This window comes from Fringilla coelebs (genome assembly GCF_963513975.1).
Source record: "Fringilla coelebs genome assembly, chromosome: 1".
Classification (NCBI taxonomy): Eukaryota; Metazoa; Chordata; class Aves; order Passeriformes; family Fringillidae; genus Fringilla; species Fringilla coelebs.
Window position 1 is genome coordinate 42,681,580 of NC_140028.1, and position 72,089 is coordinate 42,753,668.

The following is a 72,089-nucleotide window of genomic DNA, read 5'->3' on the forward strand; positions in this document are numbered from 1 at the left end:
GCGTACTTCATATATTGGCAAGATGGATGGAGGCAGTGTCACTGGAGGCAATTCACACCTTTTGTCAGAGAAGGCAAAAAGAGACCATTTACATCATTTTCACAAGGATGGTTTGGAAAATGCTTTCCCATAAGCTGGAAGGGCCTTCAAAGCCTTGCTTTCAGGCACTGATGTTCCTTACTGTGAAGGATATCTCTCAATTCACTAATAGCAATATTCTTAGTTGGTCATTTCCAGATGCTTGACTGTGGTGGAATTCTCGGGGCAGATGTGCATTTGAGATTAATTTATTCCTTTTTGTTGCCTTAGAGGACACAGTGGTAACATATTACCTCACTACAATAAAATAGCAGAGATATGGGAAAGTCATCTAGTCCCTCTCGCTGACAGTGCAGGCTTGCCCTCTGCAGCGTGCTCCCTAGTGCTTTGTCTAGTCTATTTTTAAATGGCCTAAGTGATGAGAATTTCTGCAGAGGAGCGTTCACAGGCAAGCCTCTTTTCTCTAACAAAGCTTTGGATAGATAAAGAATAATGACAGTAGTTCTATTTATTAAGCTTTCCCTCTTTCACCCAGCAAAGTCCTTGGGGTGCAAAGCAGACACCTCAAAACTGTTTATTGTCCAAACCAAGTTCAGCAAAGCTTTGAAGAGATCAGTAAACAAAAAACAACACTAAAGCAAAAGAGCCCTTTCAGACATGCCACTAAAGGGATCTTATAGTAAGGATTGTTGCAGAAAACCCTCTCAGCAGAACCCCAAACTGTCCAAGCTCTATGGCCAAATTCATGGAGCTTTGTCAGTGCTTAGGAGAAGATTCAAGGTTCTTGAGGCTTCTCAGTACCTCACATATCTAGACCTGCACTAAAGGAATATTAAAAAGACCATATTTCTGAGTAAGACTGTGGAGAAAAAAGAAAAACAATAAAGACTTGTCATTTTGCTTTCCTCATTTGCATTAAATTTATAAAGTCAGTGTTACAATTTTAATTATATTGAAAATCTTCCTTTTGTATCTGCGAAATCCTGATTTACTAGTAGCTACAGTCATTTGCCTTGTAATATTAAATGTGAGGAATGGAACCAAAAGCTTCATTACCATCAAATTCAAACAAATGTCTTCAGGAAAAAGCATTAACCAAAAGCTAAGTCAAGTGCCTGTCTTTTCCATCCGTGTTTATCAATGCTAAAACCCTACTGGTTGCTACTTGCACCAGAAGACTATTGCAACTTCTGTAGGGGAAGAAAAAGGTTATATTTCTTTTTGACAGAACCATTAAGGAACTCTGTAATGTTTCAATCTGTGGTCACTGTTCTGTTTTGCTTGGCTCACTAAACCCTCAGCCTCAGCTGGCATTTCCTAAATTAACAGCACATTCACTCCCCACATTAAGACAGTCAGACGAATGGTTCAGCCTAAACTAAGCAGTTTGACACTCATGTGCTTCAGCAAAGCTGAACAGCATCTCATGACGCTTACATGATTAGATGATATCATAATCATATGATAAAAAGCCATTAGGCCAGGACCAGAATCTAAAACATAGGTCATTATGTTAGATGTAAAAAATCATACCCATTTAAGAGGGGGGGAAAAAAAAAAAGCCAACAAAAAAGAGTTCTGACACCAGGGAACATCTGGCTAATATTTACATCTCCTGTTTAATTTGGATGCTTCAGTTTAGTTTTCAAGATGGCAGTGTATAGAAACAAATTAAGCCAATCACTCTATCCGCAGTTTAGAAACCAAGATTTGTTTATAGTTTCTCATATTAATACCTCATCCACTTGGCCAAAATGCCTCGTGAAAAATATACCTCAAACACACAACTGCCCTATAGTAACAAAGACGTAATTCAGCATAATTCTTTGTTGATGGGATGAAAAAGGGAGTCATGTAAACTTGGGGTATTGAGATGAACAGATAAAGTTGAGCCATAGGAAATGAAGCAGTGCTGTAGGGTTAAACTGAAGTCCAACAAAAAAGTCAACAGAATTAGCATTTTGGGCTCCATCCTACTTTCCTTTAAATCAATGGAATTTTGTCATTGACACCATCACAGACATGTTCAGTGTTAAAAGAACATGAGCTCAATACAAGCTTGCTGCATGAGCCCTGTGCCTGGGAATCTGCAAGTTTAATTCTGTGATGAGTTTGATAAAATGATTATTTCCAAGAGCAGCTAAAAACAAGAAGCAATTTAGCAATGCATATGTAGAATTTCATAAAATATTATCTCTTAGAGGAAAACTGGCCAAGTGACAATATTCTTATGTCATAGCTAATTAGGTAAGCTTCAGAACATTCAAGTTAATAAAGGGAGATACTGATTTCAAAATACGAGAGAGAATCCAAGGCCTGAAGTCAAAACTTTTTGTTACAAACCCAGGACAGGCACAGAAATAATTTCATCAGGCTTCCCTATTTTTGGATATACAAGGAATCTACCAGCCCAAAATCTATTCAACATTATTGAATATTCTTGGAGTTTGGAGGGTATAAATAATAATGTTCGCACCGAGTGACCTACAGTATCCAAACCCCAAATCTAGATAAACAGTCCCAGTGGTTTGAGCAGTTTCTAGGCTGCTCTTTCTAGAGACAGAAGAACAGCCCAAGCGATCTTGCGGAATTTTTCTCGTCTGTTTAGACTGCCATGACAAAAACGCAACATAGACACTCAAAAATCAGTGCTAAATTATCCAGCTTTATTCTAGCAAATAACCCACCCACAACTGCAGGGAGCTCAGGGCTGGAAGCAAACCCAGCTGTTACTCAGAGTGCCAACAACATAACCCTGATGCCAGGTTTGTACTGCCCAGCTCCCCAGTGGCCCGAGCTTGCCCAACAGAGACCTGAGGGGAGCCCTGTCTGGAGTGTGTCTGTGTGTCTGTCTGCTGCTGCCTGGCTCACTGGAGGGGTGGCAGAGGCAGGGTGCGTGGGGGCAGAAACAGCATCAGAAAAAGCAACCAGAGCAGCAGACCGGCGCAGCAAAGGTGTCAGCACGTGGTAGTGAACGTGCTGGAGGAAGTAATGGGTTATTTCCCCCCAGGGACCACTTCCAAAGGGCATTCTGGTTAAAATGGTATCACATTTTTCTCCCTCCATCTTCTGCTATCCCAAAAGACATTGCTCTTCTAAGCACTTCCCATGTCCTCCTGGCACACCTCTGTGTATTCATCACACACATTCAATCTGTGCTATAAAAACACTTTTTGCAACATAGCCCTCAGCTATTTCCAATACTTTGAACTCAATAACCAAGGCTGACATGGCAATTATGTCTTGGGGTCACAGAGATACCCCACGGCCCAGAGGAAACCCAAAGTTTCTCTCTGAGTTGCAGGGGTGCAAGGTCCAGCTACTCATACTGGTAATTAAGCATGCCTGGGACTGGCCTCTGGCTCTGAGGCCAACTGGCAAGGAAGAGCGCCCCTGTCCCACTAGAAGAGGGGGACTGTGCCCAGCTGGCCAACTGGGAATGGTGTCAGGACCACGATGACCTCTGGATCATCTCTGGCAAATGTCTGACAGTTCTGGTGGGTACTGCTCAGAGGCAGGGACCAGCCTCATAATGCAGAAATGCCGCCAATCCACTATTTTTAATCCAAACATCTCATTTACTAGTAAAGCTATAGTTCACCAGACCCTCCTGCCCTGAGGACAGCTGACCCTGAGCAGGCTGGGGGCCAGAGGACAATCCATTGGCATCTTTTGTTTTTAGAGGGATAAATATAGCCACAAGGGCCATATGCTGTGTGGGTATGGGATGTGCTGCCTCAAGCCCTGCTTTTCCAAGGAGGCAGACATGTGCCTCCCAGCAGTACTCACAGGGAATCTATTTCTTCATTCATAAAAAGGGACACCTCATATTTATTTGAACAGAGGGTCACCTGTGTGTCACCTCAGCCACTTTGGTGAGCATGCACTGCATTTTGCCCTTCTAAAGGTGATGGAATGTCACAGCCAGGTGCAGCAGGAAGTGGGCATAGAAGGTGATACAGAGGGAGAACTGCTGTACCCAGATCAATGGCGATTCTCTGCAGCTCCGCAGGGGAAAAAAAATTCTCATGTAGCAGTGAGTGTGGGCACTAGAAATATTTCTTGTTCAGTGAGCCATGAGACAGAGGTACAAGAGAAGGTAAACATGCTTTCTTACACTCAGTCAGACCTGACATTTCTTATACACTGATTTATACTTTCTACAGAACGAACGCAGGAGAGCAACAGATGAAAAGAGTGTGCCAGCTTATAGATGTGAGGAACCATTCCTCCTAACCCAACCCTCAAAAGTAACCCTTTAGTGAGATAAAAAAATATCTTCCATTTCCTAGAGCAGCTGGTTTAGCAATGCTTTGCCGATTTGCTGCTTGATATTCTCCTTTGTTAAGGCATTTAACATGCCTTTGCAAATTTGAGTGGCCAAAAGTTTGCCTTCCATATAAAAATGTTTCGTTTTTTTCCTTCATTTTTTTCCTCCTCTGACTTAGTAGATAACAGAAATGGAATGACAGAAATAGGAAGTTCAGGTCTATCCCTTCCAAATTGCTCAGTCTGTGCTTCCAAAAATGCTCAGGGAAAATGAATGGGAATTTGCAGGCAGGATATAAAGCTTTCAGAGTGTTGCAGAAGCGATGCAGTCATTTAAAAGGCCAGCTTAGAAAACAGTGTGCTTCTTCCTTTGACATCCTCCCAAGAATGCCTGCATCAGCCAGCTTGCTTAAAGTGGCAAAAGTCATTACAGATAAACACAGCGGATTGTTTATTTTGGAAAGGGACTGGGGCATAACTCCTCTGAAGTAAAGCACAGGGCGGTTCTTTCTTTACCTGCTGCGGGATCCAGCAGAGAGGCAAGGTGCTGCATGCTTTGTGCTCAAATGACTAACAAGACCTTTGTCTAGGCTTGAACTCTCATAGCTGTTTTCAGTTCCTGACATACCTCGGATCCCCCCTGCCGCCCGCTGAGCCCACGTTGGTGCACTCGGATGGTGAGCCTCTGGATACAGAATGCCACTGGCATCCATGGGGAAGACAAAGCCCCTCAGAAAGGAAAGCAGCCTCGGGCCACTCTAATTACAAGTCGCTGCGCTGCTTGAAGGTACTCAGCTGACATGCCTGAACTGTGCAAAGACCTTCAAGTGAACTATTATACAAAGCTCAATGTATCACATGGTTGCGAAGCAGCTGCTAAGTCTCACTGTAAATGAGGCACAGAGATGATAAGTCACATACTCTCATATACAATGTGCTTAAGGAAACCCCCACCCTACGGATTTTACTGCCTTAGGCTAGGATGAAACTTGGGAGGTGAAGGGGAGGGAGTGGGATGTGGGAAAGAGTTTTATGTGAAGACGTCTTAGTCTACGTTAAGGATGTGTTTACTCCTAGTAGCTTTGGCAAGTTAATCATAACATGCATTTAAGTTCTTTCAATAACATCCCCCAAAGTGGATTTTTTCTAAATGTCACTTCCCTGTTTAAACCAGCATACAACTGTATATCCAGATAAATCTTCCACAGCAGACACAGAAAGCAAGAGTTGCTAACATTTGGATTCTCCTTTGCTCACTTTGCCTGGATGTGTACAAGCCTGAAATGCACGTTCTTGGTTCAGACCACAGCACTGTAAAGAACATGCATCTGATTGCCCAGATATGAAACACAGCAAGAGTGACATGATTAAGAACAAAACTCTGGCAAAACAGGGAAGGCAGATGATATAACCCACAGCAATATACATTGGCTGTGATCATCTTAAAAACTATGGAACACTGTAGTGAAGGCTAAATGGCTGCAGAGTGGTGCTTTTAACACATCCAGGAAGGGCTTTCCCATAATCCTGGGACTGGAGTCATTTCTGAAATCCCAGATCAATAGAAATGCAGGGTTGGGAGGGACCTGGGTAAACCATCCAGCTTGTTGTGCTGGGATGGGTGCTGCAGTCAGAGTCAGTGTGATGCTGAAATGAGAACTCAAATGCCTCGGAGCTACTGTTTCAGGCTCTCTACACTGTCAGTAGGTGGCTCATCTTTTCAAGATTTTCCAACCATCCATAATAAAAAGTAAATATATGGCTACCAAAGTAAAAAAAACAAACAAAAAAAAAACAACAACAACAAAAACCCACCCAAAAACATTCTGTATATCATGAAAATATTGCAAACCAGTAATGCAAAAGCAAATTTAATTCTCTTTTGAAGATGTCTGGAAAAAAAATCATGAAGCTTATCTAACTGGCATGTGTATGTTTCTGGACAAGCATACCCACATGAGCCTTCCACACGTTCTTCAACTAATCTTCAAGCAGCAGTTTTCAAGCAAAGTTTCCCCCATTTAAGAGACGAGCTCTAAAAAGTTTTTTTGCAATCTAAAAGTGATAGTGCATTACCAAATATATATGGTTCCTTAGATTGTGTTACAAAACCCTTTGAAGCAATTAAAAAAACCCCATAAAGATGATTGTATGAAAATGTAGCAAGGAGCAGGTGATCAGAGTTTACAGGAGCAGGCTACGAGAACTAGACAGCCCTAAATGTGCTTGCAAATCTCACTGCTCTCTTTGGATTTATTAGAGAAGAAAGGTCCATAAGACTAAAAGCAAATCTGGAGGCATGAGAATGACAGCAGGAGATTCACACTCTAGCCATTATGAAGGAAAAGACTTCATTATTAAAACTGAAGCCAGAGCTTTGTCTCCTTTACAGAAGGTCTCAAACCATACTTGGCTTCCTTGGAACTATCTGATTAATCAACCATTTGCTTAGGTGATTTGATCCTGCTCTCATTCAAGGCAGATGTGTCTCCCTTCAACTTCAAAGGGAGCACGATGACACCTTCATGAACTGTGTTTCAATCTGGCTAACAGAGGGTTGCACTTAAAACATTTTCTAATAGAGATACTACAGAAAGCAGAATTAGGTCCAAACTATGTTAAAAATTCACTTTCAACAAATAAAAAAAAAGGTTACAACATCCCAAAGTTGGACAAACAGGTTTAAAACTAGCACAGATGGCCCAACGTGCCTTTTATCCCTTATCACAGACATTTATATTACATGTCAAAATACTGCAGAATACAGTGATAGTCAGTGTTGGAACTCTCTGTCTGGGTCATGCAGATTCATCACCAGCTGAAACAAAGTGTATTTCCTCCTGGAGTGGGTCACTGTTCTCCTCAATCATCTCGCGCTTTTGTTGTGTTTATTTTCAGCACAGAGTTTAATCTTAAAGATGCCATTTAAAAAAGAATTTTTCCTGATACTAGCAACATATGGAAACAGCTGTTTGCTGTTCTTGTTCATAAAATGAGTTACATCTTCCTTTAAACAAGACAGCTTTTTATTTTGCTGTTAAACCTGCATTTGAATCAGAACAAAATGATAATAAACATGTCTAGAAATGTCTCCAGCTCAAAAAAAGTTACTGTCCATGAACTTTGCCACCCTTTGCTTCTTATTTCCTAGCACAGGACATTTCTCTGATTTGGAGAATAGCTATAACATGCAAAAAATGAGCTACATTTTGGCACTCATTTCTTAATTATTGCTATTATTGCCATAAAAAAATTTTGTGGTTGAAAATATCCTAAAAAACGTTAGTGGTTAGTGTCTGATATGTTACACATTGCCTTAGTACATAAGAGCAAAAATAAAACAGATAATGGTCTGTACAGCATGTTCAAAACATAGACTATAACTATATCACTAAATAAATCAAGGCCAGAGAGTGAACTTGATCACTGAGCTGCCTGTGCCAACTACCACTTTTCAGTAATAATGTCCAGACATGACTGATGGGACAGCACATATGGTAGGGAGAACTTCCCAGCAAGTAATGTGGGTGAGACTACAACAGTTTAGAGCCTGTGCTTTCCTCTGATACTACCTGCACAGGCTTTCTGCATTCAAAGATCTCTCCACAACTTTGCACCAAGGCATGCAACATAAACCCACAGTTTTCACCCTATGAAACCTTGGCTCTTACTGGTAGAAAGAGTGTCCTCACCTTACTGAGCACACCTGAAGAAAATCACTTAAAGTAACAGTTATACCTTAGATCCACCCAGAAATCATATGCTCAGAGGAGACACAGTGCCACATGCTCTGTGGCAGGGACAAGAGAACAGTCCCTGTCCATGACAGGTTTATCAGCACAAACACAGCTATAATATCTTGGATTCTTGAAGACCCTTTGGGTATGCCTACTTGGAGAGAAGGGGATTATGTCAAACAGTATGTGAAAGGAAAATGTGATGGATAACCCTGATGCCTAAACATAAATACTATGTCATTTAATGACATTTATCTGCTCTAGCAGATCATGTTGTGGGACGGTGGGATGTGGTGCTGTCTCTTTACAAAAGAAAGTAGTTTGTAGTCCATGTGGAGGGAAGGAATAGCCAGCTAAACTGGGAGTAAAGTACACTCTAGGAACATCAAAAAAACAAAAACAACAAAAAAAAATGGATAAAGACACAAAAAGAAAGGTAGCCCTAAGAGACTGGCCAAGAAAAAGGAGTTGAAATATGTGAGTCGATGAGGAGTTTCAAGCAGGGTCAAAAAGGTGAGAGCTGAAAGTCCATCTGGGCGTGGACTCCAGTGAGGTATCTTAGGGATGCTTTCAGGATCATGGTGGGTATGTGCAATGATTCAGGTATCACTGAAAAGACAAGTCTTCAGCAATACATGCTAATAAACTAGGTAGAACAGCTTTTGTGGAGCTTGTAGGTTAAAAAAGGCAAAGTTTAAGGCTGAATTGAGGATGCAATATTTTTGTGCTCCTTTGCTCTGGATAAACTGTAGCTCTGTCCAGATTGCCATTTGTAAATGGCTGATTACTCAGACAGGACAAAAGTAGACCATTAGGAGGACTTGGAAAGGAGGGAGGCCTTATGCTAGTTCAAGCTTGGAAACCCCTTTTGATTACTGACTCTTTTGTCAGTGATATGCTATATAGGGGCTATATTTCCTGGGGGTTCCAAAATGCTCAGGGGGAAAGGAAGTGGTCATACAACATTTTAAGTAGGTAAAATGTGAAAGAAGGTAAATAATTGAGGAGTCTATCCACATCAGATGAAAACTTAATACAAACATATTTGAAAAGGATTTTTAACAAAATTTTACCTGGTCTTAACTGCATTTTCATTCACAAACATGTAATTAAACATATAAATGGATTGATACCAAATGATGAAAGTAAATTCTTAGCTTTAAACAAAACTTTTCTCCTCATACCTCTTATTTGTTTTTTATTGAAATGCATTCCTAACCCCTTTAACTTGCCTCCTTCCAATAGATTAATTAGTTTAATGCAACAGCCTAGAAATGAGAAAAATTCATTTACCAATTCCTTCCCTGCTTTTGACCTGCAGTCCCAGCTGGGAAATGCTGGACATGCACTTGGCTGAGCTTCTTACTGCTGTTCATGGTTTGTTTTAGGACAGATGGACTGAAAATTTGCAGTAACGGGGCTGGGTTCTGTGACCCAGGAAGTCCCTTTGGGTTCCATTCATAGTTATTAACCTGTAAGTATCTCCTTTCCCTAACCTGTGTTGAAAATAAATCAAATAACTGCACTGGATGGCAAAAAAATAGCAACAGAAGAGAATTAGATGCCTTGTTTTTATTCCTCCTGAACACAGGGCAAGAGCTCAGCCACAGACCTTTGATACTTGGCAGATCTTCCTGTGGTGGTTTCAGATGCTGTCTTTTCTCACCTGTCTTGTTATTTCTTTGTTGGAACTTAGCACTCTCAAAGCAGATTCAGCAGAAGGGAATGTCTGCCCCTCAGTCTCTGCAATACACAGTCTAGGTTTACCTCACCTTCCCTGATATCTTCCTTGCTAATGTGCTGGGAAGGTCAGGTGGTGATAATGATGTTTTCATATTTGCAGTTCTATAGGGAAAATTCCATAGTTACAAGTATATCAGAAACACAAAAATAAGTTAATGCTGTCTGGGAAATAAATACACCCACTAGGTCACTGATGGCCTTTGTGCTGTAAGAGATAAACTTAAAACTTTAAATGCCTCATTTGCTTAGCTTTACAAAAACTTCAGATAAAAATGGCAGTAGTGGCTTGCTACACACAGGGTTGATTTTTTTTGTTGGATTTTTTTAAGTAACTAATTGAAATTCTTTTGAACAACTGTACCCCTGTTTTTCAGAAACAAAACCAGAAGACAAATTCAGACATGCAAATAAAGTAAATTACCCTAGCATGAATTAGAAAACTCATTACTTCTTGCATTACTGAAGCTTAGGTAACTTTTACAGAGCAGATTATTTTTTAGCAATCAGAGAATATGGGACACAAAAGGAACCCCAGTACTTTACCTAGTGGATCCCTGCACTGAAAATACCTGCCTTTTATCTGACCCTTACTTATTTTATTAATGAATTCATTAAAAACTCTTGAAACTTTCTTGGTACCTTGTTCAAATGATTATTTATAATCAGTATGGTAAAAGGATTTTTTTTGTGGGATTTTTCCAATATCTATCCTAAACCTCCTTCATTTCAAATTAAAGCAATCATTTTTTTCTGTCAGGGAACTTGGAGTATAATTGATCACTGTCTACTTTACAACAACCTTCTACATACTTGAAGACTGTTATCATGTCCCTCTCAGGCTCTTCTGTTGTAGACTAAACAAATCCAATTCCTTCAATCTTTCCTCACAGGTCATGTTTTCTAAGCCGCTTATCATTCCCGTTCCTCTCCCCTGGACACTCGCCAATTTGTCTGCAACTCCCTGAAAAACTGGTGTCCAAAGTTGGGTTGAGCTGCTTGCTCAGAACCCAAAGCACCAAATAGGATGGAACCCCTACCTCTGCCTGATACAGAGCTTTTCTTGTAATTCACCACAGAATGAAGTGGCTGTTCAAAAAAAAGACGTTGTGCTCTTGAGTCATCCTTGCTCTGCAGCCCATAATCATGCAGAACCCCTTCTCTGGAGCTCTGCTCTGTGTTTGTGTGTGATTATCCCTCCCTGGAAACAGTGCTTCACTGTAATATTTATTGACACTCCTCTCAGATCATTCTTCCAATTTTTCACAATAACTCAATATCTGTTATGCCTTAGAAAGCAGCACCTACAATCTCCCTCATTCTCAGAATATCGGAGATTTTGTTGGGACAGTCTGTACACTCATCCAAAACACTGACCAGAATGGATTTATCAACTACCCATTTTAATAGTAACTACTCACACCAGCTTCCAAACACTGACTTTCAGCCTCTTTGTAATACTTTCATTCAGGCCATTTTCCTTTTATTTGCTTGTCAGAAAACTGTATGAGGATGAGTCAAAATGCAGGATTAACCTATATATAGCATGTACTCCATCCCCATATTTACAAAGAGAGCTACCTTGTCAAAGAAAATAATTAGAATGCCTTGACATTCTTTTTCCTGATAAATTCTTATTGTTTTTTTCTTATCGTCCCTAAGTAATTATAAATTGACTGCTTAGTAAATTGTTTCTGTATCTTTCCCAGTATTGATATGAGGCCAGCTGGACTTAATTTTTCAAGTCTTCTTCCTCTCTCTGTTTAAAATGCAGACACTATATTTCTTTCTCCTCCGCTTCTTCAAAGCATCACTTGTTTATTAGGATCCCCAAAAGGTACTCTGTAATGTTACAGTGGCTGCTTTACTTGTTCTGTTACTCGTTCCTTCTCAGTGAGGAAAAAAGGAACAGATATTACATGAAAGTGTTTTGAATTATGCTCTCAACCAATAAAATATAGGTATTTTATCCCTTTTATGAACAACAATACCCAGTGAAACAAAGAAAAAAACGTTTCTTTAAGATATGACAACAGGTCTTTCTCAGAACACTGAATTTTATCACGTTCTCTAGACTAACAATTGGACTATGAGGTCTAAACATCTAGTCTCTAGATTTCCCTAGAAGTGGTCTGTATTAGTATTCTAGTTAATGAAGCAATACTGCTGTTTTAGTTCCTACAACAAAATTTTGTAGGGGACAAGGGGACAGTGGAAAGTTTCTGAACTCTTCAGCATCCTATAGCAAAATCTGGTTCAATTTAATCACATTTATTAATCATCACATTTATGCAATTTAATCGCATTTATTAATCTTCACAAATTGCACTCTGTAAGTACCAGAATCCTTTGTTAAGGACCTCAGGCTTATTATTTTATGTACTTGTTGAATACCTCTTTTCTTTGCCCTCGAGTATCAGTGTAGCCCCTGAGTGAACCCAGTCTTCTTTTAATTTTGCCCTTTTCTCCCCCAGTTACATTGGTAAAATGTCAAATTCTGTTTTTTCTGTCAAACACAAATGCTCTGAAAAGACAGAGAAGACAAATAATACTGCCAGTCTCTTAAACTCTGCAAAAAGATAATTGGAAGGTGAATGAGACAATGAAAGATTTTCATTCATTAATCCATTTATTCTCCACATGCACAAATTTAAATTCAACTAAACAGAGGTGCCTCAGCTCTTAGACCTGTCCCTTTGCTCTGTGAGCATGCAAAACTCTGGTCAAAGCCATTCAGTTGGAACATATGAGACCTGAGAAACATGTGTCATCATCAGTGATCCTAAATATTGCCTTTCACAGTGGTCTATTTGCTGCCAATTCTATTGGGAAGAGAGAGATCCGCAGCAGGATGCTTCCATGAAAATTATGAATATAAAGAAATGTGGACAAAATCTTACCAGCATGATCAGCTAGAGGACAAAGACCTTTTCAGTCAAAAATTACTTCTACCCACCTCTCTAAGAACCATGTTTTAAAGTTCTTCTATAACATACCTGAGAATTTATCTCCCCCACAGAAAAGCTGCATTTAAAAAGTTTCAGAGCTGTTATAGAGGAGAAAAATGTTAAGACAGCTTTATTTCACTACTGTTTCCTCATTTTTTAGCACTTAGATGATGAACACCATAAATTCTTAAATACCAGTGCTTAATTTAATGAGAAATTAGGTACCTGTTCAGAAATGAATTTCATAAACACCCTTAAGGAACTAGGCCTTTATGTCCAAACACAGATAAAATATGCCATCTAAACAGACAATATGCGCTAAGAGGCGGTTCTCTCTGTTTAGGTGGGACACTTGCAAACTTTCTCCTTTTCAGCTGAAAACATGTAGAATGACAGCATGAATCTTCTTCATCAAAGTAAACAGAAGATGTGACTATAATCATGGGCTTGGTATCACTTGGTTCTGTTTCCATTCTTAGAAGTCATAAAACTCAGGCATTAAGATGGCTTCCAAACTCTTGAGCCGAAACCCAAATGGAGCATTTAAAGATAGGCCAGATATCATAATATTTGACTAAATTTAAAAGCTTCTGAGACAGCTGCCCACTGTCAATGCTTTTACTTTACAAGTAATGCTGAAAGACTAGAGTATTTGGGTCTTAACAATGTTAAACTATTGAATATATATTCAACTTCCGAAGTTTCTGTCCTCCAGCAATGTCTACAGCCTGAGGGTTTAACCTAAACTCATCTCCTGTTAAAACATGCAAATCTAGACACAAAAAGATCACACAACAGCTTCACTGTTGGTAAAGATAGTTTGTCCTCTGTTTTTTCTGTAAATTCAAAGGGAGTAGAAACCCCAGTCTACCTTTCTGGGTTACCAACCTAATATTTTATTTGGCAATATTTAAGGCTCATTCACCTAATGATCTTACCAGTTCTGTGTCCTATAGCAGAGCATGAATTACAGAACAATAATTCACACTCAGAAAACCCACTCATCCTTGATCTTTTGGCATGGTGCCTCAAAGCTTGTTACCTTTCAAGCTACTTGCATGCTGCTGTGTCTTGCTATTTATTGTGAGTAGTTTTTGCTACAATTGGAATTGCAAGTGTTCCAAGCTAAAGAATTTCAATTACGTGAATTGGCATGTTTACTAGAATGCCCAATTCACTTAGGAAAATCCTAATTTGTATTTAATAGCTCCCTTCTTCATATATATACAGGATATGGATTCAGACTAGAATCTGGAAATAAAAACTTGTCAGTCAGTCTTTATGAGTCATAATCTAACCTCTCACATAGGCTTAAAAGTATCTGTTGCAGCTTCTGAGAGGAAAATACTGAAGGGTGAATTTTAGGAAATTTTACTGGCAGAAAACTCTAGCTAGCCTTTTACTTTTATCTAGAAAAAAAGAACATAAAATAATCATTGCATTTTAGCATAGGCAGTCTATTTCAGCGCACAGGAATAATAATTTTAAATTATTCTATCAAATCTTCCTCTTCTTTCTTTAAAAGATCAGTCATGTCAAAATACTATATGTATTGTACTATGTATGTAATAGAAAATAATATATGTATATATATTATAAGGGGGAAGGAGGATTATCATTTTAGATTCCTCTACGTATTTTAAATTTTATTTTTAAAGATTTCAAAGATTTTTCTCCTTACAAATGCATGTATAAAGAACTTATATTGAACAAAAGGTAGCCTTGAGCATAATGCTGAAGTGTACTTAAAGATAAATTTTTTATGTCAAGTACTTAAACTCAATACCTCAGCACACAATGGGCTAAGACTGAGCCCATTACAGGTTTTGTAGCAGTCAGGACCATGGAAAAAGTAGTCATCTTTTTCCAAATTCCAATGCCTAGGCATCAGATTATTAAGTGTATGTGCAACTTACATGGAGAAATTTCTAGAGAAATAATCTAGAGTTGGTTATTTTGAATTGAAATATCACATAAAAAAAAAAGGCAAAAGTTTGTTTCTATTTAAGATTTTAATATTTACCCCAATCTAACAGACTGCAGCCACATTTGATTTAACTGAAGTTTGTCCTAAGTGGAATTTTTTTTTCCAATGGTTACTACTGAGATAAGCCCTCAGAAATTATAACACCAAAAAGCATGTGATACTCGGAGGTAGCAGGTCACTATGGTTGTACAAATGATGGTTAGTAACAAGTACCAGGTGTCTGCTGAGTCTCATTCCATCCAGCTGAGCTCAGTGTGCTTTTCTTAGCAGTCTTCTGGGCCAAGTAAGAGATGTAAGTAGAAGCTGAGAGCACCTTCTCTCAAGTTAGTGATTTCCTGGTGCCATATGTCTGGGACAAAAGGCAGATTCAAATGATAATTTCTCCCTTCCAGCTCTCAAGGCAACAAGACAGCCGGGCAGTGAGTGGCTGGTGCCCACACGCTCCTTCTGCTGGCTCCTTGCCTCCTCCTCCCCCACTCAGCCCTCCAGCATCAGAGGTAAAATGTGGAAGGTTTCAGTTCTGGGGTTTTTTCAGCTCTCTCAGATCTGCAACATGAAACATCACGTCTGCCTGATGCTCATGTACTGTTCTCCATGAGACTGGGTTAGAACAAAAGTCTATTATTTCATTTTGAGACTCGTGCCTTAGATCATCAGGAGATTGTGACACGCTTCAAGGTTTGACAAAACAAAGAATCAATTTGTTAGAAAAACAGAACGGATCCCTTCAGCAGAAATCTCTCCCTTTCATTTTAACACACAGCAAATAGGCCTTCTTTCTGATAACCCTTGGCTGGCAAAGAGAATGCAAGACTCATTAGGGTCACGAGGCACGATGAATTCTGCCCTTGTAGTTTGAGGTGTTTCCTTTAGAAAGCTCCACAGAGCGTTGATCCTTCAGCCAATTCCCCTTATTCCTCAGGCCATAAAATTATTCCATTGCCCTCTAACAACTTCAAAACAGTTGTAAAGATGAAAAATAATGTTTTGTACTGCCCAGGGCCTCTTCAAAAGCAGCGAATTTGATAGAGAAAGCTCTTAGGGACTAACAGACCACACCCACAGTACTGAGGAAAGAAAACCAGGAGCTCTCACCCACAGCTTTTCCTTAGTCTGATACGTAACAATAACAAAAAGCAAAACCCTGCCTAACCTCATTTTAGCAGTCAATTTAAGTAGCCCAACAATCAGTTGCATTTCAAGGAAACTTTTAATGTTGGTTGTTTATGAGGTTTTTCCCATCTCTGTCCTCAATAGCATTCACAAAGATTTCTCTAATGTATTTATTTATTTGGTTTCTCTTTGGCCTCTTGACTGATCTGTTAATGAAGCTGCAAATGAAAACCAGACTTTAAACTGTTCAGTACCAGAATTAGAAAATTTGCCATATTTTGCTTTCTGTTGGTTTGCTGTCCATGTGATAAATTTCTTATACAAGCTAATATGAATCAATCTTTACAGAAAAAGCTCATGACCTAGTGAAGCAAATGCCTTTGCAAAAGTTCACTTGTAACTCCTAAGGTGTCTTCCTTGTTTAAGACAAACCAGTTCTGTCTTATCAAAGCTCAGAAGAAAAGTTCAGGCAACTGGTTTTTGCTGCAATTTCCTTCAGTGGAAAGTATTCACATGGTCAAGTTAGAGGTAACAGAGACCTGACCACAGGGAATTATTGAGATCCAAGGAGAAAAAAAATCTTATACTGTATAGCTTCAGAATGGGAAGGACAAGGTGAGAGAGTGACTTCTTCACAGCTGCATGTCTGTCTGAAGACTGGTTCTACCCTGCAAATCACTTAAATTGTCCTTCTGTCTCCCACAGTCCCACTGATGACAGCCAGGACTCTGGGGAAAAAGGCCTACTGCACTCACTTCTGCCGAGTACTCTTTTTTGTGCCCTCTTTAACTGTGCAAGGTGTTTGGCTCTTCCCAATTGCTGATCCAAAGATATTTTTAAGAAGCATTTCAGAAGTACAGGCTATTTCACATTTCTGCTGCTCCAGCAGCAAGAGCAATATATTCGTATACAGACATACACATATATGAATATATATATATATATGTGTGTGATGTGTGTGATGTGTGTGTGTGTACATCTATGGACATATATATCTATTAGACTTCAACACTAGGTTATCCTATTCAATAAAAAAAAGGATATCACAGAATTTTGCCGCAGTAAAAGGAATAAGATTGGAAGTTTCCTCAGGACAAGCAAGAAATAAAGTCTCTTCTTGGGGCCATTGGCAGCCCCCGGACACATCTACATTACCATCGTGTTTCTGCTGTAGTAGAGTCTGACACTGAAGATCCAATGAGAAATTGCAAGGCTGTATTCATAATATAATGTTCTATAATGTTTAAAATCGTAGAATCAATGGCTTGGGCAGAAGTCAAAGCAGAAACCAAAGATATACTTTAATTAAGCAACAACATCATTGCTTAGAGGTAGCCCTGGTAACCCTTCCATCTTTCACGAAAAAATGTCTCTGGAAAAAAAGATATTGGGGCTCTTTAATTATTTTATATGTGATTCTGGAAAGCAGTTATAATATTCAGAAACACAGTTCCCTAATCATGCATGGGTCTGTCATCCATTAATAATGTTTCCAAAACTTACCAAGCTATTATGATATAGAAACTGAAGTCATTAATTGTCTTACAAGTCACTGGTTCAGACCTGGTCTGCCTAGGATCTCATGTTTCATGGTAGCATACATGTAGAAAATCAATTTTGCACTTAGAAAATAGGGCATTCAGAAGATCATGTGATCACAAGTAGTCAAAGAACTAAAAATACTAAATGTTTATGTAGGAAAAGTCTTACATTTCAGTGAAAAAAAGAATCATAGCAGAGTCAAACTTTATCAGATATGTAGTCATTTACATTTTCAGTCATTAATTCAATTTCCTAAACAGTGGTTAGCATATACATTCAAGCTATCTAGTTTAAAATTAGAATATACAGTGCTACCAGCGAGAACTGCAAAGTAATAATCAATAAAAATGTAACAAGAAATATATCCTAATATTTTCAGCACCATATAGCTGATCATATGACCAAAATGGGATATTTTTCCTCCTCTGAAGTGTCAAGTTCAACGTACACATTTCAGGCAACACATGAAAAACACTTTTGCTAAACAATCAAGGTTTTGTGCTCTTTACTGAACTTAATAATAGCATTTCAGGTAAAAAGTTCATGTTTTACAGTGCCTGAGTGTGGTATGCAATGAGTTTCAGTGAGGAACTTTCTCTGGGTTTTTAGTTTTTCCTGAGTTTTGTTGTCCTTCCCAGTAGGAAGAGAAGTGCAGGTTGGGAGCCTGGCAGGGTTGCAGGTTTCTTTGAGAAAGGAGGAAAAGTGCTTGACATATATAACAGGGAGCGTTCCCCCAAATGTGTGATTGTGATCACAGCATTTAAACTCTTGGAAATAAGAAGACATATTCCCCCAGGCTGTGAATGAGCAGAGAGGACATACAGGCCAGTATGAAATTAAGGAGTGAGGTCTGATGCAGGCTGAGGAAGGGGCATAAACATTAGTGAAAGACCATAAGCACCAGTGAAAAAGACTGGAAGATGAAAAAAGCTACTAGAATATGTGAAGGCAGGAAGTGCAGCATTGCAAGAGTGGCATTGCCAGCAAAACCCTGCTCAGAGACAGCAAGAATACAGAAAATGCAGGAAATTCCTGGATCCACAAAGGGGCGAATTTTAATAGCAGGATAGTGGGGTAATTTGATATTTTTATACATCTACATGAGAAGAAATCTTAATATTAAAAAAAATATATCTATATGTGTACATGAAGTAGGCAGGAGAGTAGATAGAAGTAAATGTTCAAAGAGTCCACTTACCACTATAACTAGAAGTTTTTCTGGAAGGGATAGCAAAAGAAAATATGTCAGTTCTATGAATGGTTTCTGACATATTCAGCCACACCAAAGTGAACACAGACTAATACAACAAAAAAAAAAAAAAAAAAAACAAGATCAGACTGTATTATGCCCCTCTCCAAACCTCAGATGAAGATAAAAGTGCATCTTTTTTGTTTTTAAACACAGGAACAAGATGCCAGTCCTTCAGCATCAGTAATGTATTATTTACCTAAACTACAAGATTCTTGCACCTTGGTATATGCATAAAACACAGGCTTCTGTTTGTAGGTAGTCAATGAGCTAAGAAGCAGAAAATATGCATTTCTGCAGCCATTCAGCCTCACTTTTCTGAGAGGCATCTAGCCTGGACTGTAGCTGGAGGGAAGGAAGATAATACACTTCAGCTAGTTTATTGCTCTGCTCCAGGATGGCAACTCATGCAACTGCAATTCAAGCTAAGGCAGAAAAATATAAACCAAGTATCACACAAATTAATTTTTACTCTGAAAAAGGAGTGATGAAACATGGGTTTTTCATCACACTGAAAGTGAACAGGAGTTTATGCTGTAGTTACGTGCTGTATGTGATGGTAATGATCAATTTTCCTTGGTAAATGTTAAGATTTTTTTTTTATCTCTAAAAGACAAGTTTTGTCACATCAGGTTGCAATGCAGAAGAACAAATACAGAAAGAGTTAATTGGGAAGTGCCTCCTGCGCCCATAGATACTGTCTGCTCTGATAGCAAAGGCTTTGCAGTGAAAGAAGCCAGAGTAACCTACTGGAACAGGAAGAGGCTGGTAGCAATTAATGGGGAAGTTTGTTTCTGCTCTGCAGAAAGGCAATTGTCTAGTTAATCCCTTTCCTGCGGGGACTAACAATGACCTGCGCCCAACAACACTAGGCTGTTGTGTGACACTTTGCCTTCTGTGGCTTGAGAGACAGCCAAAAACCTCGCACAGCTCAGCTCACAGCCATACTATTTTAAGACTTCCTCCTCCATAGAATTCCTTTGGTCCTGCTCATTAGATGCCCACTTAAAATATATTTAGGGCAAGGGCAGTTCCATGTTTGCTACTACCTACTATGCTTTTTCTTCTGCTGCTTTTTTCCACTGCCGTGGTTCAGGGCAAGGGCTGAATTTCTAACCTGTATTAAATGAGCAGCAGGTAGTAGAGATGCTATGTTTTGTTATAGGATAATGAACACTAACTCCAAACCACAGAGAAAGCTGAAAAGTCACATCAGATTCTGTAGTTCAGCAAGCATTAGGACTTCTTTTGACAGTTTTCTGTATTTCACACTTAGTCATTCATGCCACCAAGCTTAAATTATATGAATTAAAAACTTTTTGGCAATCTTCCATTGTGTGGAACTCTGTGGCAGGGCATCGTTTAAGAAGCTTACTGTCGGACCAGTGCCATGATATGCAGACATGCCTGACAGCTGAATTCAGGCTTTTTCATGTTGTGGCTTATATTTTAATTACTTTGAAGAGTACTGTACTAAAAAGGAAATGCCAGATAGACTGTATCATGGCAGCCAGGGGAATATTGCAAAGCATCAGAACCTTCTGAGGTGAAACAACAATTAATGCGGGGAATACAGAGTGGAGGAAAGGTTCAGGGATTATAACAAATTCAGTAATAAAAAAAAAGTATAAACAGCCCCTACTGCATGATCATTGCATTAGACTATATTGTTTTACCAGAAATCCTGAGGCAAAATTTCTATCGTAATTTCCATAGCGTAAATGATTAGGCAAATTGCTAGCAATTTCTTCAAAGAACAAAACTTAAAAATTCACCATAAGAGATGAGAAACTTTATGACTCTCCTTTCTTAAATGCTAAATATTGCATTTCAAGGAAAATTGTGGAATATTTGTGGAATACACCACAACTGGTCAGTTACAAACTGACACCTTTTTCACTCAGCAAAACACTAATTTAGCATTTTTAAAACACAGTGAGGAAAATCTTGACCATCTCCATGTAGAGAGAAGCAATGAGGAAGAATGAAGAGCTGACTGAAAACATTGCACAGACAAGACAGATGATATGCACAGGAAGGTACTCTTGTTTAGAAAGGTGAATATACAGAAAACTAATTGTGATATCCTTTCCTTTCTGCTCAGCTAATACCTTGACAAACGAACCATGCTTATTTCTCCATCAGATGCTTCGCTTCGACCTGTATGAGAAGAGTACTCCATTATTTCCACCATTTGTGCCACCCAACGTGGTAAAAGATAAAATTCAGTATGATTTTCACAGGTTATAAGCCTCTCACAGGCCCTGATCTGGGTGAGGAACTCCCATGGATCTCAGGGAGAAATGCAAGAACTAGAAAGCCTTCAAAAATAAACTGCAGACCAATCCTGCAGCAGGAAATTGACTAGATCAATGAATATGTCTGTTCCATCTCTAATTTCTATGATTAAAGTATGTGATCAAAGGCAACACAAGGCTCTAAGTATTACCACATTCAAAGAAGGAACCATGTCCAAGGACTAACACATTTCAGTAAGTGAGAGGCAAATGCCTTAGAAATTCCTCCAGTCAACGTCTGCAGTTCTCTTGAATTTTGCCAGGTTATTCTTCTGTGTAGAGGAAATCAAAGCTTGTTGTATAGACCTTCTAATACTTGACAGAGACTTTATCAGGTCTCCATCCACCAATGCTATTTTTAGAAAAGGGGAATGTAATTTGTATCTCTCTGAAAAGAATTCTACTAAAGTTGAGTCCAGACAAAGGTACTTACTGTTTTAATTATCACTTGCAAAAAAATCTGATATAATGAAAGTTCAAAGTAAAATAAAGGCTCTTACGGGGCGGAAACAGATATATTATTCACGTAAGAAACACATATGATTAGATCCTGGTTGTTCAGTTAGAAATGTGTGAAGCAATGAGCTATGTGGGAACAACTGTCTACCTGCATCTTTTCCACTAACTTTTCAACAGTCCAGAGGATCAAGGCCTGGCTTGAGTTCTGAGGCAGCACCGTGACATAGTGCACCCTTCAGCAGACTCCTGAGCCTGGATGTCAGAAAGCAAAGAGTGATTCAGGACACCTATGAGGGCTTCCAGATCCTCAATCTTGCACAATCCTTGAAGTCAAGATTACATTCAGGCTATGTTGCAGAGGAGTATGATTTTATCGGTGCCTCGTTTATCCCACTTTTTTGTTGGGGGTTTTCTACAAGATTTTGAAACCAGACCTTAGAATGGACATTTAAAGCCATTTAGGCATGTTTTTGATCCAAATGAATCTTAGAGGTCTGCAGTTTTGAGTTTCTGTGGAATTTGCAGGTAGTTTGTTTTGCTGGTACTTCCTCATACTGCCACAAATTATTACTTGGAGTGTTCACAGAAAGAAAAGGATCAGAGAAAGGAAGTGTTGGTGTTGCACGGATGTTTTCCTTCTACTTTCAGATGTCACTGTGAAGTTTACCTCCATGGAAGCTCACCAAATATTTACTCTTTCTTGTCTCAAGATTCTAGAGGCCTATTTAAATCCACAGGTTTCTACCAGCACATGCAGCAATATAGAATCACTGACATGAAAATTCCATTTATGCTGAAATGAGAATAAATTCCTGGCAGGATGAGCATTTTTTCCATACCTAGAATGTCTGTCTGTGTTTCCAAGAGTGCATGTTCCCTTTTACCTTCCTAACTATTTCCCTTACACTTCGTCGCTTGCTAACACATGGCATGGTATATCCTTTTGCAAGGAAAAGGGTAACAAAAGCATATATTTATAATAATACACTTCTATTAACAAAATATTCATGTCTGCTAATGCCATAAATATGCTAGCAATTGTTGAACTGAGGCCCAGAAGAGTAAGAATATTACTATGAAATTTATGCTTTTGGGGTCATTCTGGCATGACTAGTTTATTGAGACATGCAAATGAAGGTTTCAACAAAAATTAGTGGAAGAAGGAATCTGTTCCAACAATTTACAAGAGGCAGGGTCTTTGTTGTGATCTTGATTTAGGGTCTTTTTGGCTATCCATATAGTGTCCATGTTACAGTTCATGCAAATTTTGTACAAAAATCCTTCCTCATTATAAAGCATTCAGGATGATCACTTAACCAGCTAGCATAAATTGTGCAAAAAACCACACTAAAACAGAATGAATGACAGGATAACCCTCTGTTTCATAGCGTTCCTCTTCTCATTCCTCCTCCTTCTCCTCCCCCCTTTCAATTTCCACACACTTTTCAGCAAATCACTGAATTGTCTCCACTGGCTTTCCTGCTGCCATGGTTTTATTGTGCTTACAATCATTTTGTGTTCTAGTGCTTGATTATACACAGAGACTCAGATTAAATACATTGATAGCGATCACCCTTGAAGGTATAACTAGGCACAAAGCAAATTGTTTTTTCATGCACATTTTAATAGCTGCTCCATTTTATATGGCACATTCTTGGCTCCTGAAGGCGATCAGAGAAGAGCTCTTACTCCGAGGAGGGAGAGCAACTGTAGCGTCACGCAGAACACTTCAGCGAGTGAACAAGTTCTAACAATAGCATGGCAGAGCCAGGGCTGTTAAAAACGGCTTCTAATTTTACTCAACTGGAACAATACTGTTCAGATCTTTATTTTTATCCTTCTTTACTCTGGGGACAAGGTGTGAACTCATTGGAAGGGTATGGCTCTTCAAGTTTGCACCGCAAAACAACCACAAGACAATTGCTCTTTCTGTTTGTCTCTCTTTACCATGAGTTACTCAAATATTCAATTAACTAAACAGAGAAGTGGCAATCATGTCACTGTGAGACACTGGAGACTTGCAGTCAATAATCCCCAGGAAGCAGCCAGACAACTTTGGCAACAAAGTTCTAAAACAAGATTGCATGTCATTTTCCAAACAGATATTTCAGATTCTTCAGGATGCTGTTTCTGGATATATTTTGGCTCTAACTTCACTGATTTTCAAAATCTTCACCATTTCTATAACCCAAATAAAAATATCATGCTTATTTGACATCTTTTCCTTTGAGGAGTTTAAATACAATTTCACTTTTGTTTATTCTAACAGATACTGGCCAACCCTTTTCAAATGTATTGTGCAGACTTGGCCTGACCATTTTCATTTATTTATAAAACAGAGAAAGTAATCAGAAATTCTAGAAATGTAAGAATAGACTCGGTATAAGATAGCTTACAAAACCAAGGATTTTCTTGCAAGAGAAAAATATACCACTTACCTCTACTGTCAGTTCTAGGGGACACCGGTGATAGAAAAGCATTGATGGTACAGGAAAATGTAATGGTGACTAGTAAAGTATCACTGTAGTTCAACTATGGAAAGAATTGCAACAAGGAAAATGAAAATATCTTGATAGTAAAGCTGGTTTTAGCAAAAAAATAAGGAATTTTAGGGTTTTTTAACTAAAAATTGAAAATTTAGAAATTAAAATTAATGGTTATAAGAAAATATTTTAAATATTAAAATTGAATACTTCTTTGGTGCAAACTTTTATAATTGTCAGCTGACACTTCTTAGATGTCATTTTTTTGTCCTTAGATCACATGGGGAGTACTCCCCTTTTCTTGCTGAACTTTTGTAACTGAAATAACATTCAGAAAATAAATATTACTAAACTAAATCTTATGGAATTTAAAAAAATCTATTTTGATTCTCTTTCAGCTATTTTCATATGATTATAATGATATCAATTTAGTTGTGATTTGACTCCTATTTTCTTGAGTGTCTGAGCTGTTGTCTTTGTGTGTGAACTTCTCTGTTAGCTTCCAGTTTGCCTCTACCTCTCCTTGAGTGCATGACTTGTGTGGTCTGTGTTAGCTCTAGGGTCTTCCAGGTGTTCTTTCTGATTTATCATGTTTTGCAACAACAACCTGCGTATTAGTCTCTTTCTCTTCATTGCAGAAATGATCTAATTTGGTCAATCAGTGAAAGCAGACTAGAACAGAATTTAATAGAGAAATCACACATTTTTTTTGTGTCCTTCAGGCCATGTATGTCTCGTTCTTGGTAACTGCTGCCAGTTTCCTAAAGGGAAATTAAATTCATGCAGCATGACAAAGTAGACATCCTTTTTCACAGATCTCAATCTGATACATAATAAGGATATAACTTCCTTCCATCATACAGCTTCTTATGATGATAAACCAGTTACCTTTTATTGTTTCTACAATCCTTTGTCAGCCTCTCCTGTCCTCTCTCCCTGCTGAAGCCATATGGCTGGAAGAGTATCTCTGATCAGGGAAGTGCTTCTTTCCCTTCTCTCCCTGCCTTGCCCATGCAATCCAAGGAAATTGAAATAACTTACAACACACAGCAAAACAAGTGGTCTTCTTTGCAGACCTTTATTTTTAAATATTTGTAACTCTAGTCAAATGAGAGCCATGAAAAGAAGTAGCACGTAAAAGGATTAAAGCAATTGGCAGAAGAATTTTTCAGAGGAGCTAAGAAAAAGAAGGGTCAGTGTAAATATCCAGGTTTTATAGACCTCTTCCAGCCCTGCCAAAACATCTACAAATGTCTGAACGGGCCTGGTTGAATGAATTAGTGTGCAAATAAAAAGTAATCTATTTTTTCTTATAACAAGTCTGCAGTCTCTGTTGTTCTAAATGTACAGGAGTTCTGCCCTAAGCCTTTCTGTGTCATTCGTTGTCAGGCTCATTCAATAAGCCTAAGGTCATGAGACTTCACAAATCAGGCATAAAATGAGGCTGGAAAGTCCAAAACGAGCATCCTGCTTGTCTGTTCTAACAGAGGTGGTGAAAATTAAATGGGCATGGAAACTGAATTTTCTCTCATCCCTAGAAGTTCGCTACAGGCAGGCTAGATGTAGCTCTATTGCTGCTAACCATGCCCTTTCTGCTATGTGGTTGAAGGCTTGAATAAGGTGGTCTGTCACTACAGCAGTTTTCAGAAATAGTAACCTACTTTGAGAGTAAATATATTTTTTATAAAGTTTCAGGAAAATTGGAAGGAATCTTGCACTGTGTTTTGATTTGGCACGTGACCATTACACTGTAGGGAAGCTGTAGTGGATGGACACTGAAGTCCATCTTTTGCAGACAAAAGTTACGAGACTGACCAGAAATGATTACACAGATTGGCTGAAGCTCTAATGAAGCATTTTGAAGAGGAGCCAAACAGATATGTAATATTCACTGAATGGCATCTACAGCTACTTGCAGTAATGATTTTCCAACCATAACAAGTCAAAGTTCAGAAGAGGAAAAACATTCATAACCAGCATCCAGAATAATGGAAAGTTCATACTTGTCTGTCTCCTCTTCCTGAGTCAATATCATCCCTGTACTTCTGCTTTCTCAATTAAGATGATTGCCATGAGATGGGAGCATTTCATGTATTGGTGATATAAATCAGGAGGCTGGCAATCAACAGAGGCATGTAGAGATGAAATGGTTGCTAGTTTAGAGCTAGATTTGAGATATGATTTTAATTCCTCTTACACTATCGGCACAGGGGATTATAGGTGAATGTGTGGTTTAAATCAACACAATGTGTTGGCATTTAGTTTCTAAAACTAAAAATTATGGCTCAGAGTTAATTAATAAAATCCTCAACCTATTGACTTCTGAGCTCCTCCTGAGGAGCGTTTGCCTAACAAGAATTTTTAAATGCTGTAAAATGAAAGAAGAGTCAGATGAACTCCAAAAGCCTGATTTTTTTCACTGCTGTTTTTCCACTATGGTTGTTTTTCTTAACCCAGTAATTCTAAAAGTAGGCTAAGGTTTAATCTTTATATTACAATTTGTTTATGAGAAGATGATGTCTGATTGTCATTTGAGCCACAAGAAATAACAAAATCTCATTCAATAGAACCTTGAAATGAAAAAACTCTCACATGCCCCACTACTTTTACATAACTTGATTCTCTGTAAACATCCATATTCTCTTTTTTCTCTTAGTATAATTTCTGCTTTTCCCACCCAGGCAGATTACTTTCCATAGCCCAGTATGACATTACTTGTTCCAAAAAAATGTAGGTTTGAAAAATGAGACATTGTCATTACAAATTTATCAAGAACAATGTTCCAGGGAGCATCTGCAAATTTGATGTAGGGCAGAATGGTCATTTCCTCTCATAAACATAGATGAAATGGCAATATCCTGAATCTGTTCTGTGAAAATTCACTCCTTTTCACTGATGTTTTCTAGGTAGTAAAATTAGACCTCAGTCTGCCAATGTCAGGATGTATCATTGCATCTGTCAATGGCATTAGAAGGCAATGTGAATATCCAGAACAGTCAGCAGAAAACCACGTGCAACTCGATAGCAGTGGTACGGCAGAGAACAAGGAACTGTCTATAGCCCCAAAACCACTGTTAGTGAAATCCCAGTTATTGCCTCCTGTAGTCTTGTCTTCTCTCCTCTCTGCTTTCCATGTAGCAGTTACTCCAACAAATGCAGTAAAACAATATTGGTCTCAAAATCAGTCTGAGAAGAGAATCAGACCTTAGTCTCCAAAAGTAGGTCAAGGACTCTGTTTGTCAATACAGGAAAATGTTGGAGCTGGCAGGCCATAAGCAGAGAACGGGCACAACCAGCCAGTGACACCAGCCTGTGGCACACAGCCATTCCCCAAAAGAAAGGTACTTTCAGAGTCTGGGCCCCAGAAAAGGAAATTAGCAGCCATATCTCTGGACACTCAAAATAAATCTTCTTCATTAGATTGCACTTTATATGCACTTGATTTTTCACTGGAGTTAAATTTCCATTACTTTATTTTCCTTGCAGACTGAGGAAGAAAATACAAATTGAGTATTTTGGCACTTTAAAAGAAAAAGTAGTGAATATGCTGCCTGAAGGAGCTCAGGGGGTTGATTTCTGTTCCCTCCAGCAGGTATAAGAAAAACAAAATAATGGAAGCTTGACTCAAGTAAGTGAATAAATGAATTTACAAGGGATAAGCTAATTTCTGTCTTGAACTGCCCGCAATTATGAATGTTTATTAACTAGTCTGTCTGGCTTTTGGAGGGGAAGAGTGCAGGAATCCCTGGAGCAATGCAGCTCAAACAGAATTATCAGTCAGAATTTTAAAAAATAAGTCCAAGCAGAAAGCCAAACAGAACAAAACTTCCAGTGCTACTGGTGGGCTTAACATTGCCTGAAGTGAGCAAGCCTTGCATGCACAGTGTGCCTATTGACTGCTCAGGAGCCACTAGCATGAGTAAGGGGATATAGGGAATGACTGGGTGCTCTGTCCTGCTGAGATAAAAAACAGGTGGTCAAAGCCCAATCCAGCAGCAGACGAAAGCATGTGAGTACACTTACTGACTTCAAAGGCACAGCCCACATGTTTAATGTTAAGGATGTGCTAAAGTCTTTTGCTAAACTGGAGCTCCAGCTCGTGAGATTTCAGAGATCTTCACTCCCCAATGACTTTGAGGTTAGCTAAAGTAGTCTGTAAAGTCTGTATTTCCCCAAAGGATAGCAGCAAGATTTTCTCCTGCTGTTTTGATAAAAAATAAGGATATCTTAGAAAATGTTTTCCTTTAGAAAGTCGTCCAATCAGTCTTAGGATGGAACTTTCCCACTAACAGTCTTTTAAAAAAATTAGGAAAACAACCCAAACACTAAAATTTCTATTTCTGTGTTGCCAGTATGTTACAGAAAGGTTCATTAATGTCCATATCTCATATGCTGAGGCTTAGAGAATGCTGGAATGAGCAATGAAAGAAATAGCTATAGCAGACAAAGCTTTTTAATCTCTTCAAGATATTTTTAAGTAGCTCACAATTTGCATAGGCTCCATACACACAGTGCTGTTCAAGTCTATTTGAGTGCACAACCTCTTTTGTACACGCAAGCCACACGATTGCACAAACCAGAAGATAGATGCCCAGGTGGTCATTTGTACATAAATATCGCAATTACAAACCAGCCTTGGCAGGAACACCTGCAGCTGTAAACAGTTGCACTTAGCAGATTTGAATGCAAATCTTGCTGTTCCCTTTTTTAAGGTATAGAAATGTCGGATGAAAAAGGAAATCTTGGAGCTGTGAATCTATCTCCTGCAAACTTAAAAAATGTTGTCCCATCCTGAGTTGATTGAGCTTCTTACTGAACTAGATACAACTCTTTTCTATCCCTCCTATTCCTTGTTAGAAATTCATTCTAATTTCCCAGTCTGAATGTATATATGTTCAATTTTTGAACTATTATTTTTGAACAGTCCTTTACCTAATCAGCTCATCTGACTTCCTCGGGCTTCCTGCTTTCATCTGTATGCATACTGAGAAAAAATTCATTTCTCTCCCCTCTCAATCTTTTTCTCTTTATGAACTAATTGGATTCATATTTCTTCATCTGTGCAGGCACAGCCCTTAGACAGGTGTGGTGCTCAGACTGCATCACCCGAGGAACAATTCAAGCTGGCAGAGTGATTTAGTGACACACCTGTGAGTCAACAGTTCTGCCCAGCTTTCCCTGTGCCGAAAGCTGGTAGTCATCCGTCTCATGCTCTTCCAGCAGTCATTGGCTCCTGGCTGTTTAAAGTACTACATTATAACTAGTGGAAAAAAATAGCCCTGTAAGACAAAGATTTCATCTAAAAAGAGAATCCAGCTTTTAGAAATCGGATTATAATTTATTTTAACAATGTCAATTCTGCTCTGCAGTATGAACAGAGCACTTCACAGTGTTTCCCTGGGCTGTCATCAGAGAGTAGTCTCCTGCTGCAGCCAGCACTTTGCACTATGCACACTCTTCTATGTATGCCTTTCATGTCTGGCCACTGAGTATGTTTCCTGGCTCATCTCTAGAAGCTTTCATGCCTACCCTAAGTCCAACAGTATGATTGCTTGGCCCTCTGCACTCAGGATCATGTGTTGCACACCATAGTCACTACTCACCAAACAAAAAGTAACATCCTGTGGTCTTTTATTATGAAGCAATTAATGCTGGAGCATGAGTCATTTTGCTGTTCCTAGTACATTTGTTTCAGCTGCCTGAAGTGTCTCATGAGGGATGGAAAGGTACTGTAAGCATACTTGGGGATTTTGTCTTCTGTTCCAGGGTCCCAGATGCTTTATATTCGCAATAGGATATACTGCATATGTGTCTGTCAGCCCACAAAAGGCTCATGAGCCTTACTCTTTCCTTCATGATCAATGTGGCTTCAACTTCTACACTGGATAGGTGTTTTGATGGATTCAGTATCAGCTTATTCCCACATTGCTTTCTAACGGATTTGGTGAGATCACATGTTCATGTTCCACCCAAAGGTAAATTAATTCGATTGCTGTATTCCAAAATCTCAGTAATTTCATCCTTTCCAGTACTAAGATACCTCTTTCTCTGTGTAACAGAGCTCTGGTGACAATTCCTGTAGTCTGCTTCCTTTACTTCTTACAGCCCATCTTGTAAAACCCTGCAAGGTGTGTCCTTGCAATGTCTTACCTTGCTCCTCAATTCTGAGAGGTGCCTAAATTCATCTTGTGGCCACGTGCACGAACATCTTTGTTCCTCCAGTGCCAGAGATAAGCACTTGACAGTCTAGTCCTCCAGGAACACTGGCTGGCCTTTAATACCAAAGTCCAAGCCTTCCCTCCATCCAGTGCCAGGTGTACTCAAAAATTAATCAGTATACAAATCTTGAACAAGGGCATCATCGCCATGCTTTGTTCGTGTGAGAGCCAGTCAGACAGAACATCTGCTTTTCACTTACACCTGCCCAGTCTGCCTTATCACTAGCCTAGGCTGGCTCAGAAGAAAAACCAAACAGCTTTACATTATCAGAAAAAATCTTGTTGACTCTTTCTTTTTTTCTCCTGAAGACTTCTTACTTTTGTAGACTTTATGTATAGTTGATGTCCCCTAAATTAAAAAAAAAAGAAAAGAAAACAGGCTTGTAGTAATTTACTGCAGACATTTAAGGGAGAGGGAAGCAGGCTGTTGACACTAGGGTATCCCTTGGAGGGGTTTTGCTTTGGGCATAAATTTGTGGTGCATGGTCCAAAGGAACAATCACATTGGCTTAGAGGCGTGTCTATGTAGACATAGTCACCATAGTTCCAGGGCTGCTTTGCTTGATAGTACTTAAAGCGTGATATATCGCTTACATTTTTCTTTACTCCTTCAAATGCCTGTTTGTTGGTATCTCACCATACGCCCACTATGTGCTAACTGTCTCAAGAGTTCACAGGCTTCTGATAAGCATGTGCAGAATCTAGAAAGATAAGTTAGGCATCCCTATAAATCACTGAACTTCTTCCCACCCTTTAGTTCCTAAACACTCTACATTTTTCAGAGTGCAGCTGGAGTCTCTCAAAAGTCAACAGATGTCTAGGATCAGAAGCATGAGCTCTCTGACTGGTTCTGTGCTTGTTTCAACAGGTGTATTGTTACCTCTTCACTGCAGAACTGACAGTTTTCTTTGCCCAGTGTTCCCTGAAGATAAAGAAATGCTCTGTATCCTCACTGTCTACATACCCAATATGCTTCTATCTTCAGCTCACCATGAAGCAGCCTCCACCTCCTCCAGTATATGCTTTGTTTGGCTTTGCATGTTGGGTGAAAGCCAGGGTGATTGTTCTTCCTTTTTCACATTGAGGATGTTTTGGTGTTGAACTGAAGAACAGTGGAACAAAGTCTACAAAGATTTATAGTTCCCTGTCTTTCTACATAGGAAGCCCCACATGTCATTCTTGTGTGATTTAAGCCAATTGAAACCTTCATTTTTCTAATTATGATTACTGCCTAAGATGAAGCCATGAGCATTCACACATATATAGTGGCATACTTTCTCCTAGAACAGGGTCCCTGCTCTAGCTCAGGGCTACTCCAATGTCTCGTTTCATGAATTTTTTTATGACCTATGCCTACCTATGCACTCAGGCTATTTTCATTGTAAGCCACTTGCACCTGGCCACATTTTTGCAGTCTAATTTACTGTAAACACTGGGATTGTATTTGGCCTGGCTATATAATATAACTAAAATTAGAAATATTTCTATCCATCAAAGGAAATAGAGGAGAACCTAAAGAGTTTTGCAGCAAGCACCAATGAAATTATAAGCCAGACCATGCAAAATTTTGGGGGATCCCAGGCTGTGGTCTGAGTTACATGTTAGTCTAACGGCAAGGCTGCAAGATTAATTTTCCAAAAAAAGCAGGGTGGCTGTGTATGGACTACTTATTCAGAGACACCCTTATTTTGTGCCATCGCCTAACTCACATGCAGAGATGATATGGAAAATGTTCGTTGATATTGTGCAAACAACTGAGCTGCTTAAACAATCAGCCACTGCTCAAGGCTTGACCTTGCATGTATCTGTGTGACTGGTACAGATGTAGCCTACAGCACTCAGAGAAATGTGTTCATCCATGTAGCCTTGTTGCCAGCAGTATAAACATTTGTCTTTTAGGCACTCATATTCCTTCATTTCTGTTCAGGTTGCATCTATGCTTCTCTCTACTTTATTGTTTGAGGACCCAGTGTTTTACAGCCATCACCTTAATGATTTGAATTCTGGATGTCCTTTATGGCACCTTTGGCTTGTTTTATTCCATTGTTTCATTTCTAACTCCTGTCCTTGACTTTTTACAGAGAGTACAAACTCTTCTGTGATGCAAAGGATAGTTTATTTGGAAACCCATCAGTCCCAACAATTCTCTCTCTGGTATTTTTTACTCCAAGTCAACAATGTTTTGTTTGATTTCAAGACCTCGCATCTACTTTATTAGCAACCTTAGGGTACCCAGTAGGCAATAATACCAAAAAGACTGCGTTCTTTAAGTGGTCCTTTTTAAACAGGTCTGATTTCAAAGATGCTGCACTTGCAACTCAACAGCTGGGCAAAGGCTGATTCCCTCATGCTTCTCTCAAGCTCTTCTTCCTTACAGCCTGTAGTCTTTAGACTGGGTATTAGGGGGAAATTATTTAGAGCAAGAGTGGTCAAACGCTGGAACAGGCTTCTGAGGGAGGTTGATGCCCTGAGTCTATCATTGTTTAAGAGGCATTTGGACAATGTTCTTAATGACATACTTCAGCTTTTGGTCAGCCCTGAAGCGCTAAGGCAGCTGGACCAGATGACCATTGTAGGTCAATTCCAACTGAAATATAATATTCTATTCTATTCTATTCTATTCTATTCTATTCTATTCTATTCTATTCTATTCTATTCTATTCCCTTTCTGCAGGTTCAGTGTAGGTTGCTGCAGGAAGAAAGCCACCACTCTAGATATTCTCTCACCCACCTTCCTCTAGTAAGCCATCTGGTAAGAGTAAACCAAAAAAGCCATAGCTATTCTTTCACCCCAGGTTCCGAGCTGCCTCTGGTAACCTGCAAAGAGGAAAGGGATCCTTGCTCCACTCCACTCAGACATAGTTCAAGTCACAATCTAGAAACAGTTCCTTAGGTACCAGTCTTTTAACAATATCACAAAACATCCATTGCTGAAGAAAGACATCTGCATCATCTGGATTATGTAAAACAAACATCTGGCAGTCATGGCTTCCTCTTAGCTTTGCTGTTGTATGTAGTAAATGGAAGGCTCAGCTCCCACAACTGTCATTTGGCTTCAGCAAGCGCTATGACTCCCCTTTTGTGAGAAATGAAGAATAATCTGGCTAAATCCCAGTTTCAGAGCTAGCAAACACAAAGGTCCATTCCCTCATGCTGTTGCTAAAAGCTGGCTTCCCACTTCCAGGGATTAACAAACTATGCAGACATTCTTAGGAGCTGAAAAATCAGCAGACTTCTGCTTTGCAAGCTCCATCAGAAATTAGTAAAGCTGCTCCCCATTTCACTGCCATAACCAGCAATTTTCAAAGCCTTGGATCAACAGTGACATTAATGTCAAGCAAACTTTTGATTCTCTACTTTTGAATCTTGATGCATCTCAAGTGAAGTGGAGTCTTCAGCAAAGTCTTGCCTAAGTTATTTCTAAGCAAATAAATACTCAAACATCCTATAATAATAAGCTAAATCCTGAGAGCTAGCACCCAATAAAAGCAATAAAAAGGTCATCAGTGTCTGCAAGAGCTTTCTGGGGTCCCAACACTCCCAGGGAAGTATATGGCCCTGGTTCACTCTGTATTCCCATAATCATTCCCATACCAGAAGTCCCTGCTGAGGCTGTAACAATGCACACTGTATATACTGCCCTGCCATTGTCTCTTTTGCCTTTGCCTAGGGAAAATACACTGATTCTGCTGACAGTAAATGCTCTGTGGCCACAAAGCTGAAAAGTACATTTTTTTCCAACACAAACAAAACTAAGTTAAAAGGGACAGAAAACACACAGGGGAACAGTGTCTGTATCTCAGTAGAGCTATATCCTTTCTCACCTCAACTGTGCTTTGAGATGAAAACCTAGGTAACAGGCAATGACTACAGAGCCCTTTTTAAAAGGGAGGGCTGCAGAGACCCTCTGAAAGTTTCTTTCCTGCTTTATATGTAAAACCCCAAAATGAAACATATATCTTTACCTTCCAAAAGAAAGCTATCTTATCTGTCTTATTACCTCAGGTTTCTTCAAGCCTCAAGAGGAAAAAGCTTTTTGGTTTCATTATTAGCAGTATTCAGACAGAAAGTGGTCATGGAGCCACCTGTGAATTGCATACAATCATTTGTACCATTTTGAGACCTCTCAATAATTGGATTATGGCTTCAAGAACCCATCTTCTACTAAAAGAGTTGTATCTACTGATCACTAGATTTTCCACCTTAAAGCAGACTTTTGTGTTTTTCCTGTAAATCCAGGTACTCCCTGTAGTATTCTATAGGGGCTATCAAGCTAGTAGGACTACAGTAAGAGTCACAAGATTTGTTTTTTCTGCCTCCCCCAAAGTACACATTCACTTCCCCACACTGGACTTCAAGAAAGTTTCTATCAATATATTTACTATTTGATCACATTTATATGCCTACAGAGTTAATGGTAGCAGAATGAACAGAGGTGTGGTCAGATCTGCTACTGGCAAAGAGCAGAACAAGGGAGATGCAGCAGCTGAGGCATTTCGTAGGTTGATTAGCACAGGTAGAACAGGGTTTGCTTATTACACAATTTTGCCTTTGACATTTCTCAGTGCACAGTCTGTCTTTAAGACCAAAATTTGGTGATCTACTGCAACAATGACTATAAAGACCCTGTTACCCCTGTTGAATCAATGGCCTTTGCACTGTATGTACAGTACAAAATACATGCATAAGCCTGGCAGCTGCTAAACTCATTGATATATAACACCAGTCCCAAAATAGTGATATTTCACTTCTGGAGCTTTATAAATTGTTAAAGAAATAAAATCTGCCTTTGGGAAATAATGTTTCTCTATGTATCATTGAATCCATTCCCTTCCTCCTCCCCTCCCTCCGAGATTAAAACAAATAGTGCTGAAGATATAAATCATCCCTATTGGCACTGGAAAGCCCTCAGAGATGTTCTTTTTGTGCCATTTCAGTAGACAGAAAGTCTAATGCACAGAGAAGTGATGTTGCTTTTTTCCTTTTTTTTTTTTTGCAAGCAGAGAGTCAGAAAAACATGTCCCTCCTTGATCTCTTCAATGTACATCAATATTTCTTCAGTCATATTAAAGTTGTTGCACACGCTCCAAGTGATTTCAGTGAAAATCACTGGGAAATGGAGCATGCCTGGGAATTTTTACTATCATTTTCTTGTGTAGAGAGGTGCATCTTGAAACACCATTTAAACATTGTAGGCAATGCCAGTAGTAGGACTGAGTCAGTCATTCTGTCCTGAAATAAATATGGTTTTGAAAACTCATTTTGCAGAAATTCAACCTCCATTGCTTGTTTTTCACTGAGCACAGTCTCCCAGTCTATAACTGGATAAGTAATGATCCAAGAACTGGATTTGTATGATGAAAATTCAAGTTGAGAATTTCAGTAGTTTACTTAAAATTACTTTTCTCCTATTATTCCTGAGGGTAAACTACTTTCCTAGACATTGGTCCTGGCTTTTTGCAAATGTTGATCAAGCATTTCTGAAACATCCACCCACTTCCCATTTTTCAGTAACACGAACTGTCTTTTTTTCACCCACCCATCATTTCTTTAGTCTCATTTCCTTTGCTTTCACTTGACAAAGTAGGGAAAACTGAAATATTTTTTAGAGCTTCTAAGCTTGCTAAACATGAGCTTTACTTCAGAATTTTCATCAGTTACAGCAAATTCATAACCAAAAAGAGACAGCCTTTTCCCCTTTTTACCTCCCTCTTACCCCCCCGCCCCCACCCCTTGCCAGAGCAAAAACAAACAACCTTCCAAAAAACCTAGGACAAAATTAACATTTTCTAATAAGAGACCAAAAAGCTTATTTACTGAGGGGAACAAATAAGTAAAATAACTGTAGGCTGCACCTTTTTCACCACAACTGTAGGTTGTAGGCTGCAGGCTGCGCTTTTTTCACCTTTAAGTGTGCATGATACAATCAAAGCAGAATTCCCAGTCATGCTGTGTTCCTTTCCACTGCGGTCGCTCTCCTCAGCAGAGAGAGTCACCTTCAGAGGGGATGCTAAAGCATGAATGGTGTAGATCCACCTCAGCACATCACTGCAGCATTCGAAACACCCCTAGATGCCCTCAGGCACAAACACAAATATATAATATTAGCTGATAGGAGTCTGAGTCCTTGAATTCTGCTTGCTTAACTGAGCATATGGAGAGCCCGTCAGTAACCGTGGCATTATTGTATGTGTGTAGTCAAGAGCATGGAAGCATTTTTGCAGCACTGGAACTTAAGAGAGGGGAAGATATCCTGCTTTATCACAGCAAATTGTATCACTTTGATCTTAGGCATATTTAGGCCTTTGTAAGCTTTCTCTACTAATCTCTGGTTTAGTAGGCATGAGCTGGATTCCTATTCCTACATCAGCTGAGCTAAGCACAGTCTGTGCAGAGCAGGTCTGAGAGCCTGTGAGACCTCAGGAAAGGGTGGGGGTGCTCTGCAGTCACATACATGTTTTATTCTCCAGCTGAGCATTTTTCACTAATGCTCTGTCCATTAGTGCACATCCCAAGCCTGTCCTTGTCTCTGAACAACTCCCTTCCCGCCTTCTGACACAGGTACCTGGAAATCGTTTTTGCTGAGAAGTTGAAGCCTTGGTTTACTCTGTGCTTGCCCCAGTATTGAATCAGCATCTGCTGCCATCATATAATACAGGTACAGACCTCATCCCAGCAAGGCTGATCGTATCACATCATCTGGCCTGGCATTTGTCTGTCACGCTGGGGCAGGGAATGTGATACCGAGCTGACAAAAAGCAGCACACGGCCCTGCCTGGAGAGCCCCTTTGTTCATCTAAGCCTCCCCTGCTGCTTTTGTAACTCCAAATGGATTTCTGATTCCCTATCTCCTGGCCTTTTCAAGCCAAATGGTTTGGTGAGATCACAAGGCAGCAGGTGCTGCTCCGCTCAACATTTGCACCTTCCAATCCAAACACACCTCTCCCCACCGACCCTTAAAATCAATCAAAGGGACTTATCAGTTTGTTTTAAGCTTTGATGTTTGTCTGGGGTTTGTTTATCTAGCAGTTTATTCCTGGGAGTATGTTCTTGACATCTTGGAGTAGGTGGTAATTAGCAACAAGGAAGAAGGGCTGAGATAAGAAGTGGAATTTGAAAGTGGTGATACTTGGTGAGGCAGCTGTGCCACATCCCCTCCTGCTTTCACCTCGACCACTGAGGCAAGCCAGAGACAGCAAAGGGGAGAACAGCAGCCACCCTGCTCTTTCAACAAACACTGCCTGGCTGTGCTGTGCTGCCTGGTGTGTTCCTCTGTGGAGAAGGAGCACATGAGGGGGCCTCTTTGGCCCCCTCGCCACGTTGCTGCCTCCTCTGCTTCACATGCGCTCCTGAGGCTGCCTCTGAAGTTCCCTTTTTTTCTTGGTCTGAACAAACTTTCTACCTGTTGGCTTTGTTGCCAGAGCAATTTGCTTAAAAATAACCATGAGGGTCAGGTCTTGCTGTCATGTGGCAACCTATACTTCTGTCTTCTATTAAGCAGCCTATAGACCAAAGATGACTCAATTGCTTCTTTTATAGGAAGAATAAATGCTGCTGTATCTCTGCATTTATGGAATTTGCTATATCCACATGCAGGGGCTTATGTTGGCACATAAACAAGCACCCACAAAGCCACACACTCCACAGACTGCCTGGTGGATTCATACTGATATGGGCTAACTCCAATCAGCAGGTAAGCCCCATGCAGTCACTTGCTCACTCCTCCCACCCTCCATGAGGTAGGGAGGAAAATATAGATAAAAAAGGTAAAACTCACGAGTTAAGAACAGCTTAATAATTGGAATATTATAATAATAATGACAAGTAGAGAGAGGGAGGAGTAAAACCCAAGAGAAAGAAGTGATGCACAATAAAATCACTCACCCCCGCCCCCCCCCCCCCCCCCCACTCACTGATGCCCATCTTGTTCCCCAGTGAGTGGCTCCCAGTCAATACCTTCCAGTTATCACACTGGTCATTTTGTTCTGTAGCATGCAATATCCCTTTGGCCAGTTCAGGTCAGCTGTCCTGGCTGTGCTCCCTCCTGGCTTCTTGTGCACCTGCTCACTGGCAGAGCATGAGACCTGAAAAGTCCTTGATTTAGAGTAAGCACTACTTAGCAACAACCAAAACATCAGTGTGTTATCAACATTATTCTCATTCTAAATCCAAGCACAGCACTGTACCAGCTACTAAGAAGAAAATTAACTCTATCCCAGCACAAACCAGGACACATACACATCCACACATACAGAGAAGCAAAGAGCCATGAGCAAGCAAACATTTTTGCTCTGAACAGCCTTGGACTTAGCAAGTTTAAAATATGAAGCCAGGTCTGCACCTGGATTTTCAGATAGCCTCTATCTTTATAACCTTCCCAACAGAATTCCATGCAGTAACGTAAGCCTTGAGTACATAATGTGGAAGCAAAAGCACAACAGTAACCCAGTCCCCCACTGCACAGCCTGCAAAAGGATAGGGTAGCCCACACTGCACACATTGCATTCTCAGGAGAGGAAAGGATTCTTGTGATCATGATGCTCCTCAAATGTCCCAATAGGCACAAAAAGATACTTATTCTCTGTCCTGGCTTGTGGAGCAAAGCCAGAGCTCAGAGAGTAGTGTAAAGAGGGAGGTTTTTAGAGGCTAGATGAAATAAAAGGGCCCTGGTCTGAGCTGAGCCACAAAGTTGCTTTCACAGGTCAGTGAGTGAAACCTAATGGGTAAAGAGAAGCCCACTATGTTTTGGGACAACCCCAGTTATGATTTATCTTATAAGCAAGCAAGACCAGGATTTCATTTAGAACAACCATGATCAACTCCCACTTGAGCTCTTCTATTTACAGGGTGGGGACCAGTACTTTGAAGTCCACATTTTTATTACGTTTATTACATTTCTCAAGGCTCTAAAACACTGATGTTTCTTTAAAAAAAGATGAGAAAGGTTTTTTTATTTGAGTTTGGTTTTGTATTTTTGATTTGATTGATTGGTTAGTTTTGGATGCTTTGTGTGTTGATTTTTTTTTTCCCATGGAAAAATTATGCACTGAATCAACCTGAATAACTATATGACTGAAAATCCTCTGCCTTTCTCAAGAAAAGGCTCTGGGCAAACTATTTCACCCAGCTGTACTCTGGAGGATCCCTGTGGGAGGGAAGCTCACTTGGCAAGGCACTCTCTGTTCAAGTAGTAGATGACTTCACTCTCATTATGCACATAATCTTTTCCTACACAGTGTACATCAAACCAAAATTATACTGCATGTGTTAAGCTTGTAAGTGCACCATTTTATAATGATCACATTGCTTGAGTCCCAAGGACATTATAAAGGGGGTAATTCTGCCACTGCTTATAATTCTATGCGTTGCCAATAAGCAGCTGGGCTGTAGCTTCATACACTAAGAGGAGAGTACTTAATAAAAAACAGCAACAGCCTCAGCTTTGAGGTTGCCCTTAAATTAAATGTCTTTTATGACAATTCTTGCTCCATAACAGTATCTCCATTTACAAGTGACAAGTCACCGTTCCTAAACACCATGTATAATCACAGTTTGTATTGAAATGGTGCCTCCAAAGCACTGCAAATACCTGTCACTAGATATTGTGTTAGAACCATTTGTTTCTAATGGAGCTGTCTTTTCCTGTTGGCACTGATTTATCTTACAGACATCAGAATATTAACAGATGTCATCCTTTCACACGTGTAGGAAGACAGTGTGACAATGGGGAGTTCATGATCCTGAGACTATTAAGTGCTTTTCTTTACAATATTAGACATCAAACACTGTAAAAAATAAACCATTTTAAAAAATTAAAACAACCCTTAGCAACATCATGTACTTGCATTCTGTCTATCCTTTATACTTATGAACATAGAGTTTCAGATGTGTTTTGTTCTACGTGAAACTCAGCAACATAGTCCACTTTCTGTTCCAATGTTTAGTGTCAACAGAAGTTTAGGATCTAGCTCTGGTCCCCACTGAAGTCATGGGAATCTTATACTTGATGTTAATGGAAATTGGATCAGGCCAGTAACTGGAGACGCTGAAAAGAATCCCAGATGCTGCATAACAAATGAACTATCCACTGAGGTAGTCCCTCTGCTCTGGGAAGCTGCCACTGAGAATTGCTGCTACCTTTTTGTGGAAAGGCTGAAAAAAAAGGGATGTCAGATGTCAAAGCTGCAGTTTTAGTGACACAGAAAGTTCTAAAAACTCTAAAAAAATAGGACCCTGCCAAATGAAAGAGCTGTTTGGGGTTTGACTGAGGAATACAGACATTTGAAAAGAGCAAATCATGCTGCTAATTTTTCCTTTGATAGAGCAGGTTAGCATGGTTTGAACCTGGTTGCCTGAACAATTGTGAGACAGAATTCTTCAGCTCTTCACGTGTCAAATTTAAAGCAAAACAAAACAAGTTAGTAATTAATTTTTTTTTTCATTACTCAGATCCCATATTATTTCCCTAGCAGTTTCCATGTCTGATCAGTTGTGAAAGTTGCAAATACACTTTGCATGTTTTTTGACTTCTTCCAAAACTTTGCAAAGGGAGCAGCCATTCTGCTGCAGTGTGTGTCATTTACCTCCTGTTAGTATTGAAAAGGTGCATCCACCTCAGATCTAGTCATGGCATTGATATGCAGAGGCAGAACCCCAGTTAAAAAAGAGGATGTAGTGATTCAACCTTTCTTGCAAAATGACTCAAAGAGGAAATTGCATGCTCTGAAATGACATACCTCACTGTAACCTGTTGTGACCATGCCTGCCATACCATACTCTCTGTTTCTCTTGGAAGTTAGACAGACGTGCCAACCACAATTCAGGTATAGACCAGCACAAAGGCAGAGAGCTTCCTATTTGCCTGCCATATTTTAAACAGCTGACCGCTCCCTAAATCTTGCTTTCACTATGATCCAATTTGGTGTCACTGTCACACCCAGGGGAAGTTTATGTGAGTAAGAGAAGTGTATGAAATGAACACAAAATGCACATAAAAGTTAGCAGAAAACAAAAAGAGACTGTGAAAAGGAAAGAAGTGTGCCTAGTGTGAAGTATTTAGTTTTCTTCATTCATAATTGTCACCAAATAGAATAGTAATGAATCCTTTACTAGAAACAAACAAAAAAAAAACTGCTGGCAGAGAAAGGTTTTCCCATCAGAATATGGACACCTGTTGTATTCTAATCCAATAAAACAATGAAATGATTTTGTAATTAAGGCAGGTCTATTCCTTGTCATCTGCTACTTTCCACTACAGCTTGCATAAATTGTTTTCCTTTCTCGGTTTTTAAAAGAAACCTTCTACCTTTCTCATTGGGACAATGAGTAGAAATCAACATTAAGGTAGCACAGAACAAATGAGCTTCTATGTCAATCCACCCAGGCAAGAGGGAGTCCAAAAAGGGACAAGTTAGTCTTGTACTAATGCAGTACTGCAGCTCAGGAAAAGTAGCTGGTTTTTGAGTAGGATTCTTTGGTTATCTAATGCTCTGCACAGCATAGGGAATATGGACTTCAGCCATGTTTTCTGAGAATAGGGTAGCAGTACATTTATCTTTGCATGTTTGTGGGGACATCAATGGAACATTGACATTCTGTTGCATTGCAAGAAGCCTGAGATTTCCCTACTCAAATATCTTAAAAAACCAGCAGCACAAACCACACTTGGAAGTTTGCTATTCCCCTTCTGCTCACTGCAAAAGAAAGCACATTATAACCAGATTTTTTGCATGGACAGTGAGCTTTGCCTCATTGACTTGTGTGAATCTGTCTGGTTTCATCAAGGCTTTCAATAAGTACTCAATACTTATTGAAATAATATTGATTCTAGGACAGGTAAAAGAATAATAAAAATATTAATTAAGAATAAATGGTCATTTACAAATTCTCATGAATCTCCACAAAGCTACTTCACAGAATCATTGCAGGATTACACTCCCCAGTCATAGAGTCCAGCCTTTCACCTGTTTGTCAACTAGACCATAGCACTAGTGCCACGTCCAGTCATTTCTTGAACAGCTCCAGGGGTGTTGACTTCACCACCTCCCTGAACAGTCTATTGCAATGCTTAACAACTCTTTCCATTCAGAAATTCTTCCTGGTGTTCTACCTGAACCTCCCCTGGTACAACTTGAGGCCATTTCCTCTTGTCCTTTCACTTGTTGCTTGAGAGAAGAGACCAATACCTTCTTGTCTACAGCCTCCTCAGGTGGTTGCAGAGAGTGATCACCCTGGTCACCCTGGATCCTCCTCTTCTCCAGGATAAACAACCCCAGGTCCTCATGCAACTTAATTGTATATACCTTCACCAGCTTCTCTGGACATGTTTGAGGTTTGGACTTGGCCATGCTGAGTACAGTGGGACAATCCCTGCCCTGGTCCTGCTGGCCACACAATTTTTGGATAATATTTTTGATCCTTCTCAGGATCCACATCAAGATTTTACTTAGAACTGTGAGGATTTATTGTGAAAGCTTTTAGAAACTTATTCAGTCTCTTTCTACATCAGATCCCTGGCTGTGAAATATGGCTTTGCTCCTTCATTTTGTACTTTTTTTTTTTTTTGTTTAAACTCCAGTTTCTCTCAAAGGTGTATCTTTTCCATACTCGGTAGCATGTTAGGATTCACACTGGGTCACAGATCCATATATTTCTGTAACAGCAATAATGAGTCCTCAGGTATTCTTAAAGAGACTTAAACTTTCAGCTAGAGGAAAAGCTCCTGTCTTTTGTTCTAGAAAAAAAAAAAACAGAAAAATGTCCCTAGAACTGGCTTACTAATTCCAAGTGAATCTTCTCATTCAGCTAGATTTAAGATGAACTGTATGTTTACACGAGCAAAAGGCATCTCACCAGAATTTTTCTGGGGAATAAGGACTTTGTGATATCTTAGTATCTCTGAAAAGTCATTAGGAGGCTGAAGCAACATGCTTTCTTAGCAAAGTCCTAGTATAAACTGTGGCAGAGGCAACTGATATGAGGGTTCTTGTAAATGTCTCATGAAAGGCTTATGCCAAAGGCCTCTCAGAAATGTGCCCTTTCAAAGAGGACAATAACCATGAAAATACAGAAGAGCTTATGATTTTATGTTTTCCTCATAGTTTTGCAGCATTCTGGTGTTTTATAGCACTAACAAACTATGACATTTGGCTTTCTCATGAGACTTTCCTAACTTGTGGGGATACCACAAAAGTACCAGATGACATGATAATCTGGCAACATATATCGCTCACTTAGGCATTAAAAAGACCAATAAAAATCATAAAATAGCTAACATACTGAGTTACTCAATTAGATAAGTGGTTCAGCCAAATTTCATTTTTTCCCCTCTTTCCTTTCTGTCTGTCTCCCGTTTTGATCTCATAGCACAGAGTTCAAGAAGAAGGGCCAGTCTTGCTCACACAGGCAGAAAACTTAATTTGGGGATCATTTTTAGCCAACTAACTATGATGATGGCCAGTACCCACTAACAGTGTAAGACTGATGAGCAGATAATCTGCTTGCCACAAAGAAAAGGCTAACCAATCTACACTGATCCTCTCTCTCTATTACTCTTCAGTTTGGCACTAGAATCTCTAGCCACAGACACAGAAATTGTTCTGTAATGACAGGCATCACCAAATATAAACAGCTGGTAACCCTAAAATTAGACCTGCTGGCTGTCTCTTGGTTTGGGAATATGTTTTATTATACCTTCCAACTCACAAGCATATTTTAAAGTTAACTTAACCCATTACAAGACCCTTTTACCTAATGGTTGAGCCTACTACTTTATGTACACTCTCTTCATTCTTATTAAAAGTTTTGCCAACGCAAAAAATATTTTCCATACAAAATACATTTTGGCATATAACTAGAGCTCTTGAATTAGCATGATTTTCCCATCTGAAGTTTCTCCTGTCTTCAGAAAACCTCACCTTCCAGGTGACCAGACAGAAGAACCGTTCAGCAATCAAATGAACTTGAAATAATTTCCAATTTTCAGCTGCAAGGCCTTCAAGCCAAGGACCCAGACAACACACTACTTGTGACAAGAAAGAAGAGATATGATGATCCTACTCCTCAGATGCATGCTGGTGAAGAAACCTGGTATATAGCAAAAAGCTCAGATATTAAACACTTTAATCCCACATGTAATGCATCACTTAAAATTAAACCTCTATTTCTCAGTCTGAAATTTTCAGCTGTTCAGATTGCCATTAAATGCTGAAAAGTCCTCTGGGAAATAATCAATAAAAGGAAACACAATTAGCTGTAGTTCTTGCACCTACTTATAAACCAACTGCTAGCTTCAAAGTTAGATACACATGTCTGAACACTGGACACTCATCTCTAATAAATATATATGCTTGAAATTAGTTGAAATAGCTAAATAACAAATTTATGTAGGTTTTAAAAAATTTTATGCAAACACTCCTTTAACAGGACAATATTCATTCTGTCTTCTCGTATTATCACCCTTACTGGAGTCATATAACAAGCTTAGCAGTACTGCCAGATTCTATTAACAAGTTTCATTTCTTTTTCTTGCATAGACTGGATGTAAAGCTGAATCTCTCCTACAAGAAGTGAGCTAAATGAAATGTTCTTTATTTAGTTTAAAAGTTAGAAATGACTGAAGGTCAAGAGATTTGCTTTGACATTCCCAAATGGGTGGAACTGCGGACACTGTAGTAAAACTGCTAATTGGGGAAAAATTTAGGTGGGAATCACACTTGCACTTTGGTCACAGGGAAATCTGGCAGGCTCAGGGAACCTTGCACCAAGTGCAGAATGAAACGACACCTCATGAGTCATGCACTGAAATCACTTCTAACTGGGAGCAGCACACATCTGGCAGCAATGCATGGGAGATGGTGGGATACCTTCTCTTCCTCCCTCCTCTAAGCCTACCAGAAATCCCATCACTCAACTCTGATTCCCAGAACTGTTAGTAATACCTGTATTATACAGGCAAGGAGAGTGCGTCTTGAAATTTCAGTTCAACAGCTTTTCCAGAGGTGGTGGTTGGCTAAGCCCATTCTGCAAAGTTGTGGGAACATCATGCAGGACCTTGCATGGCTCCTGAAACATGATGGCTTCCAGCACCTCTTCCCCATAGGCATTCATCTGACATTTTCCTCAGAGTTTTTCAGGGAAGTAAGCTTTTATTCCTTGGCACACAAAAGGTGGAAAATGGCCTGTTTCACGATTGTGTCAGTCTGTTAACACGCCTTAATAACGTCAAAGGTATAATTTAATAGTGATCATACACAACATCTTTAAAAGAGATCAGGGCTCCTTTTGTTCACTTCATTTTCCGCAGCCTCTTTATCTATTTGAGTTTGTAGCTTAGAAACTCACGTATTTCTTAGGAAATGTCATGCCTCAAAGGCCACCATTTCCATAAATGTTAAAACATCTCATTCTGGGAGCAGAATGAGAATACTGAAATAGTTTACAAACACATTACTGATTTGTTTTTTACACATTACTGACTTGGCTTTTATGCCTATGTAATCTGCTTGAAAGTAATCAGTCTTTGAAACCTTCATGGTTATTTTTTCAGTTTCTCTTTCTCCCTCAGCTTTCTAAAATAAAGGGCAAAAATACTATTTAGTGTACTGCTATAGAAGCAAACAAGGGCAGAATTCTGCTTCATGATACAATAGAATTTGCAGTAGTTTGGTGAGTCCTAGTGAATCTCCAGGCATACAAAAAAAGATAGTTAAATGGAAGTCATGAGTGTATGACAAGTACACAGACTACTTTTCTAATGTCACAGGAAATAGTCCAGTCACACAATACCAGAGCAGAGCCTATTGGAAAGTGTCCAGTTCAGTGTTTGGGGATTTGTTTGGTTTGGGGTTTTTTTCTTAAAAAAAAAAAAAATAGAAAAAAAATTCCTTGAAACCAAAACTATTTGTGTGAGTTTTCACTAGATTTGTTTTAGGAAAAGTTTCTCAGGGTGATGATCACTTTTTGGTCAAAATATAAGGGTGGGGTTGGCAGAGAGTGGGAAGAGACAAACAAATAACTGGGAACAACTGTGGAAACTCTGTCCCAAGTCGCCCTTTTGGTTAGGTCACCTACCAGAGTGTGGGAAAACTTGAGTTCATATTTCTGTTCTATCTGCTTCAGAATAACTTCTTGGACTGATGTTTCTTAACTCTCAGGTAAGTGTTAAGTCCATTAGGTGAACTGTGACACAGGAGCACTCTCTGGACTGCTAATAGCTAATTTGTTCTTTGTACAAAATCATTTTTCATTGGAATAGGATTTAAACTGAGACTTCTACATCAGTGTCTTTTCTAGTAACTTGTCACTATCCTGGAGAAGGATTCTGTAGCAAACAAAAATTTCAAGGACTCGATTTCAAGTCCATGGATGTTTCAGGTTCATGTTACAGAATGCCAAAAGGGATGTGTAGCAAATATTTTAAGAGAATAATAGAACCACCAACCATGTAGTTTTACTTCAGGAATGTAAGATCTAATGGATAGATGCAAGGTAATTCAAGGAAGAGTCTAACTTGGTTGTAGAAGATTTTTGAACAAAACCCTTTGCTGTTTTGCTGCCTGGTTGCATTCAGAATCAATTTTGGTTTACCTTTATTATATATAAAATATTGCTGAAATATGGCATGTAAGAGGAGTTCAGTCCAACTTACTCCTTGATAACTAGTCAGGCAGTAGAACCAACTCAGAAGAGTGTCTGTTTCTCACCCAAATTATGCCCCACTTCCACACAAGGGCTCACTGCTTGGGCATACATTCCTCCTCTCACTCTGTATTTCTGTGCCCTTTTCTTCTACAAACTACAGAAATAAGTGTTCTTTGTCAATCCTTTTGTAAGGGTCTTAGAACTATGGATGGCCAGGCCTATCAAAGCCTCAGAACAAAGTTTATAACCAGCCAGTGGCCAAAACAGATAATAGTTTTGCTCATCTCAGAGGTACTGAGGAAATATTTTGGTAGCTGTATCCTCTAATTGTGATGTAATTCTCTTGCCACAAAAAATAATTATTAACATAAAAAAATTCACTTAACACAGCAAGTACAATGCTCAAAAGAAACAACTGACTTAACTATCATTTTCATGTCTTTGTCCAGTATAGTTATGTCCAACCCCACATATGACAAAAAAAAAAATTCAAGCTGGCTGTAATGAGGAAGAAATGGACTCTTATGTATCTGTCAACAGAGACATGGGCAATTTTTTGCTAGAGATACTTTACTTTGAAACAGATCTCATAATTATTTTATTCAGGCAAGGAAACTTCTTTCTCTTATTCTAACAACTGCAAAAATAGTGAACTGATTTTTTTTTTTTTTTTTTTTTTTTTTTTTGTTGCTGTAACATCACCATTATGCCATTATGGGAAAATTTCTCTTTGGTTTGTCCTGTTTTTAAATTGAACATGTTACATTAGAAGGAGACTTTGGAAAGAATTTCAAAACACCATAATATTTGAATCCAAATTCATGAATAGTCATGTGTGTATGTATGTATGTATGTATGTATATATATGTGTGTGTGTATATATATATATATATATGTATATATTGCAGCATTCTAGAAATTTATCATTATTAGAGGAAGAAGAAATGCTAGAACATTCTCACTCAGCACAACAGCCTTTTGGAAGAGAAGGAAAGGAAAAAGACCTCTGAAATATGTCTTCTACCAAGTGCAATAATGACAGGTGTCTAGAAATAGACGTGACAGCTCCTACAGTGTAGCAACATGAAGGCAAAGGCCCCCAAGCAAAACGTGCAATTGATTAGAAAATGAGAACAACATTGCAAGTACCCTGCACAGGAGATGAAAAGGCAGAGGAGTTCAATGCACGTTCACAGACTTTGTACAAGAATATACATGTAACTCACAAACAGGTTGTACCACACCACAAGGAGCAGCAAGTGCTGACTGCAAAGTGTATCATCCTGTCAGATACCTGAAGACAATGAGACCTCACTAAAGGACAGGCCACATCTTGCATATGTCCTCCAATTTTATGCTGGTTTTGTTGGCTTTTGTTCACTGGGTCCTTCCAGGGCAGCCGTCAGGGATGGGGGTAGTGTCATGGTCTTAGTGATAATCAGGGTCTAATATCAGACTTAGGCCATATTTTACTTACCCTTCCTTATCTAGATTTTCTGAGCATAAATCTTGTTTCTGTTAGACCATGCTGAACTTCTATTCTCTCATCCAGCTGTAGGACTTGGGCCACAGCATAAGCTGATGGTGCCAAACTCATTTCAGTCTGGGAAGATTTAGTGAACAGTTTTTATCTCCTATTTTGTCCCATTTTTATACAGCACCACTTTATTAGGAATTTTGGAGTACAAAAGCTTTAAGGGAAGGCTGTCCTCCTGCATTAGTCATGGCAACACTTCTCAACATCATGAGCAACCTGCCAAGCCCATTAGGCAGCCTGTGAGTGCAAAGCAGAGACGACACAGCTCGCTCAGAGTGCCAAAGGGAAGGGCAGCTCTAGGAACATCACCAGGAGTGACCAAGAAGTGCTTTCACAGGCATTTCCCTGGTCACTATTGCTCCAGTCAGGTCAAGTATGCCAATGGACATCAGGGACATCCGCATGGCTGGTCTCAGATGCATCCACTGCTTTGCCTCTGCCTTGCCTGCAGCTGACTTCTTCAGAACCTTCTTGTGGTTCAAGTCAGTTATGCCCTCACATGTTCATAAACTGCTATTCATTCCCTGCACAATGGAGCTGCAGCCTTTATCTGGTAGAGGGGTTGATTCCACTTAACGTAATTGTATGCAAAATCAGAGCACCTGCACAGCCAGCCTTAGGTTTAGGGATATGAAACATCATTTTGGGAGACAACTAGTCTGACAAAACCCATGCAACATTTCTAAATTCCCACATGTGGTTAAACCACTTGATTTCTAGCCTAGTGAGCACCTTCTATCAGTTTTTAATAGTTTATCTCTAGTTTATGTCAAGAATAGAGATGATAAGAACATCAAAACAAAGAAAAATCTTCACAACAGTTACCACTGGTCAAAAACGTTTTGGATTTTTTTTAAGAAACTGTCTCTTAACAGAAGAAAAAACCGTAAGCTTTGTAAAATACTGTATGGTGTTTTGTTGTTTTTTTTCACAAAGGAGAATAACACCCAAAAACTTTATATGAAGATATTTTGGATGTATATATATATTAAATGCTATGGGAGAAAGTAATATTTTGATCAGGACTGTCAACACCTTTCATTTTCTTTTCTTTTCTTTTCTTTTCTTTTCTTTTCTTTTCTTTTCTTTTCTTTTCTTTTCTTTTCTTTTCTTTTCTTTTCTTTTCTTTTCTTTTCTTTTCTTTTCTCTACAGAAAAATCATACTTTTGTGATTAAGCTGTCTGGTGAACTGAGATTCTATATGGATCTGGAAGTGGAAAGAGAAATACCAGTTGCTAGACTTGCATACAGTGCTGCCTAGGTGATACAATGACAGTGTAATTAATTTCTACATCTTCTATTTTGCTTTGCATGAACTAAGAACTCAGCTACAATTCTGATTTATTTTTATTGGTTAGTTTCAAAAGCATTTTCAGATTTTTAAACTACGGACACATAGGTAGATGCAGGTCCAGATATCCCTACTGTGTTAAGTGATGCCTTCAGCCAGCTGAAAACTCTTTTTGATCTCTCTGATAATACCAGGAAAGCACTGATCTGAAAAGGCAGATTACCACCAAGGATTAGGCAGTACAATAGCATGCTGAGAATGCAAGAGGATGATGAGGTTTAGCAAACAAGCTTGGAACATATTTGAACTCAGCATCGAACCCCAGTCCAAGCCATGCAGAAATCAGAAGAAAAATGAAAGAGTAAATTGAAAAATTTGAAGAATTATTTTATGAGAGAGGGTGAAATTTTCCAGTCAGTAGGTTCTAACTAAAACCAAGACAGAGCACATTCTGCACAGAAGTCTTTACTTAGGCTGAATGGACACAGACACTCAGCTACACTCTAATTTTCTTGAGACAATCCTTTAAGGCATGTGGCTGGAGCAGGTCATTCTGCTGTTGCTGCTGTCCTCAGGCAGTATAACACAGTGAAGACAGGATTTTACAAAGCCCTTTTTTTTCCAAGAAGAGATTTTTTTTTTCAGGACTAGCCACAGTAAATAGAGTGGTTATTTGGTATGTGAGATAAGTATTGGCCAATGTCATTTGAACACACTAGTTTTCTTTCAGCATTTTGTCACTTGACCAGTTAAATGAGAAGGTTAAAACGCTGTTACACAACATGCATCCACCCTACTGTGTGTCAGAAATGTGAGGAATGTTTGCAAGAAAGCGCAGCTGGCGTGCAATTCCTGTCACCAAACCCCAAAGTCAAAATGGCCAACATTTCCTGGATCTGGTTAGCTCACCTACAGATAAACAGTTTGCAATCAGTGTGTGCAGTCAGGAGCAGAGTCATTAAAACTGAAGCAGGTCTTGGGCAAGATCCAGTTTGCATGTTACATATTCATAAAAAGCTGTGTTAGAATGGCTTCCAACAGTGCAAACGTCAATGGAGCCTGCTGGAGCAAGCCTTAGGTATGCCATCTATGTGTCCGATTGCCTAGAGTTCAGAGGAACTTGCTGAATGTATTACCAAAGGGAATGAAAAAGCTTGCACGGGGGTAGCTGGCCAGGTCTAATTTCTGGATGCTTAAAAGTACATGTTGGTGTCAAAGGGTTTTACACCCTTAGTTTTTTTAGCTCATTTGTTGTTTGTATAATCCTTGAGAATCTCAAACAGAAATACTTCATTTTGTTGTTCTTTCAAAGAACTCATATTAATTTATGTTATAACAAAAATGTTCATTAAGCCTTGCCTAACAGCACTGGTTATTTGTTTATTTTCACTCTGTGCAGCCTATTTAATTGTGTGTACACATACCTATAATTACCACTTTGAAATGCAAATACACAGTTACTAAGGTTAACCTTTCTCATTTTTCAAGCAGCTAACACCCCTTTTTATAAATGTTAACCATATCCTAAGCTCCGTGGAAAACAGCACATTTTAAGCTCTCCTCACATTGCAAAGTCTTTCTCCTGAACCAAACTATCCTCTCTGCCACTGTCAGAGCTTCTTTTAGTTTATTACCAGCCAAAGCCCCTGATGAAGGCAATGAGATCCCTTGGCTGAAGTACCTGCCAGCTTAGAGGTGACCTAATTCTGGGACTCCTCTAAGTGATGGGAACAAAAATGGATATATTTTCTGTCTTCTGCAACATCTCATCAAGCCTCCAACTCCACTTGTGCCTTACTCTTGGTAAGACCTGGCTGGTACAGAACCATTTGTAACTCCTGATTATGCATCAGATAGTTTATTGCTGTCAAGTTGACCCAACAGGTCATGCTCACGCTTCTCTCTGGAATGGGATTTTCTTCCTGAAGGGAGGATTTGGGAATTTGACTGAGCAGCATGATGAGCAGAAGCTATCACAAAACAATAAGTTATCACATAACTTATTTCCTAACTGTCAAACCCACAAAGTGCTTTCAAAAGGACGATACCAACCCATCTTCCACACCTTTCCCCCCCGAGCCCCAACCCTTCTGCAATTACAGACATCAGTGGTTACCCATGGAAGATTCTCTTTCAGCAGTATTTATGTGAACAAACATTTGCTTGTCCCCTGTTCACAGAAAGTGCATTAAAGAGGCATGTCAGTTAGTGTGGGCTGTCTTTGAACATATATTATGAATACTGTTTTGCAGGATTTGCCCAGCAGTAGAAGAGAACAAGTAATGAGGAAACTAGGAACATGGGTAACGAGGCCAGAAGGTGTGGAAGCTTTCCAGGAGCAAGGGGAGCTCGGTGAAGAAAAACTTGCCTTACCAATTTATAGCCACAAACCTTTCTCAGGCTTTATTTGTACTCCCTAATGGTCACTCTCAAGAAACAGCATTTAGCAGAGGGAGTATAGGCACATAAACTTCCATATAACTCTTGTCATTCCATAAGCAGGATATGTAAGAGTGGGAAATTATTAGGGATTGATCTATCTTATTTATTTAAATGGGGGGGGAACTGTGTCTTCGGAATCAGGTTGAATACTTGTAACTGTAATATTCTCACAGAGCCTCAAAGAGCTTCTTTCCCTGAATGATTTTCAACCAGTTTTTTACTTGAATAAAACATATAAAGATAAATAATGGGTTGAATTGTAAAAGGGTTCTCCCTGTCTCATAGTGGGCAGCAGGGTGAAATTACCCAAATAATAATTTCAATCAGTGAGTGAACAGGTGACATCCCAGTTCAGCTTCAAGACCTATCAAATGGTACTTTAGTAGAAATACCAACAAAGCAGCACACAAATAACATACATATCTTGTAGATTACATAATTTATTTGGAAATGTTTTCATACAGTTAAATAAACTTCAGAAAACTACAGTGGAGCCTTCATATAAATTAGCTGTAGTGCCTAAAATCCCATGAGGTATGAAATGCTAAAAAAAAGGGGAAAAAAATTAAATACATAGTGTTGCTGAGCAACATAGCTCCCTCTTAAACAACTTTCCCTTGTATGAAGTGCTTCAGAAAGGGACTACTGTGGAGTCTGTGTAAGTACTTGCCCTATGGGTAGTGCGATTTTGTTACAATCCTTCAAAAAACAGCTACACAGACTGTTACTGAATTCAATTATAAGGTGTCTCCAGGGTTATTCCATTACCTCCGTCTTTAGTTCACGGTCTCAAATCAAAAGTTAAGCTATTCTCTTTTGATTTCATTCATTTAAAAATAATAATTTATATAAACTTTCAGCATGGAAATGGCTCAAAAGCTCTTTTGCAGTCTCAACTGAAAAGCATTGTAGGAAAGTCTCTAACTTTACAAGATTTTGTTAATCGCAGGATAGATTTCCCACAGCCCTACCTGGATTTGTGCTGGCTGCTCAAGGTCTGGGAAAGTGCGGAGCACAAGGTCAGTTCCTGATGGGCCCTGCTCTGGAGTGGGTCTGGGTTGATGCCAGATGGCTGGCCTTGAGTTGCTGAGCAAGCATTGGCCCCAGGAGGACCAGCCCTTCCCCTGCCTTGCAGGATCCCTCCTGGTGAGGGAGGGATCAGAACATCAAACTGTCCCTGACTAGTAAAAAAAAAACCAAAAAAAACCAAAGCAAGTTGTTTGCCACAAATCAGAAATCTCACTTGCTATTCTCACTGTCAGAGTGCTTAGGAAGGTCACATCTCATTGCTCGGTGCTGACTTCAGCTCCCGTACATCTGCATTTCCATGTGCATATATCAACATGCATCTGCAATGTTTGTAATGGCAAGGAAAGGGTTAACCCAGGGAGCAGGTGGAAAGCAGCCCAGCTGCAAAAAAGATTTAAAAGTGGGTAGGAGAACCCAGTCTGAAAGGTAATAAGGCCGGCAGGCAGACCAGGAAAGGAGGGTATGAGCCTGGGGGAAGCTGCCAGGGCCACCCTGGGGTGGGGGAGCCAGTGGGCTGCAGTATTGAGGTAAGGCAGGTGTCTCCTGGTAGCAGCAGATGTGGCTTTGATCTGTGGGCATACCTGGGTGGGGAGAGGTTTCCACAGGGTGGGAACACACTCTGGGGAGCTGACCTGTTTGCAAGGTTTGGTTCAGCTAGGTTTCAGCTCTCTTAAGTTTCTCCAGGAGCTCACACAAGGGATAGTTTACCTTGTCAGAGCAAGGTTGTTATTTACAGACTGATTTTTTAAAGGTCTTCAGGCATCTCCTGCCCATAAAAGTGAGAACTGAGTACTTAGATACCTCTTTAAAAATTGGGTCTTGCTAAAACTCCTCCCTAGGACTAGATCAGAGCCAAGCTTTCTCTTGAGGTTTGAAGTGCTATAAATGAACCTTCTATATTGTTGCCTTATGCTTTCGACTTCAGGCACCTCATCCAGACAGAAAAGTAATGAAAGACCTGAAGAAAGTCGAGGGTTGGAAAGGAACAAAGCAGTCCTGTGGCTCTGGGTCCCGTTCCCAAAGCTATCGCTCGCTCACTGTGTGGCCTTGAGGAAGATGCCAACAGGCCAATCCAGCTCCCAGTAAAGTCACTGGGAATTTTCTCATAAACTCCAGTGAGTGCTAGACCAGGCCCTTAGATTCCTAACAGTCCCCTCATTACCCCCCTGCAAAGCAGGGACAATAATATCCTGGTCTCACAGGGTAGTAAGGGGACCAATTTATTAATGTTCATAAAGCTTTTTCAGACCTACAGATGGAAGGCATTATGTCAGCACAAATTTTTCTTAATTATCATTCTCGTGGTATTTCCAATTGTCTCACTAAAGCCAAGGAGTTCCAAAAATCTTGTGAGAAAGTTTCTTCTCTAGAAATTGGACCCCATTTCTGGGGGATGGAAACAGATATATTCAGATGGTATTGGAATGTAGGAATATTTCTTGAAATAGGGCTCTGAATCCTTGAGGGTTTTGCATGAATCCTGAAGGCAGAGGAGTGTGCAATGCTCTAGGAAGGACAGTCCCTGCATTTTATGGGGAAAAACATCCTAGAGCTTTAGTCTAGCAAGCAACAAGATGAGACCAAAATGTTCAAATTTGACTCTCAGGGCTTGTTGCTGGTGGGAATTCTTTAAGATCTGCTCCCTGCTTTGTCAGAGCATTTTCTGAGGAAGGGCAGTCTCTGGTTCAGGTTCTTTGTCCAGAGAAGGAAATGAGAAGTTCTTTCCCTCCCCATATCTCTATTGCCTGCTATGAGTTAATCAGGCATCAGGGCCAGGCACAGAAAAGCAATGAGGTCAGGCCAGTAGGCAGCAGACAGGAATTTCACTGGAGAGGGATCTGCATGGGTGAGTAATGATCTACCATTTGAGAAAAGGAAGAAGCACACTGCAAATATCACACACATATTCATTCACATGTATGCATGTATCTGTGTGCATATATATATATATTTATATATGCATGTTTATCCCATAACACTCCCTACAATTATTCTGCTTCATGTCCCCTGACCTAACTTTTGCATCTGTATGCTTTATGTATGTGACTTTAGACATCCTCACTGCTAAAGGTCAACACTGGGGAAAATTCACAGGTGTAAAATTCAGCTAGGAAGACTGCAGAAATTCAGCTACAGAAATACTGTAGAAACCAGTATCACAAATACAGCATTTTCCTTTTCCCTGTCATCTCACTTCTTACCCACATATAACCTCACCCTTACAGGTAGAGAGCTCGCTATGCAGCTCTGGGAAAGCAGGTAAATGTTAATGTTCGGATGGATCCACCTCTTTCATTTCAGGCATTATGTCAAAGCTGGTCAAAGAAAGGAAATTAACCTTCTCCCTCCCTCCCCCGACTGTGCACACACACACAGACACACGCATGCAGAGCCACAGCCAAGGCCTTCGGCAAGCCAGCTGATAGCAATCAGTATTTTGAGAAGTGATAGCTCATCTGTAGATTCAGCATTCTTTTGCAGCAGAAGGTATTATGCAAACTAGCCCCATTAGAAAAGCAAACATCAAAGCAAAACATGTTTTCGAAGAGACAAATGCATAAACCATGTGGTACCTGACACTGAAACAGAAATAGGATAATTGCCCTTTCTCTCAATGGAAAGCATAGCTGCAGAGGATAAAAAAGGTGCCTCATACATTGTGCCCTGTAGTTTCCTGTACTGTGCATGAAAGGGAGAGCAATCAGCCAGGAACATGCACCAGGGAAGAGCCTTAAAGGGTTGATACCATCCTCCTCAGTGAAGGACAGAACACGAGCCAGACTGCAGCCGACTGTAGAACAGCACAGCTAGCCCTGCTCTCGGCACCAGCTGGAATGCAAGGTGCCACTCCAGCCTTAGGGGAAGGGGGAAAAAAAAAAGAGTGCAGCTAAGGTTACACAATTACCTGTCTTGACAGTGTGCAGCTTATAAAAAACTATGCATACCGCCCTGACCATAAGTAGCCACAAAGTATGCTTCATCGGTCCTCTGACTGAAGTCTAAACAGAGGAAGCTCTCTGTAGGCAGATTTTTGCCTAGCAGTGGATGCTGTTGCTCAGTCACTGCTACAACAAGGGAAAGAAAACCCTTCACCAGCAGAATGGAAGATGGGAGGTGTGAAATGAGGCCCGGATGATGCTTGTCACAGTGCTGGTAAAATGACACAGCCAGGTACCACTAATTCATCTACATGAAGAGCCAAGTAAATCAGAGACTACCAGGGCTTCTGCAAAAGTTGAACAAACTTTCTTTAGGGAGGAAATGTTTGCCAAAGTTCTCAGAACAAGTTAGAAGTACATACACGTGCTCTCTCTTTCCTACACCTCGGCCCCCCTCTTTTCTCCTTCAGAGCCCATTTCTCCAGCACGGAGATCAACTATCAGGCCAGGAGAAAGAGAGAGTGTGAGATGGCCGACCTTGTCCTCCAGTGCCGAGGGCCTGTGGGTTTGGGCCAGGAACAGGAATTCCCGGTACAGACACTGAGTCTGCTAGAGGAGACAGGAGAGCCCGCTCCACAGAAGAGCACTTTGTTCACTGCCACCAAGGAAAACTTACACAACAGACACACACACAACCATGGAAATATGAATATTTTAAATGTGTGTTTTTTCCTAGAATACACAGTGCTCTTATTTCCTTAGGGGGGCAGTAAAAATTGGGTAAGAGCATATTGCCAAATGCATAAGAATTAGTGAGGATATTAGTCCTGCGTGCTGCAGTTACAGAGAGCAGGGCACCAGAGCAAAGTATGAACAGATTAACAATTCAGAATGAGTTACTGATAAATGAAACATCCACCATTCAGATTTAGCAGAGAGGGTTAGGGTTTTTCAGTCTTCTCTGCTCCCTTAGTGTCTTTTCTGTCAATTCATCATTTCTTGGAAACTTCAAAGAGTTAAAATCCTTTTCTTTTTGTGCCTCCAAAGTATATATGCGTCAGCGTTTGTGTGTGTACGCAATTTCTACACTCAAAATCTGAGGTAGCTATTGATACCAGAGAGTGCTCTTGGGCAGCTGCTTTGTGCTGCATCACTAGCACAGGGTATCCCTTAAAATGGCCAAAGCAGGGCCATGTGAATATGGATAAGACAGAGAGTTAGGACTAGTCTTTGCGTCAGGAAGCCTAGCCTAATTTCAATGTTTCCTGAGATATCTTATTAAACAGTTTGTAAAGGAATTCCTCTTGTTCCAGCCATCTAAAAAGTAGATGCCACAACAGACAACCAGGCTTCCTATAGATTTACCTAAATGGTGATTCGCCTTATCTTCATTTATTCCATTTGTCTTCAGAGTTACTCCATATATTTCTTTCTTTGTCCTGCCTAAATAGTGAGCCCAGATGGATGGTTTAGACTTGATAGCTAACTTCTAGATGGCTAATATTAACTCATCTCTCACTTCCCAGTTCATACTTCCCTATCTCACTGGGGTCATATGAGAAAACATTAATTAAAGATTATGAGTTGCTGCCTTTCTAATCAGAAGACACGTAAACAGAGCTTAGTGGTGCATTTGTAACCGTGTACATCCTGTTCTTTTCTATGCAGTCAAGGCTGCAACTCCAGCCAGCAGCAGCACACAGCCCAGCCTATGCAGATGTGCGTCTGGACGTGGAACCACGCAATGCCCCAAGGCCCATGCGCTGCAGGAGCCCAGCACTCGAGGCTGTGGAAATGGAAAATGGCTGGAGATTTGGTGGGGGCACCAGGCAGGTATTCCTATTTCACCCCTAACACCAGGTCTCTGCCAAATACACTGTGCCACTGTTTACTCGTGGTCTTCTAACTTAAATTGGGGAACTGGCCTAGAAAATAGTCACCACAGGAAACAGAGTCAGCTTTATATCACCTCCCACACCGAGGCAGGAGCTTTTGGGTGAGAACCTCAGCTGTGGTCCGTAGGATACATGGATACATTACTCAGAGCTTACCAGTAAAACTTCGTTTTTGAGAACCACTGCAACACTGTGGTGCATATATATACACAGACAGAGAGACTCTGTATATTGATCATGGTTTCATCTTCACCCTGTCCTGATTTAACTCCATCAATAACAGATTTACTCAAAAATTAAAGAAACTCATCTAAAATTCTGTACAGTCTATTCATCACACATTGTCTCTGCTTATTCTTCCTCCTCAGGGGGAGGACTTCTTGTAGTCTTCCCATGTTCCAGCATAGGTCCCTTCCATAGGATGCAGTCCTTCAGGAACAGACTACTTCAGCGTGGGGCTCCCATGGTGTCACAAGTCCTGCTAGCAAACCTGCTCCAGTGTGGGCTCTTCACAGGGCCACAGGTTCTGCCAGAACCTGCTCTTTCACAGGCTTGCCACAAGGTCACAGCTTCCTTTGGGCATCCTCCTTCTCTAGCGTGGGTTCCTCCATGAGCTGCAGGTGGATATTTGCTCCATTGTGGACCTCCATGTGCTGCAGAGGGAGAGTCTTCCTCACCATGGTCTTCACTGTGGTCTGCAGGGGAGCTCTGCTCTGGAACCTGAAGCATCTCTTCCTCCTTCTTCTTCCCCACAGCTTTATATCCTGGGCATCCCCAGCCTCCCCATCAGCATGGCACTACAAAAAGCAGAAAAGGCCTTGGCTCTGTGCAAGGCCTGCTCAACAATAACAAAAACATGTCTATATATCAACTCTGTCTTCAGCACCAATCCAAAATGTACCCCCATACCAGTCACTCTACCCAAAACCAACACAACAGGGCATTGGGGTGTGTGGTTATCAGGGAGCACAAAGAGCCATTAGATGTAGATGGGGGGGAGGGAGGGGCACGCTTTCAGTAGGAATCCTGATGGATCCATCAGCTATGAGGTCCTCCAGAGGCAAGGGAGTCACTGAAGTGGGAGAGGAGAACTGTAGAAATTTTCCAGTCATCTGGAAAAAACTGCAGAAGTTTTCAGTGTGTAGGAAACTGAGGAAAATTAGATATCATGCAAAGGAGGGGGAAGTCAGTGCACTTCTGAAAGGCAGTGGAAGAGTGAATGCCTGGGGTCAGGAAAGCCAAGTCAAAGACTTGAGGAAACAGATTGTGTGGTTCAAAGTATTTTTGAACCTAACAAACATTAATTTTAGTTCAAGGAAAATACTTATTTTCCAAGTTAGTTCCTATTTTAATTGGATCAACTCACATGTTTATAACTACAATAATCTTAAGGTATGTATGATTTGTAAATATAAAATCAGATGAAATCTAGGGTACTGCATACTTTTTTCTTTTTTATAATATAAGCCAAGTTTATTGGCTTTCCATATAGTCTGCAATTCAGATGTATACATAAAATTGTCTTTCCTTTGTAGATTAATATCATTACAAATTATTACAGATGTTTCATCCTAACATAATTTATACTGTGATGGTCAAGATATTATTTTAATATCCACACACTGAACAGTGAAAGGAGTACACACAAGTTTTTATCAAAATTAGACAAGTTCCAAAGACCTGTGGAACCCTTCGCCTAGAGGTAAGTTGGCATGGATTGTAAAATATATTTTAGAATCTGGGGGAATATTTAGCATGTGTAAAAAGTTATGCTTTCATTTCTGCTAATGCCAACGCTCAAAATGTGTTTCAAATTCCACAAGTATACCAGGTACTTGGAGGTGACAGCCTACTGTTTTGATTTGCCTTTTTAGATGCCTTTTGCATTTGCCAATAATGCACTTGGATCACAAATAGAAAAGCACAAACAGAGAAATGGAAAAAACATCACTTGCCATTTTAGAGATCTGGTTGAAGTACATTACAAGTGCTGGAAGAATATCATTAAGTGTTAATCATGCATGAATTCATAACCATTCAGAGTAGCATTCCTGGTGGCAAGCTGTTGCTAAATAGCATTTTCCTGAGCATCACCAGCATATGTAATTAATGTTGTTTGCTAGGCACCATTCCTCCACTTTGGGCAGTGACCAGAAGACCCTAATGTGCAGTTAGAGAAAATGCCCTTTCAGTGTTTTCCCCTTGGCACACACACAGAAAATTCAACTAGTGGCTGTGGAGGAACCTCAAGTCTGCCACATAGGTGGTCTGCTGCCTGCTGAAGAAGTCTGGATACCTTTATATTTGGGGCATAATTTTTCTGTCACGCTATGCTCGCTGCTCAGAATTTTCAAACTCACACTTTAAATCAAGCCTGAGGTTTCTCCAACACATAGTTTGAAAAAGTCCTGAGGAACTGTTTTTAGAACTGCCACAGAAAGGGTCAGAGGATGCCCACAGAGCTGGGGGTCATTCTGTGTATAGGTGGGGCAGCTACCTGATTTCTAGGTGACTATAGGTAACACGTTCCCTGGATATTCTGACGGAAAGTCTCTGTTCCTCCAGTCTGAACTCTGCTTCAGTCATTGCAGAGCTAAATGATGTGTCTCTGCCAAGAAAGTAGAACAGAAAAAGAAACATATCCCCTAACAATTAAATGGGCCTGAATCTCATGCCAGGATACTCAGGTTGCAGAGAACACCTGTGTGAGTGCATGTGTGTCTGTACAGACTGACAAGTATGCATGCATACAAGCAAGTATGTGTACTGCACACAAAAAATATATGGTATCTGGGAAATAAAACTTTATATTTTGCCCAAAAAGCAGCAATTCGTGTTTGAAGAGCATCTCTTCTGAGAGACAGATACCCCCTCCAACAAATAGAAAGAAAAACTGGGGGGGAAAAAAATGCCAACCAGCAAGAGAATAATAGCATATCCCAAATGTAGTCTGAAGAAGAAGCAGTCATGCTGCTGGTTGGCATAGAGAATAAATTAATTTTGAGAGAAAGAAACAAAGTCCTTACAATTCCCTCCTAGAAGAATGCAATCCTTAGCTCAGCACCTCTGCCCTTGGGTCATGTGGAAGTGACTTCAGCAGATTCAGCTCACAAAATTTACATGTCTGCATTGCCTATTATGATTGTTGGAAAATAGCAATATTTTAAGGAAGGCTATTTAAATTTTGTGAGAACTCAAAATACTTGCAGTACCAAAACTACTGATGATTCTCTAATTAGCATGAAACAGATTTTGTTTGCTTTGTTGACTTTGAACAAATGAACAGTAGAAGTTATCTCAATTCAATAAAACTGACTCGTTGCATTTGACTATGCCATTGTTTCTTAGGACAGTTATTTCAACAGTTATTTCAACAGTTATTTCAGTTGTTCTTAGGACACTTTTTCAAGATAAATGACGATATAAAGTAAAGTCCAATTTTCTTCTATTATTTCCTCTGATCTCTCCAATTGTTTTTTGTCATCTTTTAAAGGTGCTATCCATATGAGAATAGATATCAGTTGTTCAAGATCTGCATTATCTGCATATCATACAGACTGCATTTACATTATATGTAAAGCTTGAAACCAAGGAAAGTTGTATCTAGTTGGACATGGAGTAATCCAGAGCAACAGAATTGTGTCAATGTTTCAACAGAATCACACTCATATATAACACAGAAATTAAAAGATGCACACAGAGAAAAAGATTTCCATCACAGAAGGTAAATACATCTTATATTAACCCCAAGGAAGGTGAATTTACTATGAATAGTGCCATAAGTCTGATTTCAGTTGAACAGCTTAATCCTTATATTAAGGAGAAGAGAAGGTACCTAGCACTGAAATCCAAATCTAAAAAAAAGTCTGTATTCAAGGATCACAAAGAAAGGATGATCAACCAAGGAGAAATATCCAGGTGGAAAGCTACTTTTCTCAAACTTGTCACCACAGGATCTAGAAATGGATCGTGAGAGAACCCTTTCAGAAGTAGCTGAATAACAAAATGCTCAGGAATATATTTACTCTGGTTACACCTTGTTGTTACAGATAAATTTGATCCATAGCAGATAGCCAAATGAAGTCCAACAATCCAGTCATACACAGAAAAGCTGAGGCTGCCTTCCTGTTTGTGGGCCTGTATTCCAGAATATGCAGGTGGAAAACATCTCTGTGCCCTCCTATTTTAGGTAATGTCTTTACAAAACCAAGATGTGACATTGATACAATTCAGATGACTCCACAAATATTTCCCCAGGAGAAGCCATCTGATGGCCTGTGTTTTTAGGAATTTGCCTTCTTTAGTCCAGGATTGCTTCAGGTGACCCAAGAGAGTATAAAAGTAATGTACACTAAGCAATGGATGTTTGGTTTGAATTACTAAGATTTCTCTGAAATTGAGTTTTTTACTGTCCCAAAAGAAGATGCAAAAACCCATTTGATTAGAACTAATCTCATAAATCGTAATCTAACATCCAGTGGAAATAAACAAGTTACTTCAAGGACCAAATATTCAGGTTTATTTTAAAGGGCAGGCCTGTAAAAATGAATCACAGCTAACGTACCTGACAATTTGTATTTGCATATATGTAGATTGAGAAAATAATTTAAAGAACAAGTATTCTGTGGAAAAAACCTCACATTATTGCCTATACCAGTTAAACATACACAATGACACTTATTTTATTTTCCAGTTTACCAAAATGAAAACATGGCACACAGTTTATCAATTTCAGTATTAAATGGTCTGGCTCATGATATTTAGAAGGGGAGGAAACAATCAAGCATACACGAGCATGGATTTAGCTGTTTGTGCCAGATATTTGTGATTCTTTTTAGATGAATTTTTCCTCTGACATAGAGGAAAACACAGGCACCATCCAGCTGTATCACAGCATGAAAACCCTTGCAGATTGTTCAAGAGAAAAATATCTAACATAATACATCTTGATAATCTCATTCAGTTAAAGGCTCTGATTAAAAGAAATCTTTAAATGGCCACCAAATGTTATATTCAAGCACATTCACTTTCTCCATCAAGTGGCCTTATACTTAGCACTAAGTGTGAGCATAACTGTTTTTCTGAATCTGAACCATGAAGAAAAAGGTTTTCTGTTATTAACAAATTGCTTTATTTGAAAATATTAATCATTTAAAATTCCTCTACATATTTACAGTTTTGTTTTCTAAGTGTGGTCTTCTTCAAGGTTCTCAGGTAACCACTAGTAAGCATATATTACAAATGCTATGCTTTTGTCAGTCCAACCTGGATATATGTTGTTATAGCACCCAGCTGCACAGCCCTGGCTCTTAACTCAGGCACTAAAACTTGAGCTGTGCACTTTGGGTCCCTGACCTGGTATGTCAAATGAGAGGGTGGCTGACACATAAACTGGGACCATTCCCAGACTCAGGGAATGCTGCTGTGGTCCCACATATTTGCATACATTGCCCCGCAGTATGCAACCCTCTAGTTAGTGTGTGTTACAAACCTTCCCAGTCTCAAGAGCCTGATCCACCAAGGTTATGAGGTTTTAAAACAGCCGGCTAAAGGCTTTGGTTTCAGCTTTATGGCAGCTTATGCTTTATAGCTCCATTCAAAGCCTCTCTGTCAGTCTAAAGGAGGCTGACACCTTGAGTGCTCTCCACTCCTGTCAATTGCTGTCAAAGTTAAGGGCGCTTGAGGATTCCTAGCTGCAAATCAAAGTGAGGCTTTAACAAAGAATTGTGTTGAAGAAGTATATGTTTTCTTTCTGGGAGTAAAATTTGGGCTTCAGATCATCTTATTTTTAAAATTAGCCTAAATCAATTAAAAAAAAAACAGGAACCTATTTATTTATGTGATGCAGGCCTGCATATTAAAGCAATGCTGAGTGAATAATTGCAAACTGCAGAACTGTCCTCCTGTTGGTGTCATGCTACCAAGGTTACTTTAGACCACATATGTATGATAACTGGCATTCCATGTGCTATGTCAGGACTAACTCACTGACACTGTATTTTTTTTACTACTCTAATTTCCCTCAAAATCATTTTGTGGGAAGAAATGGTGAAGAAAATCTGCAGGGTTGTATTTTCACTTGAAATTATAGAATGTCTTGGCTACCAGTACAGCACTGCTTGGATTACACTATCATTGAGTTGCCGCTGGAGTCTTCAACTTGCATAAAGGAACAGAGAAGCTGCATTACTTTCAGGAGTTTGAGCACATCCATGCTACACACAAGTATAAGGGTGGGACAGTAATTCAATCAAAAAAAAAATTTAAAATGTCCTTCTAAATGAGGGAAGTATGATTATTTTGGTTGCCAATATCTTGAGTTTTTGAGAACCAAAAAATTCCATTAAAAAAAAACTTTTAAGAAGAAAAAGAAAGCAGAAAGAATGAAAAGAAAGGAGAAAGACAAAGAAAAATGGCATCAGTGGAAGAACAGCCAACTGGGATAATGATTTCCTTTATGGAAAAACAGAGGTTTAGATTTCCCTTTGGAGCCATCTTTGTAAAACACAATTTTCAGGAACTATAAGGAGAACACAGACTCCCCACACTCCCCCACCCCGTTCAGTGTTAAATACTCATATTTGTGCTAATTAAGAGTTTGCTTCTGGTTTTGATACAGTTCCCAAAAAAAACTCCCAAAAGGAAGCAATATTACTATAACTGATTTTTTTTCACTGACACATCAGAGCTTTTTTCCCCACCAGCCATGCCCTGTATTGAGTTCATCAGTTCTCAAGAGCATTGCTCTTCAGGGCCAAATTTCCTTCCCTAAAAAACAAAAAAAGCTAATATAGTTAAAAAGAGATCAATTTCCATTTAGAAAATGAACAGACTTCATTTAACAGAAAAAAATTATTTGGTAACAATGTAGCTCTTTGCTCAGTCTGAGTTAGAGGAGGATTGCATTTAATGTATTTGATGTTAACAATTTGTATAATATGCATCTGTAGATGTAGAGTTTTAAATTTCTCAGACAGAGAAATATCTCCATTGCTTCTTCCCATATGGAAGCTCCTTCTCCTCCCAGTAGCTCGTGGGACCAGGCCAAGCCAAGCCAAACACACCTTGCTGGCTTTTACTGCCTCCTCTGTGGCTTCATCACATATTAAGTGAGTCACAACCCTTGATGTGCTTGTGACAAAGTGGATGCCACAGATCCACATACTAACAGAGTCTTAATTTCTTTCCTTACCCTCATCTGCAGAGGCTTTAGTCCCAAAATACCCTCTGGGACTGTCAACACTGCCTCTCAGTAACAAGAGCCTGTGTCTAAAGAGCATCTCTGTTTGCAGAAATTAAATGTATTTCAGATATTCACATGTGCTGTGGTTACTCCATAATAAAAACATACTGGACTATGAAGAGATTTAACTTTTCTGAGCCACTGTCATCTTGCCACCCATTTCATTTTACAAATAATAGCAGTCACACACCTCTTCATGGATGAGTGGATCCAAATTTAACAGGATTCCTTGGGGAACACTGAAAAGGCGCATCAAGAGGGAAGCTTCACGGACACAGACCAAAGGCTGATAAATATTTTCCACAATGCTGGGTGCATTGGGGAAAAGAAAAAAAAACAACAGCAGCCTCTGTATCCTTGACCCTTTGCCTACTGTGCATTTTGGACAATCATATGCATGCAATCAGAGCCTAACGAGAGCCTTGCCAAAGCTAAAGTTCGACCTCAATCAAAAAGTGATTTCTGCAGAGATGAAGGAGGATTAGGAAAAATGTATTTCAATTTCTCATCAGGCCAGTGCTAAGCAAGCTGAGGAAGTTATCTTGCCCCTGTAGAATCAGTATTTTATTAAAGAAACCCCGTGCTGAAGTTCTGAATTACACAAACAAGCACTGTGCCAAAAAAGCTTTCAGTGGCACGTTCACACCAGATTCTTTCCCACTATATTAGGGGATACTGCAGCTGGTTACATCTGCACTGAACTGACTCTATAGTTGATTTTTGGCTGAATCCCAGGGGAGATTCTATAAGCTTGATACTGGTTTGGTAGTTGGGGTTTCTTCTAAGGAAAAAAAAAAGTCTAAGATATCTTAATATTTAACTGTCTAAATGCTTCACATGACTCAAAACTTCTCAAGGTTTCATCAGCTCTAACTATTTAACAGTGCATTCTCCACATATTATTTAAATATACTATTTCAATTGGAAATACAACCCTGCCCTTGTACAAGCATCACTCTGCAGAAGGTGCTAAACATTCATCTCATTATTGTAACATGTACATAAAACAACACACCTAATACAACTGCTACCAGCTTAATTAACAAGATTGCAAGGAGATAGAATGGAAGCAAACAGTGTTGCATTTTTCTTTAGATGCCTGCATCCACTGAAAACTCTTCAGCTTAAGAGCAGGAAATAACTTCTCAGGTGCACAGTCAGATTGCAGATCTTGACTCCTCCACTTCTCCCCACCAAAAAAGTCAGCCTGTGCTACAAAAATGGGAACAAGATGTTTATGGCATGAACTCAGTTAACTTGTGGAGTGCTAAGACACAGTGTACATTCAGGGGTTGGGCACCATTAACGTTAATGAAAGGCTAGGGTGTACATCCACAAGTTTTTACAGATGATGCATGAATGGATATGTATCATACTTCCTAAGGGCACTAAATCAGCAAAACAGCAAACCCAAAATTAAACAGCTCTTGCTTGAACGCAACCCATTGAACATCTTTTTTTTGAGCAAATGGGTTTGTGTGTGAGGGAAATCAAAATTTAGGACACCACATATATGAAATGAATACACAGATAAGCCAAAGAAGGAGCTTTGCTTGTGAACCTATGTAACAAAATATTACATTTAGCATTTGCAGCTTGATGAAGTTTGGGTTTTTCTTTATTTCTTCCTTTTTTTTGTGGGGGGGGGTGGCATGTGGGATATAAAAGCCCAGAGGAAAATAACCAAAGCAAAAAGAGGGGGAAAAAAAAGCATTTCAAGAAAAAAATATGGCATTCAAATACAGCATGGCCAACAAAAGAAATACCATACAATGTAGTCATATACCAGCATTAAGTGATTCAAGAGTGCCCCTCCTGACTGTTACTGTCACACTGCTCTAACAATGGGCTGGCATGAGGGAAGAGGAGAATGTATTTCAGTTTTCCATTCTTTTTTAGTGGGCCACAAGTCTGTCTTCAGCTACAATGATGAAGTTCTTCCATGGTGTCTTGGTTTATACAGACACCTGTAAATAATATTTCTGTTGAGGCAGATAAACTATTTTTAAAAAAACAAGCACCGGTAGTTTTCTTACATTATATTGTTCAAAACAACATTCTTGAACTCAAAAGATGGGAAAGTAATTCAATCTACTTTATTTCTGATGTGAGGAAGGGGCATTTGCCAGCAAGTGGTTCAGGAGGTGCCCTGAAGTCCCCCAGCCTTTGGTGCCTCACATTTGAGCTGCCACTTTTCCTCCATAGGAGCAGCTCTGTCTCCAGCTGAGAGGGAAAGGGGACAGAGCTGTGGGTCTGCACCTGGCTGTGGCTCACACCTCAGCCACCACCTCACTAGGGACCTGCTGCAGTGGCCAAGAGGGAGGTCAGGGAAAGAGGATCATCTCAGAACTGCAGTCATCTCCAGACAGGTGGGTCTCTTACATGATACCACAGGTAAATCTGGAAAACAGGGGATCTAATCAGGACCCCTGTTCACCCAGGCTGCTTCTTTGACCCTGTCATGGACAATACTGATCTGCCCACCAAATACCTCTTTTATTTCTCAAGCCTCAGCAACTTAGGGAGGCAGGTTTTACTTGGGAGCAGGCCAGGCCTGCACAAATTAGACACTATACTCTATCATGTGTAGACATTTTTGTATTCCTCATCCCATCACCACAGACTCAGTAAAGTTGGGCTTATTATACAAAAATTTCCCTACGGTCTGAATTTATTGAGATTTTTCTTTACTTTACTTTACTACAATGCCTCTTTTCAAGCTTGTTTATTACAGGATTTCTCAGTATGATCTTTGCATTCCAGTTACCCCAGCACAAGCTGTGATGACCCACAAAAAAAGAATTCATTTTCCTACCTTAGCTTACGTACCTGTTGGTGCTAGTTGGCATGGTATGGTAGCAGTACAAAATGTAATGGAGATTTTACCATAAAAAAATAAGTTGGGTCAATATAAATATGTTTCTTTATAGCATAGTAGACATTATTAATACATTATGTACCCTGTATACTGCTACAAATATTAGATAACTCCTATCTCTGAGAAAATTTTATTGAAAAATCTCTATGTAAATTTTTTACATAGGTTGCTAGTGGCATTTCTGTGGCTTCATCAAAAGAATGCATTAAGACTACAACATAATGTATTCCACCTCATTTTCAGCAGGAATATCTGTAGGGAGAAGACTGTGATTGTCTCAGTTCTTTTAATGGAATTAAAATCCATTGTTTCCAAATGGAAAAACAATATCATTTTAATTTCCCTTGTGATGGCTATTTTATATAATAGAAGAGAAGTACTATTACTAGTATCACTGTTATTAAATGGAAAAAAATGCCGCTGTTCTATGGATGGTTTTCTACCCTGGAGAACAACAAAGCAGAGTGGTCAGAGAAGAGTTTGAAACACATGTACATTTATTTCCATTCTTTGGGCTTAACTGAACCCTGGAATTAGGATGTATGGTTTTGTCCAACTGGGAGAGCTGTGCATCATCACGAGCAGCTGACTTCACTCACGTTACTTCGAAGGGGTTAACATCTGTGCTCTGAGAGAGATTCTCCAGTTCCATTAATTAAAAGGGGCTTTTTAAGCAAGTAGCTATTGGTTTAAAATGCCAGATTACCCTTGTAGTCGACAATGAGATAAGATAGTCATAGACCAGAGCTAGTTTTCATTTTCATTTCCTCATTTTATTAGGTTTGAAACAGTAAGAGTGGGCTGCAGTGATTAGTACAAACAGGAGAGCCACACTTAAAAGCTGTCAGGGTTTTTGTGTATCTGTTTAAGTTCCCCAGGCTAAGAAACAAGTCTATCCTTGCATGTTTACAATGCCTGCTAAGCATAACTGACAAGGATTTCCAGACCAAACTCTAAGGGCAGAGCTCTCCTCCAAGTCTTGGACAACTTACGTCAGATTTTTGCAATCTGCTCTGCTCTGCTATAACAGCCATAAAAGGGTTCCCCTTGAGATAATCAAAATGCTGCTGCTAACCTTTTCTTTCCTATTGATGGCTATGTGCTACCTTTGGTGTAAGCCCTTCCCCTTTTTCGTCCTATGCAGCACAGTTTTCTTGGCCTTATCTTCAAAGCCCATCACAATTTTGCCCCACCTTACCTTTCCTGCTAAGTCCCAAATAGAGGTTAACTCCCACCTCACTTCACAACACTCCTCTCTTTGTGCTCTGTCCCACTCACAAGCAAAATTTCTCATCAAATGCATCTCCTGACACATAACCTTCCCCCTCCCAGGCCCACAGCCCAATGAACAAAGCAGGACTGAGTTTTATTAAACAGCCCTGGCTACTGGTTTCAGGGCTCCTCCAAAACCAAGCAACCATGCCCTAGATCCTGCTCTAGGATGCTGCTCAGGTGCTGCAGCTTTGCTCCTTCCAGCAGCAGACTTGCACGTGCTTGAAATGCTTGTGCAGCTGCAGCCTTGCATTGAGTAGGTATCAGGATCTCCAGCACTGTGGGCAATATCAGGTCAGGTTTATTACAGTGCAGTGAGGTCTGAGGATTTAGAGACTAGTGTGCAGGAGAATGTATTCCCTTACTTTCCATCATTTAGGTCAGAGTGTAACCTCGGTTATCCAGGGAGATTTCCCAACATGTACATTTATTATTGTTTGGCATCAGGCTCAGCAGTCTGATCCTCAGCTGTCAGAGATCCCCCATCAATGTAATTTTTTCCATTGCTGGGCAGTGCAGTTGACTGGCACACAACGTGCAGCTTGTAAAATACAAGCACGTTGCTTCACACTGTGCATGTGCTCCTGAGCAAACTCCCAACAAGATACCACATACAGTGTTTGCAGAAAATTGTTGACACTTCCCCTAAATGTTCTGGCTGCTAGTGTGGGCTTGCATATCTATCCACCTAATACTCAGGTTTGACAGCAATGTGAATTCAGCACGTCAGGGAAGGTGGTACTTAAAGATACTGGCACAAGCAAGGCAGGTGGAGTCTAGAAGCTTTTCCATTGCCAACAATAGCTGCCCTTTTTACACAGTCTCCACCTTTTCCCCCTTTTTTTTTCCTTTTTATCCTTTTTTTTTGGTGTGTGTGTGTGGTGTGTGTGCATACACTGAAGATTTGGTTCATTGCAAATGCTTCCAGGAAAGTAATACTTCTGTCTACGATCCAATTGACTTGTATAAGAGTTGGCCATCGGTGTTTCAAACCTGATTACGGTTTTCATCAGATTCACATAAGTGAGTATCCAGGCACCACTTCAGTGGGGTATCCAAAGCCTAATTATGCAAATATCTTTCTGGCTACATCCTTCAGTCAAACAGGAGCAGGGTGCCAATGCTGGATGGAGATCCTCCACCCTAGCTTGCATTGTTCAAGATTAAAACTGAGATGAAATTTATAAGCACAAATTGGACTCATGGGGTTTATGTAACTTTTCATTATATCCAAAATAATTGCACTTTTGGGTTTCCTATGCATGTCATGCATACGTGATCGACACCTTGGCTGGCCAAAGCAAAAACTACATCTGGCCCTAAAGCTATGTGAAAAATAGGTATTCTTTATGAACTCCTGTATATGAGTAAATAGAAGCCAAATGATTTATTAATTCACTTCCTGATCACATTTGTTATGTATTCATGGGAAGGACACATGCAGGTTCAGTGATTTAGAAAAGGAAAAACTTACAATGCTGTCTACAGTTATTAATTCTCCCAAATCATGATTCATCTTGTCAGAGGACTTCATGAGGGCACCTGGCTTTGCCGTGGCTTTTCTTCTCTATTTTTGTTTGCTTCCTTTGTTTTTTTTCCCCCGTCAACAGGTATTTGCCCTGAATCTATTTGGATTATAAATGCCCAGTGAGCTAAAACCTGAAATGGAAAGTTGATGCTACAAGATACCACCAAAATTAATCTCACCAAAAGTAAACATGACACATGTTTAGTCCCAAAGTGAAAAAATTTAATTGTGCATTTCGATCACTGGCACAATTGAAACACAGCCTTTCTGCCTCACAATTCTCCTACCAAACCCCAGAGATTCCCACTCTATTTTTAATGGTTTTAACACCAATACCCCTCAATTGCAGGGATGATTACTCGTGTTCTCCCAGCATTTAAAGGGGACAGATGTATACTTGGAGCTGTAGTCTCACAAAAGGTACCTGAAGCAAAGGACCAGTCATAAAGGTGCATCTTGCTGGCCACATTTGTCAAGCTGAACCGCTTAATGCATCTTGATTTCTGGGCTGGTATTCTCAATGGCATTTCTACACTTCTAGATGCCTGCATAGTGCCTGAAGGCTGGTTTTGCCTGTACTTGGAGTTCACAGCTGAGCCTGAGACCTCCACGGTGAGGTATCCTGCTTTGTGAGCTGCCCAGGAGAACGTTCATGCTTTTAGGCTGAGACAGCGAGCCAAAAGGTCTGTATATGTACACACATGGCTATGGTGCGTGAGGAAGATACAAGTACCTAAACACTCCTAAAGTTGCCTTATTCTTTTACTACTAGAATGAATCTGGTTTTGCATAGAAGCTGGGACCTTTTAAACACTGGGTAGTGCAGTGGCAGACAAATCATACCAAATAGCACAATACTTTCCATTATACACTAATCACCACATTTAAAATTGTTATCATCAGATTATGCGCATGCATGATTCACAGCCCACTCCCTGTCTCCAAAGAATCGTTTTTTAAGCAGGCTGCCACGCGCCTACTGCACCTGATTGTTTCATCGGCACATTCCAGCTAACAAAGGCAGACGAGCCGGGGCAGAGCCCAGGACACTGATACACTTGTTCTATCCCCACAGGTGTAGCAGCCTTCTGTTTTGAAAGCTTCTGGGTGTAGGCGTTAGGGCTGCATTCTTTCTTTAATTTGTACTCGCTTCTTTTGGAGTCAGATGGAATGGCAGCCAAGTGAGGAGTGCACAGAAGGAGCAAAAACCCATGTTCGAAAAGCCCTGCTAGGACATGGACCGTTACGGCAGGTCCTGAGCCCTTGCTCTCCAACAGAGAAAATGCAGCAGGGGGAAGGGGATGATGACACAAGGGCTTTCAACTTTTAAAGCTCCTTCCCCTCCTCATGTATTTTTGCTCAATGTTTTTGGC